Consider the following 72,089-nt stretch of genomic DNA (forward strand, 5'->3'; position numbering starts at 1 on the left):
GAGGAAGGGATTAAAAAAAACTGGAGCAGACAGAATCTAGTGGATATGTGCATGGCAACCAATCAATCAGCTTCAGTTTGTTCAGTTAAAGTGTTAGTTAGCTTAAATATTAAAGTGGTTGTAAAGGCAGGAGGTTTTTTTTTATCTTAATGCATTGCATTAAGATACAAAAACTTCTGTGTGCAGCAGCCCCCTTCAGGCCCCTAATACTTACCTGAGCCCCATCTCTATCCAGTGATGTGCAGGAATGCCTCGGTCATCCGGGACTCTTGCTCCTGATTGGCAGAGACACAGCAGTGTTGCCATTGATGCCTCTGCTGTCAATCAAAGTCAGCCAATCAGGAAAGAAAGGTGGCGGGGCCTGGCCGCAGCTCCGTGTCTGAATTGACACAGGGAGCTGCAGCTCGGCTCGGGTGCCCCAAAAGCAAGCTGCTTGCTGTGGGGGCACTCAGCAGGAGGGAGGAGCCAGGAGAGCCAAGGATGGTCCCCAGTAGAGGAGGGCTGTCTTGTGCAAAACCATTTCACAGAGCAGGTAAGTATAACATGTTTGTTATTTTTAAAGAAAAAAAAAGAGACTTTAGTATCACTTTAAGTTTTAATGATATGTCTCTTTAAACGTTAAAACAGCATTTTTTCAATGAATAATGTTAAATGTTTTTGATTTCAGCACCTAATACCTGGTTAATTCAGCCAGTTCCCCTTCTTTCTGGTTGTCAACTGACCGCGCTACGCTAAAATACGGAAGCCGATCTGTGTTACAATGGTCAGTTTGCATGCCTCTTTTTCCTGTTTGGAGGTGCACAGTGTGCCTGTATCTTTTGTAGTCTGTTTTGAGCCATGCCCCCTGCATATCTCTCCTCACTTGATTGACAGCGATTGACAGCGAACTCCAGCCTAGCTGTCAAGCTACACATCTCCTAGTCACGTCCACTGGCCAATCTATGATGCCCTGCAGAGAGAACAGCAACTGCGTGACTAGAATAAAACAAAGGAATAAAAGTAATCTAAACTGCAATTTTAATAGTTTCTAATAAGGAATTTGTAAATGATATACTTTGACAGGTCTGTGTATGTATAGTTAGGAGGACAGTGACTTCAAATTGAATTTAGCTTTGAAAATGAAAGATAGAGGCTGATTGGTTCCCCTCAATGAATGTTAGAGATCAATGGTAAAGAAAAACAGCTACAGAATAGTACTAATTACTGCACATTACCACATTAGCTTATAGGTTATCTGTTTATGTGAGTCAAACTTCAGTGTGAATTTGACTAATTTGGACTGAGCTGGAGCTCACCCAGCATACCCTGTGTGAGGTTACTATCCTCGAAAAAGAAATACTAAACTTCTTTATTTATGATATCTTCTAATTATAAAATTATATCTGTGTAAGGCCATGGGCATGACAGGACAGGGGGTATTTATCATTCACCATAAACTGCCCTGTTGGTTTGCTCACTGTGCACTCCGATAGTGAGAAGAGAACCGATAAGGAGCCCTCTAATTACTTCTTACCATCTTGCTATCCAATTGAATGTTTGATCAGTAGGATAAGTGATGTACTCTGTGAATCACAAAAGAAGAACATTTTTCTTCATTGGCTCAAATCCATACTTACTGGCCCAAAGCCTGCAATCATTTGGTATTAGCGATTCTTATAATATCGTTAATTTTACTTGCTGAACATTGTTCATTAGAAACTTATGACATCAGCTATGAATATAGGCTGCTCATTGAGCCACTGGCACTACATTTTGTTACTGTGTCATGCAGGAGCCACTAAAGAGAGTGATAAGCATGAAGTGATACCGTTTTAAACCTAGCATCTGGCTGTGTGCTACAATTGGTGTAATAAAACTCATACTGTTTGGTCAATTGTGTTTGTGTACTTTACCCTGCAGGCATTGAGCTGTCTGCAGAAAAAGATATGCTGAGTGACTGCAAAGTTTCACCTGAGGTTGTCCTGCATAAAGAAAGTAGAAAAAACATTTTTATTCTGAGTTTCGCTGCTCAGTGAGAGACACGGCAGAGGTAATAAAGAGGGTCTGAGAAGCTGAAGCTGTGTCTGCAGGATAAATCATGCACTATCACAGCTCATTATTAGGAACTTCAAGTTATCTTGCCACGGTAACAAATTCTTTCTCTATCCACATAGGAATTGTGAGCTAAAGAAGTCTAATGTTTTTAATGGCATTAACAAATCTCCCTATCCTTTCAAAAAAGCCTATTCATACATAGAAGGGCCTATTTACAGACCTTGGTGTGGTTGTACCACAAAGCAGCCTGGGGCTATATAATACAGCTGCTATTCTCTTTCATAATGTTGTTGATGTGTCCTCTGATGAAGTGACTAGACCTCTGTTAAAATCCATATGTTAAAGAAGAATCTTCTGTTAGTGTTGTGATGTATTCATCAATTGAAATTGATGAATAGAATGATTCCAAGTAAAAACATAGAGGAGGATTTATAATATTGCTCTATTTCAGTCTATGAGCAAACTCACTACTACCTATAATGTGAAAGCAAACCCATGTTTCGCCTATGCAGAGGGTTTGCTTTACCCCCCCCTCCCCCCCCCCCCTTCTCCTTAGCAAAACATACTCGCCCTGTATAAATTCACTTTTTACGTATATCCAGCCAAATTGGGATACCAACTACTTTAAATTTGTTACATGTTCCCATTAAAATAGCATAACTTAAAAATAAAAATATAAAATATATATAATATAAATTAACATATTAAAAAATGCAATATATTGCAGCTTACCTATCATTGGATGTGGTGGCTGCATTTATTTTCTTTTTTTTAGGCTTTTTTTTCCCAGCAGGGGTGGAGATTGAGGGGTCACAATGACCCACACCCAAGCTTCAGGGGCCTCTGTGGGGGAATCCCCAAAACGTATGGGTTTCAGTAACATTTTGACCGCTGAAGCAAGATTGGAAACTACAGTGATTGTGCAAGTGATTGTGAGAGACGAAATCACCAATAAAGCAAGGGTGGCGGTGGAGTCCTTATGGATGGAGCTTCAAAGGGAGGAAACTAATGGGAAAGTAATACTGGGCGTATGCTATAGGCTCCTAATCATAGGGGGGAGGGGGAGACGGACCTCCTATCACAGTTTGGAATGGTGGCAAGGATGGGAAGTGTCATTCTAATGGGGGATTTTAACTATCCAGATATAGACTGGGTGGAAGGTACCACGCATTCGTCTAAGGCTTGTCATTTCCTAAATGTCTTGCAGCACAATTTCATGGGTCAGATGGTAAATGCACCAACAATAAACAATGCGTTACTAGACCTACTAATTACTAACAATACAGACTTGATTGAGGATGTGGAAATAGGGGACAACTTAGGAAACAGCGACCACAGGTCAATTAGCTTCAGTATAAATCACAGAAATAAGAAGCACAAGGGTAATACAAAGACACTGAATTTCAAAAGAGCCAACTTCCCTAAACTACGCTCTTTGCTAGAAGATATTAAATGGGATAAAATCCTAGGAACAAATAACACAGAGGAAAAATGGGAGTGCTTTAAGAGCATACTAAATAAAGGTATCAGCCAGTGCATTCCAAGTGGAAATAAATTTAAAAGAGCTAAAAACAATCCTGGGTGGCTAAACTCCAATGTAAAAATGCAAATAAAAGCAAAAGAAAATACCTTAAAAAATACAAAGCTGAGGGGTCATTGTCATCATTCCAACTTTACAAAGAATGCAATAAGAAATGTAAGGGTGCAATCCGGGAGGCTACGATAGAACACGAAAGGCACATAGCGGGGGAGAATAAAATAAAATCTCAAGAAATGATTTAAGTATTTAAATAGTAGGAAAGGGAGGGCAGATCATATTGGCCCCAAAAAGGATGATGAAGGAAATTTGGTTACAAAAGGCAGAGAGATGGCAAAGGTTTTGAATATATTCTTCTCCTCAGTCTTCACAAGGGAAACAGGGGGATACAGTAACCAGGACTGTATTGTTAATTTTCATAGCATGTCACAGGAAGCACCCTCATGGCTAACAGAGGACAGAATTAGAAAAAGACTTGAAAAACTTAACATAAATAAGTCACCGGGACCAGATGGCTTGCACACGAGGGTCCTTAAGGAACTCAGGCAGGTGATAGCCAGACCATTGTTCCTAATTTTTGTGGACAGTTTACTGATTGGAATGGTAACAGCTGATTGGAGAAAAGCCAACGTGCCACCAATATTTAAAAAAAGGGCCAAGATATATCCTGGGGAACTACAGACCAGTTATCCTAACATCAATAGTCTGCAAGCTATTAGAGAGGATGATAAGGAACTATATACAAGATTTTAGTAATGAAAATGAAAACCATAATGGTGACCCTAGCATAGGGAACAAACTTGTCTGTGAAAGTGAATTTAAAAAGATTTGTGGCCCTTCACTGAATTTAGAAGAGAAGCGGTTTAACCTTAAACTGCGTAGAGGGTTCTTTACTGTCAGAGCCGTAAGCATGTGGAATTCTCTTCCACAAGCAGTGGTCTCAGTGGGGACCATCGATAATTTCAAAAAACTATTAGATGGGTTTCTTAACGACCACAAGATAGAGGGGTAAACAATGTACTATTAACATAAACGCACACACACAGGTTAAACTGGATGGACTTGTGTCTTTTTTCAACCTCACCTACTATGTAAATATGTAACTATGTACAATAGATGTTTTTATTATACAAACATGTAGTTAGACCTACATGCAGGGAGAGCAGCACAATACATGGTGTTGGTTTCAAGTGCATTACACTAACTCCTTAAGAACTTCTAATACAATTGATATGTTCTGAAGTAGGTGGCACCTAGCTATCTAAACTTTCTTTACAGTCACATCTGTGTCTCTGGTCTAACACATTGAGATGCAGATGGTCACTCACATAGGCTTTTTACTTGCAGTGGCCCTTTGGGGCAACAATGCTTAAAAAGACAGAGAGCAATCAGCAATCTTCCCAGCTGGAGGTGTAAATAGCATTTTAACACACGCAATACAGCTGTTACACAAAATGACTTCTAACAACATATACATCCAATATATCTGCTTAATCAGAAATAAATGTTTGATAATCAGAAATAAATGTTTGATAAATAAAATGTCTATTCCATTTTCCCTCTCGCCTCCCTGGTTCACACCGGCCACTCCACTGCAGCGCAGCGGCTGGTGTGCCTTGCGATCTAACTGAGCTCAGCACAGTGATGAAGTGCTGAGCTCGGCTCATAAAGTTTAATTGCTAGCTGTGCGTTGCAAGGCAGTGCTTTGCCTTACACTGCACTGTGCTGAAAATAAAGTGCTGCATGCAGAACTTTTTTCAGCTGATCGTGCCTGCACACCACTGCAACGGAGACTTGTCCACGTGGTGTCTCACCACATCTGGTGTGAACCAGCCTTTATACTGTGTCACTGGGTAAATGTGCTGGCCACTTCACCCCGCATAGCTAATTCAGTAAACTCACAGGCCCCAGGCCAGCAAGGCAGAGACCTACTCAGGCCCTTCCCGGTCCCTCTGAGTTTCTGGTTTCACCCACGCAGGATGACGGGGAAAGCCCTTTCCTTTAGTGGCACACTGTCTGCTAAGCCCCCCCTGCCCAGCACAGTACAGCCCCTTCCTCTCCACCCTGCTCGGGTGAAAGAGTTGGGATTGTATGTGAATCTGGAAGTCAGAGGGCCTGCCCACACAGGGCCCTCTGAGTTTTTTCTTTTACTTACAGGCCCTCTGCTTTCCTCTGGCAGCTCACAGTGTGGTACAGGCAAGCGTTTGGTGGAAGCGGCGGGTGGTAGTGGGGGGCCCAATGTAATCTTTTGCATCGGGGCCCACAAGCTTCAAGCTGGACATCTGCTGGCCAGTAACACACCTCCTGTATTGGAGTGCCCCAAGTCTGGATGAATGAGCACAGGAAGAACAGCAGACAGCAGTACTGTCACTCTGGGGTGAGGGGAGTGTTAAATGTTAAATGTTTTAACAGATTTAAAAACACTTCCAAATTGGAGCTTACAGTTTATAATCAGTTACAGACAACTTTTTTTTTTCTTTTAGGATAAAGGTTTTACATAAAAAAACCTGATCATTGAAAGCACCCCTGACAGTGATAGATGGTTTGCCTCAACACTCAACTGATACATTTGCAGGAGAGCTTGGTCTGTTGAAAAACAACGGACTTGTTGGCCAGATCACCAGGCGAAAATAAAAGAAAGAAAGCCTAAAAAAAGAAAATGAATGCAACTATCACATCTAAGAATTGGTAAGCTACAATGTAATAAATGTTTGCTTTTGGGTTTAATACTGCCTTAAGTGTTGTTTACTTGTTTGAAAAAAAAATCTTTACTTGCTCCCACTGCTTTGTAATGTTTAGGAGGGGCCTGTGGAGTAATGTTCAAATTGATAACCCTTTCTGTCCTGTGTCCGCAGTTCTTCATCATCAGCTGTGTTATAGATGGCTGCAGTTTCACCATGCAGCCCTTTTAGAAGAATGATGATTTTGGCTTCATTTGGATTACGTAAGACTCAGAAGAAGGTAAACCTATCTGGGCTTCCTGGTTTTAGTATAGTCACAGTGTTTCTTGGAATATGTTAGTAGTTCTCCAGTTTCCCTTATTGCCTCAGCTTTCTCTTTGAGTGAAGTGGAATGATGTTCAGTGAGATTGCATATTAATATTTAAATAAATAAATAAACCTAAAATGTGCTGTGTAATTATATTTTATACATTAAAACCATGTACAGTAGCATCTGTGATGTGTTAAGCGCAGGAAATCCTCTGCATGAGTACTAAAAGACCACTGAGGTTTTCCTATCACAGAAGAAATATTAATGTGCGCTTAGATAAGTGAACCTGTGAGGATAGAATGATGCTTTTGTTACCTTGGTGGCACTTTTACTCCAGGCCAATAATCACTAGTGAAACCAGTCTAATGCCCCGTACACACGGTCGGATTTTCCGACGGAAAATGTGTGATAGGACCATGTGTAGGCTCCATCACACATTTTCCATCGGATTTTCCGACACGCAAAGTTTGAGAGCAGGATATAAAATTTTGTCGGAAATTCCGTTCATGTGTACACAAATCCGATGGACAAAGTGCCACACATGCTCAGAATAAATAAAGAGATGAAAGCTATTGGCCACTGCCCCATTTATAGTCCCGATGTACGTGTTTTACGTGACCGCGTTTAGAACGATCGGATTTTCCGACAACTTTGTGTGACCGTGTGTATGCAAGACAAGTTTGAGCCAACATCCGTCGGAAAAAATCCTAGGATTTTGTTGTCGGAATGTCCGAACAAAGTCCGCCCGTGTGTACGGGGCATTAGAATGACAGCCCTGAAGTCTACACCATTGAAAACCAAGTCAGCAATAGCAGCTCCAAGATTTCTTTTGTCACATGTTCCCTTTAGGAAACATGGATGAGTTTTAATTAAAAAAAAACATAAAATAAAAAATAAAAAAGAGTATTTGACAATAAAATGTTCAAGAAATTACATAATTTAAGCAATGAATTAAGATAGGGGGAAGTTTTTGTTTTTCATAGAAGGAAAGTAAACACAACTATATGAATTTGGAATCCATTCCTACCATAAAAAGGTAGCACTACTGCAGGAATGCGAAGAGCAACACCTTTTCCTGTTAATTAACCCAACTAGACAGGCAATTTGTGGATGGATATTAAAAGTTTTTTGGCTGTCATGGTGATCCATTGACTATAAGCCACTGGCCTGGAATAAGTTTGAAGATCAGGAACTCTGACATTTGGCTACACAGACTGTTAAAAAGGTAAAAATGTCAACAATGTATCTTTGAAAATCTACATTTACAACCTATATTCTAGAACTGACATTGGGGTTTTACCAAATGCCCTTGAAGTATATCACATTGATAATCAAGAAAAAAACTAACTATACTATACAAATAATTTAAAAAAAGTTTTTGATTGTTTTTGATAGTTAAAATGTCACTAAAGGCATTTTTGTTTTTGTTTTGGAGTGGAGAGCAAGCAGAACACCTGTTATGGTTTTATTGCTGTCTGCGCTCCAGTAGATTCAACCTCACTGCTTGTCCTGTTTGCTATTATTATTGAAAGTGAAAGTAAAAGAAAATCCCAAATTTTTAGTTGACATCGGAACAGGAATAGAAGAGAAATCTTCCAGTGGGGACACTAGTTCAGGGACAGATACACCAGGATTCTCTCACTTCAGAGGGATTTCCTCTCACTTCCTGTTTGGCTATGGGACAGGGAGTGAAGGGAAATCTCCCTGCATTGGGACACAGATGGAAAAAAAATTGGCAGAGGTTATAACCATCCCTTTCTCTTTCCAAAATGAAAAAATAAGCTTTGCCTTTAGTGACTTTAAAGTGGTTGTAAACCCTTACATATATCTACTGAATTGACTAGCCTCAGGTGATACAAAGAGATGAAACAAATCCTCCTACATAAGTTGTACCTGTTTATCTACAGTCATCTCTCCTTTACAGGCTCCTAAAGCATCCATTTTACACAGCATTTCTGAGCTCCAGAAGGAGGGGGCAGAAAGGATACACATTGAATTAGATCCTCCCACATAAGCTCTACTTGTTTATCTTTGCCAGAGACATTTAAAGTAGACTGTTTAGATGGTATTTCTGAGCTTGCAGGAGGCAGGGGTTAGAGATCTTATATTACATACTGCACAGCATAGAGTGCATAGTTGAGTGTAATATGAGACCTGAGTGGAAGGAAAGGACACATCCCCTCTTCACAGTCTCATATGATCGGATATGCTTTGTTCATTTTTCATTTTAGAAGTTTATAACCACTTTAAAATGTGTCAGACACTCATACAAAAGACATTCTGATATGTTATATTTTTGGTACAAAGAATGCTGGAGTGTGTATGACTGTTTCATAGTTACATAGTCGATTTGGTTGAAAAAAGTCCATATAGTTCAACCAATAAAAGGGAAAAAAAATAAAAATACATTTTTTACAATTCTATACCCACAGTTGATCCAGAGGATGTCAAATAAAAACCCCAGCAAAGCATGATTCAATTTGCTCCAACAGGGGAAAAAAAATTCTTCCTGATCCCCCCCAAGAGGCTAACGGATATTCCCTGGATCAACTTTACCTATTTTTATATTTTCATATTCTCTTGCACTAAAAAAAAAAACTTCTAGATAAACAATTACAAATTCTATGCAAATTGAAAAATAAAAAAAATAAAAATGAATTTCAAACATAACTGCCTATGCATAAATACGAGGGGCGTTCAAGTCAAACCGGGACGTTTGAAACTGCATTTATCAACATACTCCCCTGTTACATTTATACACTTATCCCAGCTTTTAACTAATGCCTGGAAAGCTTTAGCTTAGAAAGATTTGTCAACACTCCTGAACCATTCTAGGACAGCCTGCTTCACTTCGTCATTAGTGCTGAAATGGAACTCTTTAAGGGGTTCAAACAGGTGGAAATCACTCAGAGCGAGGCCTGGGCTGAAAGGGGGTTGTGGCAATACCTCCCAGCCGCATTGCTGTAATGTGCATGTAGTGCGATGAGCAGTATATGTTGTGTATTGTCCTGGAGAAACAGAATGCCTTTAGTGATCAAACCAGGCTGTTTTTTCCACTTGCCATCACTTTACCTGCAGACGCAATTGTTCAAATTTTTTTTGGTCATGGTGAGTCCGCATGCTTCCACTGCTTTGATGCTCCTTTTGATTCCGGAGTGAAATGACGTGCCCAGGTTTTGTTACATGTAATGATGTGATACAGAAAATCCTGGTTTTCCCGGTCAAAATGCTCCTTCAACCTAGTGCAGACTGTTCTTTGTTGGTCAAAAGCAGAAAGCTGCCTTTGTACCCAGCATGCTCTAACTTTTCAAAAATGCAAATGTTTGCGAATGATTGTGTTCACCATTCTCAAGAGAAACATTTGTCTCTTGTGCCATTTCACGACATGGTATGTGTTGATTATCCAGGATCAGGCGTTCCACGTGCTGAATGTTCACAGGAATGGCTGCTGTGGGGTGGGAACCACCACAGTCAGGATCGTCACTAATGGACATACGGCCATCTTTTAAATGTTTACACCATTCAAATGTCTTACTGCAGCTGGGCATCTCATTATTGTACTGTGCTTGAAGTCTTCTGTAGATATCCACAGGTTTTGCGCTTTCATTCACAAGAAACCTCATCACTACGCACTGTTCCATGCACGCACTAACACGGTTGTCTGCCATCTTGATTAATGGTCTCTGGACTCGCCAATGACATGTGCGCTGCCTATCAGTAATAGGACACACTTGCCAATTATTACTGCATGTAGTACCGCCACACTAGCATCCCTTTTTGTACCTGTAAAATTAAAAGTCCTGATTTGACTTGAATGCCCCTCGTAAAAACCACTTGCCAACCGCTGCATGCCGATATACGTCAGCACAATGGCAGCAGTGGGCAAATGGGCGTACCTATATGTCCCATTGGCTAATGGCGTGCGCATGCCCGCCGCGTACAGCATGACCGTGCCCGCGGGACCCGCGGACTCAATGTCTGCCGGTCTCCCAGGGATTGTGTCACGGAGCCGCAGAACGGGGAGATGTAAACAAAGGTATTTCCCTGTTCTGCCTAGTGATATGACAGAGATCACTGCTGCTTGTCATCGAAAGCAGTGATCGCTGTCATGTGAGTGGAAGCCCATGCCCCCACAGTTAGAATGGCTCCCTAGGACACACTTAACCCCTTGATTGCCACCTAGTGTTTAACCCCTTCACTGCCAGTGTCATTTACACAGTAATTGGTGCATTTTTATAGCACTGATCGCTGTATAAATGACAATGGTCCCAAAATAGTGTCAAAAGTGTCCGATGTGTCTGCCATAATGTCACAGTCGCGATAAAAATTACTGATCGCCGCCATGAATAATTAAAAAAAAATAATAATAAAAATGGGATAACACTATCCCCTATTTTGTAGACGCTATAACTTTTGCGCAAACCAATAAATATATGCTTATTGAGATTTTTTTACCAAAAATATGAAGAAAGAATACATATCAGCCTAAACTGAGGAAAAAAAATGTTTTTTATATATTTTTGGGGGATATTTATTATAGCAAAAAGGTAAAAAATATTGCTTTTTTTTTCAAAATTGCCTCTATTTTTTTGGTTATAGCGCAAATAAGAAAAACTGCAGAGTTGATCAAATACCACCAAAAGAAAGGTCTATTTGTGGGAAAAAAAGGACGTCAATTTTGTTTGGGTGCAACGTCGCACAACCGCGCAATTGTCAGTAAAAACGACGCAGTGCCGAATTGCAAAAAGTGCTCCGGTCAGGAAGGGGCTAAAATCTTCCGGGGCTGAAGCGGTTAAAGCAGCTTTACACAGACACACACACACAGAGACATTGTTATATATATATATATATAGATATATATATATATATAGATATATATATATATATCTATATATATATATATACAGTATGTATATATGCCTCAATTTAATCAGCCCTTGCAATTAAAAAGAGTCAAGGGCAAATAAGTGCATTATAAGACAGTCGGGATCACATGACAAATAACTCAATGTAAACTCAAGCCTGAATTTACCTGTAATGTGGCAACCGTGGATGCAGAAATTTTCAAGCCACAATCGGGTAATGACCACTGTGGCAGAGTGAGAAGAAACATATATTTCCCATAATGCTCTACATGGACCCAATTCCTACTTTTTCCTCCTTCCGGCTTGCCACTTTCAAATAGACAGGAACAACGAGGCAAACATAGTGTTGCGCCACATTTCCACTATCTCATTTCTGAAAAGCGGGGCTCTTTATGTCAGCTTTACGTGTTGTAATAATGTGTTTTTGCAAAGACACCTTTAACTGCTTTGTTTTAGTCATAGAAGGTCTTCCAAGAGAAAATTGAAAATCCTGAATCATACCAGGCAACATATCCCCAAAATGGAAATTAACCTTGCAAAACACCTGGAAAAGCACCTTGTCCCCATGTTGATGAGGACAAGAGCCTTTTCCTCTTTTTTTACAACATTTACCTGGTGGATATGGGGGTCTGTGGGTATTTACCTGAATCTGGAAGCCGCCTTAACAATAGGCAGGCCTTGAGATATCGCCCTCCCCATGTCAATAGGTACAGTAAATAAACACAGGCACACCAAAAAAAGTCCCACAATGTAAATCTCATGACAACCATGTTGTCCAGCAATGCGATCCACATCAAACCCACTGACCACTGACACATTCAAACTTATTGCTGGTAAGTTACACCCTGACACATTCAAGCCCCCCCTGGCAAGTTATCCATGTTAGGGGCTTGTGACCTAATATGATTTAGAACGTGGGAGTGCACATGCTCTGGTGGCCCATTTCTTGGCCTGCCAGGCTTCATGCTTGGATAAGTGTCTGGTATAGATATTTGGGAGAACTCCTAGACCCAAAGGTATGAATTTTTAATTTTTTTTTTAAACATTTTTTTTTCATGTTCTCTAGTGTCATTTATTTGACAATCCTTTGTCTATAACCCTGCTATTACTTTTTTTTTATATTCAACTTCCAACGGAATCAGTGAAGTGTGGATGCAACACTTGAACCTTAGTCATGTTCTATGAACCTGCATCAAACCAAACCCAGGTACTTTTGGCTCATGCTCATTTTCTTTCACTTCACTTTCCTGTAGACTCAACATGAAGTGAGAGAATATCTTGCCATTGTAAGGGATATCCCTCTTAGACAGCTGTCACTGTAACAAGTGTTCCTATTGGAAAATTTCTTGTCTATTCCTGTTCTGGTTGCAGCTCAAAATTTGGAATTTATCTTCACTTTCGTGACATTGGTGATAAGAACAAATAGAGTGAATCTCCCTAATGGGGACACAAATAGCAATAAAAGCCTAAAAGTGGGTCTAACCCTTTACTATGCAATCTAAATCAAAATAAATTAAAAAAAAAAACTCTTTGCCTTTAGCTATAATTTAAGCATAAACTGTAGCATTGCTAAAGCTAAGTTTATTTTTTGCATTATTGGTCAAAACATAGAAAGCCCACATATTTACCGTTTGTATTTGCTTTCTGTTTTATACCTGCACTACATTGTTTGTGGTAGTCTAACAAACCATAAACATGAATAGCCGTGCCAAACATTAATGTAAACCAATAATCAACTTCAGATACACCAACACCACTGTGTGCTGTGCCCAAATACACAATAATTTAATGTATTAAAATAAAATGTCCATCAATTTAAAAAAAGTGATTGCTGTTTCATAATCACTCTCCTTTAAAGTGGTTGTAAACCCACTAACAAAAAAAAAACAAAAAAAAAACCTGCAAGACAAAGGCATAATAAGCTAGTATGCACAGCATACTAGCTCATTATGAATTACTTACCTTAGATCAAAGCCCCTGCAGCGGTCCTCGTACACCGCTTCGGCCAGCGTCATCGCTCCCGGAGTTACTTCTGGGTATCGCGGGCTCCGGTGATGTGATTGGCTGGAGTCGCGATGACATCACTCCCAGGCATGCGTGCGGGAGCCCCCGGTAATGGCACACTAACTGAAGCAACAGCACGTATGTGCCGTTGCTTCAGTGCGCATGTGCCGATGACGTCGGCACATGCAGATACAGGGGATATCTGCATATATCTGCATGTAGTAAGATGTAGTAAAAAGTTGTTGTAATGGGTTTACAACCACTTTAAGTTCAAAATAATGTAAAGCATGTAAAAAATGTTGAGGTATAGTGACGCGATGCTTTATGTCATTTCCTAAATCTGGCTAATATTCCCTCCCACCCCATCCCCTGCCCCTACCAAGATCAACTGTTGCTCTGCCCCTTTCTTTGCAACACTGTTTCGCAAACATTTTGCATACTGCTTCCTGAATACTAGAAAGTTATGATTTATTCAGAGAGCAAAAATCATTCAGCTTAAATGAACATGTTAAAGTAGAACTATAGGCAAAACTTTTTTTTTCATTTTGAATAGAGTATAGGTAGGTCATAACCCCAGTCAGTTTATTTTTTGCCATCTGTGTCCCATTGGGGAGATTTCCCTTCACTTCTTGTCCCATAACCAAACAGGAAGTGAGTGGAAATCAGCAAATTAAGGGAATCTGTTGGGGACCCCCAGGCCACCAGAACTAGTGTCTCCATTGGAAGATTTCCACTCTAACACTTTTCTGGGGACAACTCAAAATATGTGATTTTCTTTTACATTCACTTTCAATGATAATGGTCAACAGAACAAATAGAGGGGGTGACTCTCCCTAACAGGGCCACAGACATCAATGAAAACTGACAATTTTTTTTTTTTTTAAAAGCCTGTGGTGTGTGAACACACTCCAAAAACTCAACCCGGTGCAAAAAAAGTGCACACCAAAAAGCAAGACACAAAAAGGGCACAGGGTGTACATACATATGGTTCTCCTCCGTAGAGAAGGGACTTTTGCCCTGATCCCCTTGGGGTGTTAGGCTCCAGATGGGGACTAGGGTACTTTCACATGGTCCATCTGGCCGAAACCAGATGGACCCCATTCTCTGGGAGGTCTGCCGAAACACGACCACCCCAAGTACTAGGTGGGGCTCCCCCGAAGGGAGACCCTATGAGAGAGGGCAAACCAAGCCAGAAGGCCATGTCCACCCCCTACCCTACCAAGCCATTCAGAGCATGCCCGAGGACCTACACCCTACTAATCAAATGTGTAGTGTGCAAACCCAACAAACACAAAAAAAACATAAAGTGACATACACAACAAACAACATAAAGGTGGGGAAAAGGGAAGTTGAGAAAGTGCATAAGTGCCATTGTGTGAAACCGGCCTGGAATAAAAATACCTCTGGTCCTAGACAAAATTCCCAGCCCAGGAGGCAGGTGTGAAAAAAGTGTGATGGTGCAGTGACCTAGGTGCCATAACTCAAAGTAACCCTCAATCACAGTGAGATTATGGCACCCCTGGACTGCCACTCCAGGGGCACATGCACCACAGGCTTTCTTCAGGAGACCCAGTGCCTCTCCATCCTCACCAGGGGTACCTTTCTGGCTTTCTTGGGGGGAACCTAGTGCCAGCCTCCAAGTTCTAATCCCTCTCTAGCGATGAGCCGAACACCCCCTGGTTCAGTTTGCATACAGAACATGCGAACAGGCAAAAAAATTTGTTCGAACACGCGAACACCGTAAAAGTCTATGGGACACGAACATGCATAATCAAAAGTGCTCATTTTAAAGGCTTATATGCAAGTTATTGTCATAAAAAGTGTTTGGGGACCTGGGTCCTGCCCCAGGGGACATGTATCAATGCAAAAAGAAGTTTTAAAAACAGCCGTATTTTTCGGGAGCAGTGATTTTAATAATGCTTAACCACTTCCCTACCCGCCCATAGTCATATGACGTCCACAGATGGGATCTCCCATCCTGGGTGGACGTCATATGACGTCCTGGGATTCCCGGCCGTCTAGGGGGCGCGCGCCCGCCGCGTTCCTCGGGACCCGGTGCGTGTGCCCGGCGGCCGCGATGTCCGCCGGGCACCCGCGATTGCCCGTTAACCGGGCCGGCATGTGGATCTGTGTGTGTAAACACACAGATCCACAGCCTGTCAGCTCTGAGGAGAGCGATCTGTGTTCCCAGAACGGAGGAACACAGATCGGTCTCCTCCCCTAGTGCGTCCCCTCCCCCTTCAGTTAGAATCATTCCCTAGGAAACATATTAACCCCTCCCCGTCCCCTAGTGGTTAACCCCTTCACTGCCTGTCACATTTACACAGTAATCAATGCAATTTTATAGCATTGATCGCTGTATAAATGTGATTGGTCCCAAAAATGTGTCAAAAGTGTCCGATGTGTCCGCCATAATGTCGCAGTCACCAAAAAAAATCGCGATCGCCGCTAAAAAAAATAAAAAAATATATTTTTTTAAAAAATGCCATAAATCTATCCTGTATTTTGTAGACGCTATAACTTTTGCGCAAACCAATCAATATACGGTTATTGCGACTTTTTTTACCAAAAATATGTAGAAGAATACATATCGGCCAAAACTGAGGAAAAAATGTGCTTTTAAAAAAAAAAAATTGGGATATTTATTATAGCAAAAAGTAAAAAATATTGTGTTTTTTTCAAAATTGTCGCTCTTCTTTTGTTTATAGCGCAAAAAATAAAAACCGCAGAGGCGATCAAATACCACCAAAAAAAAGCTCTATTTGTGGTGAAAAAAAGGACGTCAATTTCTTTTGGGTACAACGTCGCACGACCGCGCAATTGACGTTTAAAGTGCGACAGTGCTGAAAACTAAAAATTGGCCTGGGAAGGAAGGGGGTGAAATTGCCCGGTATTGAACCGGTTAAAGTGAAACAATAAAAGTGTAATATTCCTTTAAATTTAGTACCTGGGGGGAGTCTATAGTATGCCTATAAAGGGGTGCATGTTTCCCGTGTTTAGAACAGTCTGACAGCAAAATGACATTTCTAAAGGAAAAAAAGTAATGTAAAACTACTATCGCTACTATCACTACTACCAGGGGGTTGTCTATAGTATGCCTGTAAAGGGGCGCATGTTTCCGGTGTTTATAACAGACTGTGAGCAAAATGACATTTCTAAAGGAAAAAAGTAATGTAAAACAACTATCGCTACTATCACTACTAACTACTGTAAAACTACTATCGCTAGCGCCGGCTATAATGAATTGTCGGTCAGACAATACACATAAGAGTTCATTGATACAAACGGCATGGGATTCCCCCACAGGGGAACCCCGAACCAAAATTAAAAAAAAAAAATGCGTGGGGGTCCTGTGGTATGGATATTAAGGGGAACCCCGTGCCAAGATATTTTTTTAAAATGGTGTGGGGTCTCCCCAAAAATCCATACCAGACCCTTATCTGAGCACACAACCTGGCAGGCCGCAGGAAAAGAGGGGGGGACGAGAGAGCGCCCCCCCCTTGAACCATACCAGGCCACATGCCCTCAACAATGGGAGGGTGCTTTGGGGTAGCCCCCAAAGCACCTTGTCCCCATGTTGATGGGGAGAAGGGCCTAATCTCCACAACCCTTGCCTGGTGGTTGTGGGGGTCTGCGGGCGGGGGGCTTATCGGAATCTGGAACCCCTTTTAACAAGGGGACCCCCAGATCCCGCCCCCCCTGTGTGAATTGGTAATGGGGTACAAATGTACCCCTACCATTTCACAAAAAAAGGGTCAAAAAGGTTAAAAAACACAAGAGACAGTTTATTTAAAAGTCCTTTATTCATTTCTTCTTCTTCCATCTTCTTTCTTCTGGTCTTCCTTTGGTGTTCTTCTTCTTCCTCCATCTTCTTCTTCTCCATCTTCTTCTTCTACATCTTCTTCTTCCTCCACTCTTCTAGTTCCGCATCTTCCTCTGGCTTTTTCTCCGTTCCATCCACACGATCCGCCTCAGTGGAAGTCTTCCGCCGTGTGACGCTTCGGTTCTTCTGACACTTCTTATATAATGGAGGGCGGGGCCACCCGGTGAGCCCACCCTCCTCTGACACATGGGGACTTCATGGAGACTTCCCTGTGGCTTTCCCCGTGTTGTCAGAGGGGGCGGGGTAACCCGTTTACATAACTGGGTGACCCCGCCCCCCTTCTGAAGAAGAACACCAAAGGAAGACCAGAAGAAAGAAGATGGAAGAAGAAGAAATGAATAAAGGACTTGTCAAAAACTGTCTCTTGTGTTTTTTAACTTTTTTGACACTTTTTTGTGAAATGGTAGGGGTACATTTGTACCCCATTACCAATTCACATGGGGGGTGGGATCTGGGGGTCCCCTTGTTAAAGGGGGCTTCCAGATTCTGATAAGCCCCCCGCCCGCAGACACCCACAACCACCGGGCGAGGGTTGTGGAGATGAGGCCCTTCTCCCCATCAACATGGGGACAAGGTGCTTTGGGGGGCTACCCCAAAGCACCCTCCCAATGTTGAGGGCATGTGGCCTGGTACGGTTCAGGAGGGGGGCGCTCTCTCGTCCCCCCTCTTTTCCTGTGGCCTGCCAGGTTGCATGCTCGGATAAGGGTCTGGTATGGATTTTTGGGTGGACCCCACGCCATTTTTTTATTTTGGTGCGGGGTTCCCCTTAAAATCCATACCAGACCCTTTGGGTCTGGTATAGATTTCGAGGGGGGGTCCCCACGCCATTTTTAAAAAAAATTTGGCACAGGGTTCCCCTTAATATCCATACCAGACCCGAAGGGCCTGGTATGGAATTTAGGGGGACCCCCATGCATTTTTTTTTAAATTTTGGTTCAGGGTTCCCCTGTGGGAGAATCCCATGCCGTTTTTACCAATGAACTTTTATGTGTAATGCCGGACTGACAATTCATTATAGCCGGCGCTAGCGATAGTAGTTTTACAGTAGTTAGTAGTGATAGTAGAGATAGTAGTTTGATAGTAGTATGAAAGTAGTATGAAATTTAAAGGACATTTAAAGGAATATTACACTTTTATTGTTTCACTTTAAGCATTATTAAAATCACTGCTCCCGAAAAAACGGCCGTTTTTAAAACTTCTTTTTGCATTGATACATGTCCCCTGGGGCAGGACCCAGTTCCCAAAACACTTTTTATGACAATACCATACATATAAGCCTTTAAAATTAGCACTTTTGATTTCTCCCATAGACTTTTAAAGGGTATTCCGCGGCTTTTCGAATTTGCAGCGAATACCCCAAATTGTTCGCTGTTCAGCAAACGGGCGGACAGCCAATGTTCGAGTCGAACTCATGTTTGACCCGAACATAAAGCACATCCCTATCCCTCTCCATTCTATATAAAGCTAAAAAAAAAAAGTTTTGCCCTTAGTTGTACTTTAATGAACTGACATGCTTTTGCTACCTGATTTTAAAAACATATTCATCTTTATATTGTTTGTCCCTAGTGATTCAAAACATTGTTTATCATGTTGTCTGGCCTTATTAGCTTAATACATTTATTTTTTCTTGTAAGTATGCAATATAAAATTTACAAAACATTAATTTTGCTCCCTACAATTTTATATAAGTTACTTTTCTTATAAAGCAATATATTAATTCCTAAACAATTGCATAACTATGCTATGTGGTAATAGCAGGTCAAGCATTTCCCTCTTTTTCCTGACATGACTTTGCACAAGATGTTTTCTAGTACTCGAACAACTGTGATTTTTACTGATGGGTGTAACTTCCCTCAAAGCATGTAAAAAAATGTGCAATGTCAATAGCAAATGTTCATAGACTTGAGGGATTTTAAATAGTTAGAAATCAATGCCTGCTCTACTTACCCATGAAATTACAATGCCAAAAAGGCAATTAATATATTTTTTCCCACATACGCTCATTTGTTGTCTGCTAAATCAGACTTCTAGTCAATATTCAGATTCCTATGTCCACTAAGAACAGGAGTGAATCAGTTGATTGTCACTAGGTGGCAGTATTACCACCATATCAGAACTGTGAACCATGGTGATATACTCAAGAGGATCATCACTTAAAATGTGGTAGGGTTTTCAATTTACTTAATTTATATTAATCTTTTATTAATCTTTATAGCAAAGTGGTATGGTAACATTAAAGTTGCATGAATTTAGTATTGTATGGAGAAATACAAATAGTATTTCTAGGCATCGAGCGTTATAAAGATATATATAAAGTTAGTATCAAATATGTCCACCAGGTTCTACAGCTATAATATATGAATTTATATGTAAAGCTTAACTGTACTTTTATTGTGATTATTTTTTGATAACCTTAATTTTATCTGCTTTTCCTTGGCACCACTATCCCAAAATCCTTACCTGTTGCTAATTCAATGGATGGCCCACTGGGAGCTGCACTGTCCCTTTGTAAAAAGTCTCCTGGCTCTGTTGCACATTTCCAACATAATCTCTATTTATTTCTATGGAAAGGCTTTATTACTCCCAAAAGGTAACCAATACTGAAAAAATATGAATGGATCCATTTCTCCTTCTGAACATGTCGATTTCTAGTCACCAACCTAGAATGAGTATAAAGCCCAAACCTTTGATCCACAAATTTGTTCTGAGTCAGCCATTGGATCAGCACAATAGGCATCAGGCAGTTAACATTTTCAGGAAGAGGCCAGCAATGGAGCCAGTCTCAACATGGTTTCTCTCAAAGAAGAATTCAAGTTAAAGCGGTAGTAAACTCAGCTGCCCAAATCATCAATAACCATAAGACCAAAATAGAAAACCTTTTTAAAACACACCCCAATAATAATTCTTAGCCTAGCTCCACCTATTTTCCTTTTCATGTCTCCTGGCCAAAGCCTGCACCATATTAGCTGTTGTTTTCCACTTCCAATGCGCAGTATACTACCACCCTTTCTCCTGTATAATGCCTGTAATCTTACTCATCTTACTCATGCGTAGTAAACATTACCCATGTGCTTTGTGTGTTGATGCTGAGTGCCGATGTTGACACCCCATGTGCATACCTCCCACTTTTTTGAGAATGGGAATGAGGGACACCTATCAGCAAAAGTATGCAGGCAAAGGACACACCCCCTGCCATGCCCCCTTAAAGGAGAATTGTACAAAAAAAAAAGCAAGATTGGTTAAAGCCACAAGTGCTTTTTTTACCACTACTATTCCTTTATATTGGCTTTTAGAATTTACAAATGCAGCAATTTAGAATTCAGTTGAAAGGTTAAGCACTGGAAAACACTTTTGTATAGATAAAAAGTGCTTTTTTTAAACCTCTATATAGATCAGACCAAAATGAGGGACAAATGAGGAGGAATGAGGGACAGAGGGACATTGCTCGAAATCAGGGACAGTCCCTTCAGATCAGGGACAGTTGGGAGCTATGCATGTGACGTTGTAAGTCACATGGGGTGTTTCAGGAATTTCTCAATAGGCCAGCACTCTCTCTAGATTGCAATGCAATGCCACTGAGTGCTGATGGTGGAGGCACAGCACTTGTGTGAGTGGACTGAGGGCACACTTAGGGTGCCATCAATGGGGGCCAAAATACGCATGCAGCAGGTAACGTCATTGCAGTAATATGTGAGTTGTTGCAAAATGCTTTAAATGGAGAAAAGTAGTGAAGGAAAGTTTACTATCACTTTAAGACACAAATAATCATTGAATTAATATAATATTAACTAGCAAAAGTCTACCCATATCAGAATGGCCAAGGTTGGGGATACTAGAAAGAATCTACAATGGGTGTAGGTGGGTATAGGTTGTCACTCTGGGAGCAGGTCTTTCTGCTTTCTGAAACTGGACAAAAGCAGATGGGGGGTATTAGTGTGGGGTTCAAAAATGGGGAGGGGATTATTATAGGGCTGTGGTGCTGATCAGGGTGTGGGGTGCAGATCACCAGATGATTATTGGTGCAGAGTGCACATCGGAGAGGATAATTGTATCAGTGTGCACTGTAGGTGCGCTGAAAGCGAGGGGACTGTTCTGATGCTGCTCTAGGGAATGTACAGAGTGGGAATACTTTGGTAATTATGCAGAAGTTGTAAGGAATGTAAAAAAGCGCTCCTATAATCCAGTCCCCCACTGACAGAACAGATGTCCAGCTCAATTGTTCTATAGTTAAGGATGGCAGTGCACTTGTGACTCTTAATTAACTTCAAAAGCCACTGTACTGAACATGAAAACCAGTTTTTACAGCAGCTGTGTATATTTGTACAAGTGTAGGTTTGTGTACAAACTATATATCAAGGTGTGGCTACAATGTTAACATGGAAGAGGCTGTCAGTGAAGGCTTTAGAAATTGTTACAGGCTTCAAATGTAATCAATTTATTAGGTGAAAACAATAGGTATGGTTTCTATTTGCAGTTATGCATTATTTCATGGGGCAGTACAAAGGATTAGTAATTATTGTAAATAAAGAGACAAACACTAACTTTAATTTTCATTGGATATAATCTCCACAGCATTTAATAAGGGGTAACCCAAAATTAAATAATCATCCATAAACATTCAGTATAAGATTTTGACCTTAAAGCGGAGTTCCACTCAAAAGCTTATCCATCTCCTCCCCCTTTCCTGTGCCACAGCACCTTTAAGGGGGGAGGGGGTACCTGTTTTTGACAGGTACCATTCCCCGCTTACGGAGACAGCGCTGTGGCGCCATGTCTCGGAAGTTCGGCCTCCCTCCTCCTTCCTTGGCATACACAGTAGGGAACCGGCTGTGAAGCCGAAAGGCTTCACTGCCGGGTTCCCTTACCAGGAATGTTGGCGGCTGCACTGGAGAGGCGATCCAAAGATTAGCTGGGGTGCCGACATCAAGGGCTCCCTAAACAGGTAAGTTTCCTAATATTAAAAGTCAGCAGCTGCAGTATTTGTAGCTGCTGACTTTTAATTTTTCATGGGGAAGGGGGGGGGGGGGTGTTGGGAACCTGCTCTTTAAACAACCATAACAACCATAATAATTTTTTTTTTTTAATAATATCACATAGTCCATCCAGAACTGAACTGGATGACAAGCCCCCAGTAACAAATGCCATGACAGAATGAAATTGAAAGAAGGGAGGGTGGGTGGGAGAAGCAGCTGAGCTCTGTTCTTTAGAAAGGCTCTCTTTAGGCGGTTGCCAGAGCAGGAAAAACCACTGCTTTTATACCCTGTGTGCGGCTTCAGCCAACCCAATTTAGCCAGTGGTGACAGTGTTGCTATGCAGCTCTCCATTCTGCCATCTGGCAAAAATATGAATGCAATCTATACACTAGGGGGGAGAACCTCTGGGGGAATCTAGGATGGAAAAGGACCTGGGGGTCCTAGTAGATGACAGGCTCAGCAATGGCATACAATGCCAAGCTGCTGCTGACAAAGCAAACAGAATATTGGCATGCATTAAAAAGGGGATCAACTCCAGAGATAAAGCGATAATTCACCCACTCTACAAGACTCTGGTCCGGCCGTACCTGGAGCATTCTGTCCAGTTCTGGGCACCAGTCCTCAGGAAGGATGTACTTGAAATGGAGCGAGTACAAAGAAGGGCAATAAAGCTAATAAAGGGTCTGGAGGATATTAGTTATGAAGAAAGTTTGCTAGCACTGAACTTATTCTCTCTTGAGAGAAGGGGAGAGGGGAGAGGGGATATGATTTCAATTTACAAATACCGTACAGGTGACCCCACAATAGGGATAAATGTTTTTTGCGGAAGGGAGTTTAACAAGACACGTGGCCACTCATTAAAATTAGAAGAAAATCAGTTTAACCTGAAACTACGTAGAGGGTTCTTTACTGTAAGAGCAGCAAGGATGTGGAATTCCCTTCCACAGGCAGTGGTCTCAGCAGGGGGGGGCATCGATAGTTTAAAAAAACTATTAGATAAGCATCTGAATGACCACAACATACAGGGATATACAATGTAATACTGACATATAATCACACACATAGGTTGGACTTGATGGACTTTTGTCTTTTTTCAACCTCACCTACTATGTAACTATGTAATCTTCAGGAGCAACCTATAACAGAAGAGGGGGAGGAGAGAGCCGGAGCCCTTTGTACTGTTCCATGGAGCCCAGCTTGAGCTCTAGGGGCTCAATCATTCTGGTAGATAATAAAACAAAAGTATGTTTAATAGCTTTTTAAGAAAAAAAAAAACAGATCTGTTTAAAATAATCAGCTAGATGTTTAATATGTAAAGTCTAGTATTCACTCACCATAAAGTATGTTTTTTTTAAATGTTTCCGCAATTTGTGTAGTGGTGACTGTGTTGTGAAATCAAGCATTATCAGGCTAAAAAAAAGCACTTGTCTTATTGTGTTTCTATATGAAAACAACAAGGTGTATCACCCTTTCAACATGCAGTTTCATCTAAGGATCATAAAGTTCTTGAATACAACCAAAGGAGACCACATATTATACCTATTGACCCTCAAACCCATTTGTTATTGATCAGAAATCACCAACAAATCTGCACTTTCTTCAATACAGTATGTCCCATACATGTTGGCCCAAACAGAACCAAGGCACCTCACTGGTGAGCACAACTCTTTGCTATTTTATTGACAGCTTATCCTTGCTGAGAGCAATCATTCTCTTCAATTATTTAGTGCCAGAAAGAAAAACCAACAAAGAAAATGCAAAGTTCAAGTCCTGGGTAGGTATAAGTGGGAAATAATGTGGCTCAGGTCTGACATTTTTGCTATCTTATGTCAGCATGCAGCTGGTGCAAATAAGACCCAATTACCCTGAGCATACATGACTTTGGAGTATCACTATGACATAGAAGAGATTTGTGTGAATCAACCATTGGGTGATAATCTGAGAAACAGTCCATACATTTCTCACTACTTGGCAGGTAGTTTTGCTTTAAGACATTCATGTGTCAACACTTTCCTCACAAGCTCACACAGGTACTGACTTCTTTTTTTATCTATTCAGCATTTCTGCATTTCATTTCAGCACTCAAACTTTAACCACTTTCTGACTGCCCTACAGCAGTTTTACTGCTACAGCGTGAAAGCTCTGTGCAGGATCAAGTATATATGCGTAATCCTGCACTCCCACCTGCAGGGGTCGTGCACACGCCGCCGCCGGGGAGCTGCTGCTGTGGTTAATAACAGCAGAAGCCAATCAGCGGGGTGTTCTGCCCCTCCAATCTAAGCATTGAAAGTGTGATCTACGTAACTTACAGTTAGTTGTGTTGAGATGTCAGTAACGGTGACAGTGACTCAGTGACTCGATCCAGACAACACCTTGTTGATCTTGTGAAGTTTAATCCATAAACTGTGAGGATCTTATAACAATGAACATCGGATAGGTCAAAAGATCATAATGTGATCCAGTCCAGATATGTGCTACAGAATAAGCTAAGATACAGGAAGGGGAAGAACCAGGGACAGAATAATACATATAACATTTAAGCGTATATCACAAAGCATATGAAACATGACAGCGGGTGGTGGGCATTCCACACAGAACGGGGATCTGCCAATGTAAACAAGACCTCTGTTCTAAAAGGGGTGAAGGGATGGATTCTGTGTTCCTGCAAAGCAGGTACTGGAATCCATCTCTTCCCCTAGTAAAAGCAGAACACAGTTTACACAAAATACTGTCTAGGCACACAGTAAACCCTTTGGTCTCTTTATATGTTTTACTCCTTCCCAGGCAGTGTCATTAGTACAGTGACAGTGAATATTTTTAGCACTGATCCCCGTATTAGTGTCACTGGTTCTTGCAAAGTGTCAAAAGTGTCAATTAGTGTCAACTTGTCCAATGCAGTATTGCAGTCCTGCTATAAGTCACTGATCCCCTCCATTACTAGTATTAAAAAAAAAAAAATTCTATAAATAATAACCATAGTTTGTAGACGCTATAACGTTCATGTAAACTGATCAATATACGCTTAAGGGGAATTTTTTACCAAAAACATGTAGCAAAATACAAATGTGATCTTTTTTTTGGATATGTTTTATAGCAGAAAGTAAAAAAAATACATATTTTTTTTCAAAATTGTCTTTTTTTATTTATAGCGCATACATTTTATTTAGGTACCAAGTTGCATGACTGCGCAATTGTCAGCTAAAATAACGCAGTGCCGTATCGCAAAAAATGACTTGGTCATAAAGGGGGGAGTAAATCTTCCAGAGGTCAAGTGATTAAAACTCGGATACTGGAACACTTTTATTATGAACATTTTTTTTTGAATAAACATAAGCAATGCTCCTACCTGAAAATCTATTTAAGTCGTTATAACAAAATAAAATACATTAATGCCACCCATCACAGTAATTTAAATATCCCTTTAAATGTCATTATAAACCCTCTGTTTTTTTTTTCTTTGTGCCTATTTCTTTATGTGATATCCTCTACCTGTTTTCTGAAGCATTCCATTCTACATCTTTTTATTTTTTTTATAAATACCTGGTTGATCCTGATGTTTCCAGAACCCCTGTATTGTCAGTGGCAATCCAGCAACAGTCATTCTTCTGGTTTCAATGCCCTGCCAGTTGTCCATTGGGATGCTGTTTACTTCCACAGTTTTCCTCTTCAAGCCACCCCACATAATTGTTTTTGTTTGTTATTTGCAGGCTTTAATTTGCATCTCATATAGACTAAAAGCTATTAAATGGATTAATTATTATTATTACTATACAGGATTTATTTAGCGCCAACAGTTTACGCAGCACTTTACAACATGAGGGCAGACAGTACACTTACAATACAAATCAATACAGGAGGGATCAGAGGGCCCTGCTTATTAGAGCTTACAATCTAGAAGACACTTTAAAGTGGTTGTAAACTCAAAGAAAGATTACTGCCAGCCCCTCTGTTCTACCAAGCCATACTACATTGTGTACAGGTCTGTATAAAAGGATGCATCTAAATACCCTATTTCAGTTTGTTTCTGGCCAGTCAGAGACCACTCTCCTCCCCGATCTAAGGGCTACAGCGGGAGGAGCCAAGATCCCCCTCAGACTTCAGTCGGGAGGTTACGTGACCGCTGTGCTGTTCGCTCAGCCCCTCCCACTGTAGCCCTTATATAGGGGGAGGAGAGCAGCCGGAGGTCACGTGACCGGACAGAAATTAACTGAAATAAGGTATTTAGAGGCATAATTTTATACAATCATGTACACAATGTAATATGGTTTGGTAGAACAGAGGGGCTGGCAGCAATCTTTCTTTAACTTTACTGCCAGTTACTAATAGCGCCGGGGGGGGGGGGGGGCAGAGGAGACGGCTCACAAACACAGGAGCTGACAGGCAGGGAGGGAGGCACATAACCTGATCACGGTATAATGTATCAGCAGCCATAATTACCGTGGTCAGCACACTAGGGGGACACATGAGCAGGCAGGATCAACCAGATATTTTACAGCATTAAAAAAGACAGATTAGACAGCACAAGCACTGTGCTGTTTAACCTGCTATAAGGGAACAGGATCTATTTGTTTTGGAGGGGGGGTTACAATCACTTTAAGCTTAGATTAAGCCAGGAAAATACATGAACTGGCAATCCTCCAATCACACATCTGGATGTAAAATTTGTAACGTAAACACATTATTAAAGGTACATTGAGGTGTCTGCTTGTACCTTCAATACCACCTTGGGACCCTCTTTAATGCTCCTTGATAGTGTTAGTGCATCCACCAATTCCCACATCTCCTTGATGACAAATTATTGTTGGGCAGTTTCGTTGGCTGAAACTTGTGAGAGGCTGGATAACCTTTGACATCACAAGGAAGTGTTGAAGAACGAAGATTGGGTTTTGATAATTAATTCTGTGGTCCTGTTTTCAAGTCTAATTCCAAGTATTGCTTTTTTTAAATCCCTTATCCCCATTTAAGAAAAAGTTCCAAAGCAGTGAAGTACTTAGCCTATCCATGCACCTGGACTCACAGGTAGTTGATGCATAAAACATTGCCCACATGATAGAATACCTATCCTATGTGGGGGATGTCACATGGTTGAACTGAAGCTCCACAAAAAATGACCTATTGAACAAAGTTAAAAAAAATGCAAGAGTGGAAGATATGCTCCAAGGGTAGATCTGGCCAACCTGTTATTGGGCTTTAAGCACTTCAGCCCCAGAAGGATTTGCCCCCTCAATGACCAGAGCATTTTTTGCACTGCATCCCTTTAACTGACAATTGCGTAGTCGTGCGATGATGTACCCAAACAAAATTGACGTCCTTTTTTTCCCACAAATAGAGTTTTCTTTTGGTGGTATTTGATCACCTCTATGTTTGTTTTTTTTTTTTTGCGCTATAAACAAAAAAAGATCAACAATTTTGAAGAAAAATTTATTTTTTTACTTTTTGCTATAATACATATCCAAATATATACATATATTTATATATATATATATATATATATATATATATATATATATATATATAAAACAAATTTATTCATCAGTTTAGGCTGATATATATTCTTCTACATATTTTTGGTAAAAAACAAAAGTTATCGCGTCTACAAACTGCGGGAAATAGATTTAGGGGCTTTTATTTTTTTTTATTGTTTTTACTGGTAATGGCAGCGATCTGCGATTTTTAACGTGCCTGCAACATTGCGGCGGAACAAATCTGACCTCAAATGACACTTTTTGGGGACCAGTGACATTGCATTGATCAGTGCTATAAAAATGCACTCATTACTGTATAAATAACACTGGCAGGGAAAGGGTTAACACTAGGGGGCGATCAAGGGGTTAAGTGTGTTCCCTCATTGTGTTCTAACTGTAGGGGGGATGGGCTTACTGAAACATGACAGAGATCACTGTTCCTGATCACTGGGGACAGTAGATCCCTGTCATGTCACTAGACAGAACGGGGAAATGCCTTGTTTACATAGGCAGTTCCCTGTTCTGCCTCTCCTTGCCGCAATCACGGGCCACCGGTAGACATCGAAAATATATATATATCTCTATTCAAGTATGTTTTCTTAATTACCTTCCATTGCTCTCTTTTTCATCCAAATCTCCAGATTCCTTCTTTTGCCACTGTCATTCAACTTCCATTGGAAGGGTGGCCATGTTCGTTCTCCATTGTCCCACTGTATGCAGGAACATAACCTCTCTCTCTTATTCGCTTCCTAGATGGACTAGGGACTTTGGACTATCGGATGTGTAGTGTGCATACAGCACTGACATGACCACAACTTACTGTATATGTACTGTACTTTGCTTACAAGCAAAGAGAATTGAACAGGGAAAAGGAAAGGTTCACACAGTAAGAAACAATTTCAAGAAAGATAGATTACAGTGCCATTAAGAAGTGGATGTGTATGAATTATTTTTGAAGAATGAGGATATTGTTCAGTGGGTACGTGCAGGCACATCTAGAACTATTTTTTCATTGTACAAAGCTTTTGTACAGATTATTACAAATGATGATGAAATCTTTTGCAATTTTAAGGACTGTTTCAGTATGACTCTTATTGGTGCAAACTCCTAAGTTTACATTCAAAGTAAATAAGCAAATAAGTTCATTTTTGACAGACAGTGATTCTAAAATCGCTGAGCACAACATGAATTATTAGCCCATATATTCATTTCTATTTTTTGGAAATACCAGCTATATAAGGTAACTATTTTTCCAAAATAAATGAAATCAGTCTTCAGGTACAAGCCTACAAGCAAACAGTTATTTGAGGATTTGCTGATATATGATCAATAAGGTAACATTTTTATAATTAGTTGGCATTTGAGTTTTAATAACAACATGTTTTTTTCAGATTTGGTTTTGATAACTACTGAACACGATAAATAAACATTTGAAGTATTCTGATGCTAATGTGACAAATATAATATGTTTGTTATAATGTTTTTGTTTATTATATGTAACGGACATCTGACATATTGAGTTTTGAAATATAACTCCAGACAAAACTGTTTTTCCTTGGTTTAGATTAATAGTGAAGGATTAGAATTTCTTTTAGGCTTTTATTGCTGTCTGTTTTCCTGACAGACCTTACTATTTTTCCTGGGCCACTAGTAGAGAAAGTGATGAGGAATCCAAAATGTTTCAGCTATCACTTATTTAAATGAAAACTGTCAGGAGGTGGGATTTCACCTTATTTTGGGAAGATTTGGTGTTGTGTCTCTTTTCACAGCACTTGCAGAAAATATCTCTGATAGCCACACAGACAGCAATAAAAAACCTTACAGACACCAATATAAATCTAACCCTTCCTACTCTATCTAAAACTAAAAAAAAACGTGGCTGTAGTTACACTTTCAATTTTTGTTCCCCTTTCAAAAGAAATATATTGTAATGTCTGGTTGATATGTGTAACGAAACGTCCAACACTCCGCTTGAGTGCTTTCGTCATATACCACTTCCTCCCAGTCTGAATATAGATATCAGATATTCCAACCGTTCACAAGCACAAAACAAGACAATACTTGTTTAGTTGCTGAACATGGACTGTTTATTAGAACCAAAATACAAGTCTTATATACAGTAGAAGAGGAGGTCCCCCCTCCTGCTCATATTACTCTAACAACACACCTGTAACCAGAAACAGAATTAACATGAGCTAATTAACTAATCCCTTAAAGCAGCCAATGTGACTCCGTGCCCTCCTGAGCATTGTTATGATTAATCAGGATTTCTCTACAGGTCAGACTTGTTGTCACCAAGCTTCACACAGTAGATTATACATTATCATAAGTATAAACACAGGACACCCTCTCACAATAGCAGGAGCTCCAGCAGGAGTCGGCCCATCTCCTACATTGTACAGAGACCAATGTGATCAGCTCTCTCAACTAACATGTTGAGTTCAGAATCAAACAAACCAAGAATAGTCTTTACATATATCCTGGGAGATATTATGGATAAATATTACTTTTAAGTAATCCAAGATATATTTTCTCAGTCACCCTGTGCCATGATGGCACAGGGTGACTTAGACATAAAAGGTGCATGGGGAGCTGAAACAAGGGTTTCCCAACCTTTCCAAGGGATTCTGGGTTCCCAGGGCCCTCCCGTCACATCATGTTTCAGCTATCACTTATTTAAATGAAAACTGTCAGAAGGTGGGATATCCCCTTATTTTGGGAAGATTTAGTGTTGTGTCTCTGGTCACAGCACTTGCAGAAAATATCTCTGATAGCGACACAGACAGCAATAAAAACCTTACAGACACCAATATAAATCTAACCCTTCCTACTCTATCTAAAACTAAAAAATGTGGCTGTAGTTACACTTTCATTTTTTTGTTTCCCTTTCATAAGAAATATATTGTAATGTCTGGTTGATATGTATAAAACAAAAGTAACACTAACAGTAACTTTAATACTCCTAAATGGAATAACTTCTAATTAAAGGGGTAACAGTAGGCCAAATTCATAAATGTAAAGTGTATTTGTATCTATCAGGGAGTATGCACATAATGACTGGGGTTTTTGGCAATACAAGAAAAACAGAGTCATATTTTACAGCTGAACGCCAGGTTTTTTTTGTTAATACCCTTGTGGTACCCGGTACTGCAAGTGTTAAATGCTCATTAAAGAGGAAGTAAACCCTGATGGGTTTTACTTTTTCTTTATTCCCCTGCAAAGTAAATGCATAATGGGCTAGTATGCATCACATACTAGCCAATTATGTGGCACTTACCTGCAAACGAAGCTCACGATGTCCCCACTGGTGGAAGCATCCATCTTCGCCCCTCTTCCTTCCGGGCACGCGGGAGCCGCCAGTCACAGCACACGCTGGGGACGAAAAGTCACGGAGGGCTGTTTCTTCACTGAGCATGCGCCGATGACATCATCGTCACACTACAAGGTAAATATCTCCTAAACGGCGCACGTTTGGGAGATATTTTCAGTACATATAGGTAAGCCTTATCATATTATATATGTAAAAATGTCTCAGGGGGGTTTACAACCACTTTAAGTGTAGGGGTAGAACAATCATCTTTAATACTTACCTTGTTCCTTGCACTGGGAGGTTTATATTATGGTATGTGGCTGGTTCCCCGAAGCCCACAGTCTATTTTCCCATCGCACACATTCCTGGAATGAGCTCCTAAAGTACTGGGTGCTGTAGCAACCACCAGCTGGATACTGGAACCTGTACAATATGTAGATATTCGCCAGCACACCAAGGATCATCAATTTCATCCAAACTGTTTTTATTAACCACCTCAATACAGGGCACTTACACCCCCTTCCTGCCCACACCATTTTTCAGCTTTCAGCGCTGTCACATTTTAAATGACAATTGCATGGTCATGCTACACTGTAACCATGTGAAATTGTTATCATTTTCTTCACACAAAGAGCTTTTTTTTGGTGGTATTTAATCAGTTCTGGGTTTTTTATGTTTTCCTAAAAAAAAAGACCAAAAATCTAAAAAAAAATTACATTTTTCTCAGTTTCTGTCAGTACATTTTGTAAATAAGTAATTTTTCTTCTTCACTGATGGGCACTGATGGGCACTGATGAGGTGGCACTTATGGGCACTGATTAGGTGGCACTGATGAGAAGGCACGAATATGCCGCACTTATGGGCACTGATAGGCGACACTGATGGGTGGCATTGGTGGGCACTGGACACAGATAGGCAGCACTGGTGGGCACAGATAAGCAGCACTTATGAGCACAGATAGGCGGCACTGATGGGCCTTAGAACAGCTCATTTCTGCCATGCTTGTGACCCACTCTATAAACTGCACTGACTTAAATGTGGATGTAAACCCTCACATAAACCCAGTGAAGTGAACAGCCTCAGATGATACACAGAGATAAAACAATTCTCCCTACATAAGTTTTATATGTATATCTGTTGTCTTCAGCTTCATATACTGTTTAGAAAGTGCACATTGTGTTAGAAATTTCTCTTCCTGTTCCAGCAGGGGGAGGGGAGTCTTGCCATACACTGTGAGCCACTTGATTGGAGGAAAGGTACACCCCCCTCCACATAGGCAGAGACTTGCAGAACTGTGCTGTGAATTGACCAGCTTTCTGCTAATCTATTTATAGCACCCGCCCTAACACAAAATTCAGGCTGGTTTTATCACATGTGTCAGAGAACTTGTCTGAAGTTATCATGCTGATAAAAGAAGAACAGAGCAGGAGAAAGCCACAGGACATAGGGCTTTGGAGAGAGATAACAAAACACCACAGATATATGTGCCCAGCTTAAATTTCATGAATCAGGTTTACATCCACTTTAAGTTTTTTCTTTACAATGATTGCCTTTGCCTATAGCAAGGCTAAGGACATAACTCATCATAACCTACCTGCTGAATAGTTTACTTTGTTTTGTTTTTTTATTGCTCATTCTGTAGTGGATTTATTAACCCCTTCAGATCCGCACTCTAGCCTACAATTTACTTTGCTGGGAGGCCTTCAATAGACGTCCTCCCCTTTGCATGCTCTCCATGCACCCCCTTCAGGGTGCACGCAGCGCATGCTGTGATCCCCTTACCACGTGATCAGCTGTCAGCCAAGTACAGTTGATCACGTGATGTAAACAGAAGATCGGTAATCATTTTTTTTTCCTCACGCTGAGAAAAAAAAGCCGGTCACCGACTTCTGTGCAAGGGACATCGATTCCAAAGAGGAAGAGGCAAAACCGCCTCATCTGTGCCCACCAGTACTGCCTGCCACTGCCACCTGCCAGTGCCCACAGTGCCCTGAATCAGTGCCCACCAGTGCATAAGTGCCAGCAATCAGTGCCACCTATCAATGCCCATGAGTTCCACCTATCAATGCCCACCAGTGGTGTCAATCAGTGCCTCATCAGTGTCACCTAGCAATGCTGTCTATCAGTGTAACCTACCAGTGCTGATCAGTGCCCATCATTACCACCCATCAGTGCCTATCACTGCCACCTATCAGTGCCCATCAGTGCCAGCTATCAGTGCCACCTATTAGTGCCCTTCACTGCCACCTATCAATGCCCTTCAGTGCTGCCCATCAGTGCCACCCATCAGTGCCACCTCTCAGTGCTCACCAATGCCACTTATCAGTGCCCACCAGTGGCACCTCATCAGAGCCCACCAGTGCCGCCTATTAGTGCCCATAAATGCCGCCTATTAGTGCCCATCAGTGTCCATCAATGCAGCCTATCGGTGCCCATCAGTGCAGCCTATCAGTGCCCATCAGTGCAGCCCCATGAGCGTACATCAATGAAGAGAAAAATTAGCTATTTGCAAAATTTATTAACAAAATATAAAAGGGTTTTGTAGTTTTTTTTTTTAACAAAAGATAAAAAACCCAGAGGCGATCAAATACCACCAAAAGAAAGCTCTATTTGTGGGAAAAAAATGATAAAAATGTAATTTGGGTACAGTGTTGTATGACCACACAATTGCCGTTCAAAGAGCAACAGCGCTAAAAGCTGAAAATTGGTCTGGGCAGGAGGGGGGTTTAGGTGCCCAGTAAGCAAGTGGTTAAATATTCTGACTTTAGACAGTTTCTGTGCTTCCTGGATAGCATCAGTAACTCACTGATTGCTTTCACTCATTGGCATGCATTGTTCTGTAAGGTGGATCTATCTTATGGAAATGAAAACAAAGACCTGACAGTTTAAAGCAGAGTTCCAGCTTGTTTTTTTTTTTTAAACTGGTATTAGTAATAAATGTATGTTTTATCATCCTTTTTCTTTTAAAAAAAACGTACTCAGTTGTCCCCATCGAGTGCAGTTCCAACTTCAGTGTGTGCATCTGAAGCCCACTTGTTCCGCCTTTTGGGATACAGCACTGCTGGCTACCCAGCATCCACCTCCCTGTCTCGCGCATGCGCATTGCATACAAAGAGTGGCTTTGAAAATACAGTGTTGCTAGAAGCAGAGGCTGCCCATTGACTCCTGGGATTGATGACACTCATATCCAATGAGCCAATGCGTGGACAGAAATGACGTACCTCGCAGCGGCGAGGGGAAGCAGAGCTTCAAAATAAAGTACATAGATTACAGGGGAAAAAAAAGTGTCCAATGAGAAATGGTACAGCGATCACAAGTGTGGGGGTGCAAAATTTTAAATGTGGGTGGAACTCCACATTAAGCTGTCAAAACAGACCCTTTATTCTGATATCAGTAATAACTCCAAAGACATGCTGGTAGGTTAATTGGCTTCTGTCCAAAATTGGCCCTAGTATATGAATGGGGACCTTGGATTGAGGGTAGGGATTGATGTGAGTGTGCGATGTTCAGGGTTAGGGACAAGGGTCAGGGTTGTAGACCCACACTCACTCAGGTTGAACTGGATGGACTGGTGTCTTTATTCAACCTTACTAACTATGTAACTATGTAACTATGTAACTATGTATAACAGCAGGTGCCTATCCTGAATTGCTGGTGTTTTTCTTAAAGTCAGTATTTGCACACTTATGCTCCACTTTACCCATGTGGGGTAGTGACATGTCCATCCTTGACTGTGAAGAACTGGAGGTATTTTAGGGTTTGATACAAGCTGTGCCCAGATACCTGAAGTTAGAATAAAAGGCATACCTTGACAATAGTTCATGTTGTCTCTTTCATACTAAGCACTTTGGTTTACAACTTTCACTTTTTCCCCAGGTTTGTCTTAGTAATAGTTGTGGTTTAAATGGATGTGGTTTTAATATTTTTTTTATCATCTGTTAATGATCTACATATTTTTTGTGTTGCTATTTTTGTACAGCAGCATTAAAAATGCGTAAATTTGCCTGATTAGAGAAAAGCTTTCACACAATAAATGTTTCTGGAGAAGAGTTAGAAAGCTGACTTCCTAGCTAACTGTCCAGACATGACTTTAAAATTTTAATGACTATACAAAAGCAAAATGTTCTTTTACTTCTTTGGCATTTACATAGACTAAAAGAAGGATAGTTTTTATTCTTATTATAACTTTCCATGATGCAATTCTTGACTATTAGTTCAGGAACACTAGAAATGAAAAATAACTTTTTGCAACAGTTCCTATTTTTCCAACAGAATTATATTGCAGTATTAATATAATAAAAATGTACTAAGTTTAGATTATTTAATAGCAAAAAATATTAGTGTATTATTAAGAGGTATAATAGTTCCGCAAAAAAAAGCCTGATGCATGTACTGCAGATTTCTCTCTTCCCCAATGTGATTTGCTCTTTACATCCTTAAAAATATCTTGCACTTCAAAACATACAGTCAGGTCCATAAATATTGGGACATTGACACAATTCTAATCTTTTTGGCTCTATACACCACCACAATGGATTTGAAATGAAACAAACAAGATGTGCTTTAACTGCAGACTTTCGGCTTTAATTTGAGGGTATTTACATCCAAATCAGGTGAATGGTGTAGGAATTACAACAGTTTGTATATGTGCCTCCCACTTTTTAAGGAAACAAAAGTAATGGGACAATTGGCTGCTCAGCTGTTCCATGGCCAGGTGTGTGTCATTCCCTCATTATCCCATTTACAAGGAGCAGATAAAAAGTCCAGAGTTCATTTCAAGTGTGCTATTTGCATTTGGAATCTGTTGCTGTCAACTCTCAATATGAGATCTAAAGAGCTGTCACTATCAGTGAAGCAAGCCATCATTAGGCTGAAAAAACAAATCAAACCCATCAGAGAGATAGCAAAACATTAGGTGTGGCCAAATCAACTGTTTGGAACATCCTTAAAAGGAAAGAATGCACCGGTGAGCTCAGCAACACCAAAAGACTCGGAAGACCATGGAAAACAACTGTGGTGGATGACCAAAGAATTCTTTCCCTGGTGAAGAAAACACCCTTCACAACAGTTGGCCAGATCAAGAACACTCTCCAGGAGGTAGGTGTATGTGTGTCAAAGTCAACAATCAAGAGAAGACTTCACCAGAGTGAATACAGAGGGTTCACCACAAGATGTAAACCATTGTTGAGCCTCAAAAACAGGAAGGCCAGTTTAGAGTTTGCCAAACAACATCTAAAAAAGCCTTCACAGTTCTGGAACAACATCCTATGGACAGATGAGACCAAGATCAACTTGTACCAGAGTGATGGGAAGAGAAGAGTATGGAGAAGGAAAGGAACTGCTCATGATCCAAAGCATACCACCTCATCAGTGAAGCATGGTGGTGGTAGTGTCATGGCGTGGGCATGTATGGCTGCCAATGGAACTGGTTCTCTTGTATTTATTGATGATGTGACTGCTGACAAAAGCAGCAGGATGAATTCTGAAGTGTTTCGGACAATATTATCTGCTCATATTCAGCAAAATGCTTCAGAACTCATTGGACGGTGCTTCACAGTGCAGATGGACAATGACCCGAAGCATACTGCAAACGCAGCCAAAGAGTTTTTTAAGGGAAAGAAGTGGAATGTTATGCAATGGCCAAGTCAATCACCTGACCTGAATCCAATTGAGCATGCATTTTATTTGCTGAAGACAAAACTGAGGGGAAAATGCCCCAAAAATAAGCAGGAACTGAAGACAGTTGCAGTAGAGGCCTGGCAGAGCATCACCAGGGATGAAACCCAGCGTCTGGTGATGTCTATGTGTTCCAGACTTCAGGCTGTAATTGACTGCAAAGGATTTGCAACCAAGTATTAAAAAGTGAAAGTTTGATGGATGATTGTAAATGTGTCCCATTACTTTTGGTCCCTTAAAAAGTGGGAGGCACATATGCAAACTGTTGTAATTCCTACACCATTCACCTGATTTGGATGTAAATACCCTCAAATTAAAGCTGAAAGTCTGCAGTTAACGCACATTTTGTTCGTTTCATTTCAAATCCATTGTGGTGGTGTATAGAGCCAAAAAGATTAGAATTGTGTCGATGTCCCAACATTTATGGACCTGACTGTATTTGGTTAGCCACATGAAAGGTATTACCTACATTTTTACTTTCCAACAGTAGTAGTAACCTTAAAAGAAAACCTGTAGAAAAAGCAGCAGTATAGTAATACAACTGCAGCAGTGGTAGATGTATATCTACCTATTAGTATCAGTAATAGTAGTGATATTTGTAATAGTAGAAGTTTACCTATAGTAGAATAACTAGCAGTATTATTTATATGCAGAAGCAATTGGCACCGAGATACCTAAAGTAACAGTATACCTAAAGTTGTAATGGTAATGTGGTAGTATATGCTTTGCTGTGGGGCAGTGCAGTGGCTAAGTGGTTAACACTTGCACCCGGCAGCACTAAGGTCATCAGTTCAAATCCCAACTATGGCACTACCTGCTTGAAAGCAGGGACTGATGTGAATGTACAGAGGTTGATTTACTAAAACTGGAGTGTGCAAAATCTGGTGCAGCTCTGCATAGAAACCAGTCAATGTCCAGGTCTTTTTTTTTGTCAAAGCTTAACAGAACCAGAACAAGATGAAGTTAGAACCTGCTTTGTAGGCGCTGCACTGTAATCAAATAATTAAAACATTGCTAGTAGCAGTAATTTTGGTAAAAGTAGTAGTAATACATATATAATATTAATGCTAGAATATCTATTGAAGAAGCAGTAAGAGTAGTAGAATATTTATAGTAGTGGTAGAAGTTTAACTGTATTAATCTAACTGCAGTAGTAGCAATAGTAGCAGCCATGGTAGAAGTAGTAGAAGCCTAGATGAAGTTCATACTGCATTTGTGAATGTCTTAGTTATCTCAGGCACACAGTTAACATAAAACAGATAAGTGAGCATCTATTCGTATTTTATGGAACTCATTCTCTACCGTTGTCTCTTTTATCCCACAGCTCAAGCTTGCCAGACGTTGTAAATGCTGATTCACAGGTATCGTAATGTTATTATTGGACGTCTCCTCTCCCAATGGGTTAGTTTTGCAACAATACGGAGCTTTATTTTCCTCCCTTCCTGGAACGGCTCAGCCAGTCAGCCAGCAAGGTGACTGCAAATGTCTTTATACTCTCAGCTGTCTTTTCTCCACTGATAGTGACAGATTGCTGTTATTGTCACCATGAATCACCAAACAGAAAACCTTGTTTCCATTCACTTAACTGTAACAAGCATGCAAATAAGCATTTAAAAAACAGCATTTTATATAGCTGTTTGGCTAGCTGTCAAGGTCTGTGTTACAAGTGTATGCCTGTGGCACTCAGTGCGCTAATAATTCCTTGGCTAACATCATTCAATTACTAAGAAGTAATGTCTGGTTGAAATCAAACAATTACATCTTTATATTGAAGACTGCACAAATGTGTGTGTGTTCTTAATATGTACATAATGAACATTTGCATTCTGCGTGCTTGTTGTAAAGGGTCTTTTGTGCCCATTTATTCTTTGACCTTCATGGCTATGAATGTCTTGTACAACTATGCTGCTAAATGCTCTCATTAAGACTCACCACTAACTGCTCAAAGGTAACTGAAGACATTTTGAACTTTGTGCAGAGACCAGTAGAAGTCTGCTCTTTGTGGCAAAGCTAAAAAAAGTATTTGCAAGACTGGGACACTGTTTTCATAATACATTTCTGGCGGTAAAATAAACATTTTGGCATCTCAGGCTGCTTCCTTCATTGATTCATGGTAGGTGGGCATGTTAATGTATGAAAGATTCCCTTTGTAGCTAACATGGGATGTCCTATTGCAAGATGGATCACGTAAACCCACTTAGTGACTAGAAACCAGTTTTGGAAAACATCAGCTAAAACAGGATATTGCTGAGATACGTTCCAAGTTTCTTCATGTTTTGGAAATGAGCAAGAATGGTGGTGCTACATTCTTCAGCTGTTGTATCCTTAAGAACAGTCTGGAAACATGCAAACCATATGTGTGCTTTTAACTAATAAAACAACATGCCGAGTGTGGTGGCACAGCTTGTATCACCCAGGATATAATTGCACATGTGTTCATACACTTTTTATAAAAAAGGACTGTCAACAATTTGGCATAATTATGAGTAGGTGTGACTGCATTACCACATGCAATTATTTCAAATTGTAGGAAAAAATGTTGTTTTTAGTATGTTGCTGTACTCCTATATGGACAGCAAAAGACAAGAGAGGATTTTGATGAAATATATATAGTCTTGTATTCAAAGGTGTATTGGCATTCACATTAAATGGCAATGATCCCATGGTCCACTCATTTGCATGAATATAGATTTTGGCATAAAATACAGCTTTTTTTTCACCCGAACAAGTCCTGTGTCTTTCTCTCTCTTTCAATCTCTCTCATATACAGTATACATATATATATATATATATATATATATATATATATATATATATATATATATATTGTGGTGGTGTGGTACTTCACCAGTGTTTAGACGCAGGATTCTCAACCAGACAGGTTGAGGGGCTTCAGTTTATTTTCTTATTTGGGAGGAAACTGGCTTTTCAGTTTCCTCATTGTTTACTTAAATCCGTTTTGGGATCTGGAGCCCGGGGATTTCGTAGCGATCCGGGTGGGATGAAATCCCCAGATCCACCAGCATACTGACTGGACAGGTGTGTGCTGGGCTATTTGTAGGCACCTGACCATGGTTCTGGGCTCCACCCTCCCGAGGAGTTTAGGCAAGCAAGAGAGAAGTGTGCATGTCTGCACAGTTCTGTCTGTCAGAGCAGACAGAGGGTCCAAGGCTGTGGGCTGTAAAAGGAAGCTGGAAAAGAGTGCTGAGGTACTGGGTGTACAGGAACTCTGTTATAGAGCCGAGAGGGCTGAAGCATAAGTCTGAGAAGCAGTGCTGCTAAAGTAGTGAGTGTACAGCTTGTATAACAGTGTAAATTTGCTGTCCCCTCAAAATAACTCAACACACAGCCATTAATGTCTAAACCGCTGGCAACAAAAGTGAGTACACTCCTAAGTGAAAATTGGGCCCAAAGTGTCAATATTTGGTCAGAATTAAGTGAATGTTCTGGAGTGGCCATCTCAGTCTCCAGACCTCAATATCATTGAGTCACTCTGGGAAGATCTTGCAAGACAGCCCAAGAATTTACAGCAACTTTAGGCTTTTTGCCAAGAGGAATGGGCAGCATTACCATCTGAGAAGATAGAGAGCCTCATCCACAAATAAGACAAAAGACGTCAAGCTGTCACTGATGTTAAAGGGGGCAATACACGGTATTAAGAACTGGGGTATGTAAACTTTTGATCAGGGTCATTTGGCTATTTTCTGTTGTCATTATGATTTTAAAAGAGTAAACACAGTTCATTGATAATAAATGACTTTAGCCAAACACTAACCATGAGTGAAAGAAACGTTTTTGTGTTGTTATTTATATTCTCTGAAAAATGGCCAAGAAATCATAAATTCTGTCAGGGTATGTAAACTTATGAGCACAACTATATATATATATATATATTTTTTTTTTTAAAGCTGAACTCAGGCATTTTTTGTCCACAGGCACTGGGGCTGTGCCTGCACTTTCTGGGTTAACTGACATCATTGCTTGATAAGGAGGACATCGGGCACCTGCAATGCATCTTTGTTTGCCCCTGCCCTTCAGCACTGGGGTCACATTAGTTGATTGAGGGAGAAGAGAAATATTGGAATGCTACTTAGTACCCGTGTGCAAATGTGTATTTGCTTTGGAAGAATAAATCCTGTCTAACGTTGGGTGTCCTGTGTGTGAATGTTGCTGCTTTACGTAAAACTATTAATTTAGTTTTATACGTTTTTTAATAGGATGCCTTGAGATTCTGCATAATTTTAAAGAGTCCCTTGGCTGAAAAAAGGTTGAGAAACACTGGTCTAGGAGATTGGACACCCGAGATATACTCACTTAATCCTCCAATCCTACCAGTGCAAGACTAGTCCCTGTGGCGCCTGGTCCCCTACGGCCTAGGGGTCTTGTGCAGTGGACTGTTCCTGATATTATAGACTGGCTCTGGACGTGAAGATGTCAGTAACAGTCCACCTCAGGATGTGGGGGAGCACTGTTTTCCAGGGGATCGAAGGATAAGGTGAGTATAGACTCTATGTTCACCCCTAGACAAAAAAACAGTTAACCCATGCAATGACTATACAGTCCCACTGCATGGGGGAAAAAAAAATTTGGCCAGAAAGTTGGGCCTTAATATATACGATGTATTAGAACAAGCTGCAACATTATATAACTATTTATAAAGTGCTCACAAAACAGTAAGATATTCAGTAGCTGCCTAAGTACACTTAGGCCTTACACAGTGAGCTGCATAAACAGACAAAATATACCGTATTTATTGGCATATAACACACACTTTTTTCCCCTTAAAATCAGGGGAAAGTCGTGGGTGCGTGTTATACGCCGATCCCCGCTAATTGTGAGCTATCGGCGGCACATTCACATAGCGAGTAGTTTTAAATATGGCGCCGCGGAGTTCGGAGGGACTCGGCGGAGCTGAACGAGCGCCGCCGAAATCACAGAGCCGAGATACACATAGTCGAGTGTATTCGGCTCTTTCCGGCGCCGCTCACAGTCACGCCCAGTCCCGTCATTGGACCTGTGTTATGTCCATCATAGGACGGGACTGGGCGGGACTGTGAGCGGCGCTGGAAAGAGCCGAATACACTCGACTATGTGTATCTCGGCGGCGTTCGTTCAGTTCCGTCGGCACCGAGTCCCTCCGAACTCCGCGGCGCCATATTTAAAACTACATGCATGTGTATGTCGGCGGCGGCGGCAGGCGGTAGGTATGGACACTGGGGACAAGGCTGCACTGGGGACAAGGCTGCACTGGGGACAAGGCTGCACTGAGGCAAGGCTGCACTGAGGCAAGGCTGCACTGGGGCAAGGCTGCACTGACAAGACTGCACTGACAAGGCTGCACTGGGGCAAGGCTGCACTGACAAGACTGCACTGGGGCAAAGCTGCACTGACAAGGCTGCACTGGGGCAAAGCTGCACTGACAAGGCTGCAGTGACACTGAAAAGGCTGCAATGACACTAACAAGGCTGCAGATGAACACTGATGAGGCTGCATTGATGGGCATTTTAATGTAAGTTTCTTTTCCTTAAACTTCCCTCCTAAAAGTTTTTTTCCTTAAAATTCTCTCCTAAACTTGGGGTGCGTGTTATACGCCGATAAATACGGTATTTGTTTTTTTAATATGACCACAACAATAAAGATGATTCTGCTATAACCATTGGATTGTTTAAGCAAAGTCAACTGGTGCACGCACAAACTCTTCATGTATTCCAGGGAAGGTAGTAATGTCTGCTATGGCAAATAAAAAATATTCATGAGTTGATTGGCCTCCATACAATTGCTGCAACAAAATAGGCTGGATAGAAGACCCTTTGTTTTGGCATCCACATTAATCCTATTTAGATAAGGAGCTCCACTTGATTTGAGTGGAATATAGCAAGATTATTCCATCTACAGTATTTACATGTCTGTTGCAGCAGAAAAAGGCAGTCCTGCTTTTAATTCAGCACATGGCTTGTCAGTGTTTCACTTATGCCGCCTACACACGACACAACTCTGAAGGTTTCTCCGACGGAACTCCGACGGAATTCCATTCAAGCGGTCTTGCCTAAGCGCGATCAACCCAAAGTCCGACCAAAGTCCGACCATCCAGAACACGGTGACGTACAGCACGTACGACGGGACTAGAAAAAGGAAGTTCAATAGCCAGTAGCCAATAGCTTCCGTCTCATACTTGCTTCAGAGCAAGTGTCGTTTTTGGTCCGTTGTGATATGACTGATTTCTGATTGGGACTCTAAAACAAAGTTAATACTGCAGCTGCAGGAACCGATTCACAGGACTCAATCACTGTGTTTAAAATGTCCGTTCCGTGAAAATGTATTATTACTTGTTATTTTACACATAGATAAGAAAGGGGTGGTGTCAGATGTTATTAAAAACTAACAAATAGAAATATGTTACTAAAAGCTAACAAATAGAAATATATTATTAAAAACTAGCAAATAGAACAATTACAAAAGTAAAACCTTGAGAAGGGAGGGGGGGTAGGGAGCGTTTAGTAGGAGAAGTGTCTGTGTATTAGGTGAAGGTTACAGAACACATTTCAACAGTGAGAACAAAATGGAGTCTCTTGTGCTTAAATGAACAGTACAGTGAATGTCCATGTCGGTCGGAACAGCATACAGACGAGCGGTTTTCCCTATAGGAATTGGTTCCATCGGAAATATTTAGAACATGTTCTATTTCTAGGTCCGTCAGAATTTTCGAAAAAAAAAAAGTCCTATGAGGCACACACATGATCGGAATAGACGATGAAAAGCTTCCGTCGGACTCTTTCTTTCGGACATTCCGCTCGTGTGTACGCGGCTTTACAGTCTTCAGAGACAGCCATCCCTGTCCACTGTGTTTGCTCAAAAAGGACAGGCATGGCTGTAGGAGGAAAATAGTAAACAATGCTAATCATTAAATAAAAATTAAAACATAAAAAAATAGTAGTGAAGGGTGCCAAAATAACTTGATCTGAACCAGCATTTGGTTCTCAGCCAAAACCTCCTGATTACTGTTCTTTCTGTCTTGTACTTGTAGACCATTGGCCTTTCACTCCTTTTAATAAGAGCTAATCTGTGTCACAAATCAGCAGTAAAACAGATCTGCTACTTGTGGTTACCCATTCCATTTTAGCTGTGCCCAAGCTAACACCTATTGCCTAAGCATTAGCTTTATTTCCTGGGCCCAGTCCATGCTATTTCCTGTGTTCCTGTTACTTTATTTACTGACTTCAGTTTGCATCATACTATGCAGTGGTGGCCGGTGCGGGGACGGCCTGTGGCCCCCACCCAGCCAGCCAACCACCCGCACCCCTGGCGCTTGATCGATTGATCGCCGCTCCCCCCCACCCTGCAGGCCCCTCACCAGCCCCGCACTTACCCCATCCAGATCGCGGCTTTTCCCCCTGCATCTCCTCCCAAGTCCCGGTGGTCGCTTCTCCTCCCAGCCAATCAGGACTTAGGACTCACGGCCAATCGCGTCTCAGGACCCGTTTCCTGATGGCCGGGAGGAGAAACAGGAAGACATTAGCGAATATTAATTTGCTAATGTCACACAACTGGGTGGGCTCGGGGCGACAAGTTTTTTCCCCCAAGCCCACCCTTTTTGAAGCCAATTAGAGCCTCAGGCTCTAATCATGTACTTAAAAAAAAACCCATAGTAATCAATGCGTCCGGTGCCCTGCATGTAGATAAGGGGCTGGGCACATGGATTAGGGAGGCGGCGCCTCTGCACCCCGTATGAGTGGCCTCCACTGGTACTATGCTTGTATACCACCTGTCCTGACCTTTTGCTCGTCCTTGTTTTTGATATTGCTTGTTCTGGTTCTGTTGCTGTTCAGTTGCCATCCACATAGGTGTGTCTAATGCCGCGTACACACGGTCGGACTTTTCGTCTACAAAAGTCCAACGGACGCCGACGGACTAAAGCTGGCTGGTAATCCGATCGTGTGTGGGCTTCTCCGGACTTTCAGCAGACTTTTTCAGCCTCAAATCCGACGGACTTTAGATTTGAAACATGCTTCAAATCTTTACGTCGTAACTACGACGGACCCCGAAATCCGCTCGTCTGTGTGCTAGTCCGACGGACAAAAACCCATGCTAGGGCAGCTATTGGCTACTGGCTATGAACTTCCTTATTTTAGTCCGGTGTACGTCATCACGTACGAATCCGTCGGACTTTTGTGTGGTCGTGTGTAGGCAAGTCCGTTCGTTAGAAAGTCTGCTGCAAGTCTGCCGAAAGTCCGCCGGAAGTCTGTCGGACAGGCTGTCGGACTTTTGTAGACGAAAAGTCCGACCGTGTGTACGCGGCATAAGGGCTACAAACGTCTACAATCTCCAGTAAAGCTCATTACTCCTTGTAGGGTTTTCTGGGTAAAATTTGGTGCGTGTGCTTATACTCTGCGCCTTTGCCATTTTAAAGTGTAACTAAAGGCAAAACTTTTTTTTAGTTTTGGATGGGGGGGGGGGGGGGGGTTAGAACACCTGTCAGTTTTTATTGCTGTCTGTGCCCCCAGTTAGGGAGATTCATACTTTCTATTTGTCCTACTTACAAATCCTAACGTTTGGGTTGACACCAAACAGGTAATAAAGGAGAAATCTTCCAATGGGATACTAGTTCTGGTGACCCTGATGACACTCTAGGATTCCCTCACTTTGGGGATTGCCTATCACTTCCTGTTTTGGCAATGGGACAGAAAGTGAAGAAAAATCTCCCCAACGGACACAGATGAATAAAAACAATGACAGAGCTGATTACCCTTCCTTACTCTATCCATAATGACAAAAACTTTTTGCCTTTAGTTATAGGAGGGCTCAGACACTTGTCAACAAACAGATACCACAGCAGTCCGTTTCTCTTTCTGATCAGCTGCCATCTGCACATGTGTGCCTGAAGGTCCCAACTTGCTACAATCACCATTAAAGCAGAGTTCCACCCAAAAATGGAACTTCCGCTTTTCGGAATCATCCCCCGTTACATTTGGCACCTTTCAGGGGGGAGCAGATACCTGTCTAATACAGGTATTTTGCTCCCACTTCCGGGCATAGATACCCGAGCCACCCGCGGGTATCTACACCACTTCCGGCGCCTTCTCCGTCCCCCCCCCCGCTGTCTTCTGAGAGATACACAGGTCCCACACAGGGACCAGTAGTATCGCGCAGCGCGAGTCGCGCATGCACAGTAGGGAACCGGGAAGTGAAGCCGCAAGGCTTGACTTCCTGATTCCCTTACCGAAGAATGGTGGCAGCAGCACCCGAGGACCGAGGGAGAGATCAACTTTGGGTGCCGACATCGCGGACGCCCTGGACAGGTAAGTGGCCTTATTTTAAAAATCAGCAGCTGCAGTATTTGTAGCTGTTGACTTTTAAAAAAAAAAATTTGGCGGAGTCCATCACTCCTTGCAGGGTGTTCTGGTAAAGTTCTGGTATGTGTTTTTAGACCGTGCAAATCGGCCATTTTTAGTGCTCACACACTATACAATGAGTAGATACCAAAGCAGGTCAATCTGGTTCTCTGCACATCAGAAATTGCCTGTTTAACTCATTACCCTTTTTACTCTGACCTACATGGTTCTATTCCTTGTAATCAATTCTATCATTTTACTGTTGGATTTTTTATGGACTATGAACAGTTTCATTGTATTAATTGGACTCTTCCATGTTACTGCTTTTTAGCAGATTTCACCTCAACTGCCCTTTCAGTCTTTTAGCCTGGATGGGGTGCGATTTCAGTACCGCATCTAAATTGTAACCCATCCATGCGAACTGATTGTGAAGTGTATGTTACGTTAACAACACCCGGCAATCGCTTTGCAAAATGCAGCACGATTTGCAGAATTGGATCGCATGGGTGTGAACACCCTTGCGATCCGATTCTGATACGGACAAAAGAAGGGTCCTGCACCAGTTTGATGTGAATGTGGTGCGATTTGAAATTCCTGCGTGAATTACATTCAGTGTTCCACAACCGCAACAGTCCTTTTGACTGGTTGCCATTAAATCATCCACATTTTGATTTTTATTGACCCACTGTACAATATTCTTTTAGACTGGAATACTTAACAAATAATTTGATTTGATGGCTTCAGTAAGACAAATCTCTTCATTGATGTGATTTACAACTGTGTTGTCAGTGTTAATTATTATTTCCTGTTCCCCTTTATTGGTTTGGTTTAATGAGACTTTCAGCTCCTTTGAAACATCCGTGTCTACTTTTTCCAATATTTCTGTTCCAAAAAGCTTGTTTACATAAAAAAAACATGTGCAGAGAATGCCACAAGAGCTCCTGGCAGCTATCACCTCTGCAAAGTCAGTGTCTGAGCTGGTGGCTTGACCTTGTAAGGAAACAATTGGTTATTGTGTACATATGGACAAGGTAATATTTATTCTTGGGGTTTCCTTTTTTTTAAAGATAGCAACCAGGTTGCTTTGCCGCCCCTGACCGCCGCTTCTGCAGCAGCACACAGTGGTCTATAGAAAAATTGGTGCATATCGCGCTGACATATATCTAATAGCAGCCAGCACAACACCAAGACAAGTGTAAATCAAAGAATAGGTGAAAAGTTAAATTTTGTGCAGTGCTCAAAAAATGAAAAATTCATGTATATACAAACTAATGTACTCCGTGCAATGAACGCAATAACTAATAGTAATGAAAAAGAGATGTGAAATTCACACCCAAACTAAAGTCCATGTGCCATCATATAAAGGTTGTTTTGAAACATAAACACAACAGTCTTTGGATAGACGGTGAAAACAATTTGTGTGACTACAAGTGGGATTCCACGTGATATCAATGTTGAGTTGAAGAGACAGACAATAGAACAACCACCGGTTAGTGAGGAGGCTTACCGGAGTGAGAAGACCCAAATGGGCATATGCTCAGTGAGTCAACAAGGCTTATGGTGCAACCACCAAAATGTGGGACCTCCACATCTGGGCTCCAGATCAAGTTGTAAGACAATCCAATTGGTCAAGATATGTCACGAGAAGCAGTCCTCAGAAGCAGCCAACTTGTCAGACCAAATCCTCTCAAGTGTTCTCCTTGCGAACGTTATCTCCATGTGATGGCACATGGACTTTAGTTTGGGTGTGAATTTCACATCTCTTTTGTATTACTAGTTTTTGCGGTCATTGCACAGTGTACATTAGTTTGTATATACATTAATCTTTCATTTTTTGAGTACTGCACAAAATTTTACTTTTCACACAGTGGTCTATAGACTGGCACTGAAGATGGCAGCAAAAAGATTTAAGAAAAGGGCAAATGCGCAGTGTTAGAAAAACAAGTGACTGCCCTACATGTTTGAGCAGGAGGAGAAGGAGAAAAAGGGCACATGAGCGATAGTAAAAAATGCTGGCTTCTCAGAATTCTTGAAGAGAAGGAGGGAAAGGGAATAAAGGAAACAAAAAAAAAGGTTTTGTAAACCTTGCAAAAGTACTGCAGCATAAAAGAAGAGACAGAGGTGAAGAAAAAGGGTGCATTAACATTAAAAAAAATGTCTACTATATGCCTATTAAGGGGAAGAGAAAGAAAAGGAAGCATTAGCTGGCCCCCAAAAATGGCTGTTATGTGTCCTTGAAGAAGAGAGTAGAAAAAAGGTGCAAAAGGTGCAAAATCGCAATAAGCGTATATTGATTGGTTTGTACAAAAGTTGTAGCGTCTACAAAATAGGGGATAGATTTATGGCATTTTTATCATTATTTTTTTATTAGTAATAGTGGCAGTCTGCGATTTTTATCATGACTGCGACATTGCGGCGGACAGATCGGACACTTTTGACACTATTTTGGGACCATTGACATTTATACAGCTATCGGTGCTATAAAAATGCACTGATTACTATGTAAATGTCACTGGCAGGGAAGGGGTTAAACACTAGGGGGTGATCAAGGGGTTAAGTGTGTTCCCTGGGCGTGTTCTAACTGTAGGGGGGATGGGCTCACTAGAACATGACAGAGATCACTGCTCCCAATCACTGGGAGCAGTAGATCCCTGTCATGTTGCGAGGCAGAACAGGGAAATGCCTTGTTTACATAGGCATCTCCCCATTCTGCCTCTCCGTGTCACGTTCGCAGGCTACCAGTGGACATTGAGTCCACGGGACCCGCGGGCACACTCCCGCGGAGCACGGCGGGCATGCACGCACCGCTAGCCGCTGATGACGCAACGACGTATGGGTATGTTGTTTTGCGCACCCGTGCTACTTTGCCAACGTATATATATGCATGAGCCGGTCGGTAAGTGGTTAAAGTGTAACTCCACTTTTGTTGAGAAAAAAACATTCCCCTCTGGGTGATCGATGTACATTCCAAGGATTATAACAACCTTTATTGCAGATTCCTACCTTTTGTTATTCTGAAGAAATCCATGTGCGTTTGTCTGTGCCTCTGTACTGAGTGGGTCTAATGGGAGTGGTTTCAATAATTAACTGTCAGGTGTGCAGCTGCAGGGCACTAATGAGGAAATCTGCTGGGCCTGCATCCCTTTAGACATGCTCCTATTGAAATTATTTCTCCAAAAATGACATTTTTGTTGCAGGGGATGCCTGAAATCTGACTTGTATCTTAGGCAGACTTCTGGGAAAATTGGTGAGCCAATCACACAAGCAGGAAATGATGTTTCTGGGGAGTGGTCAGTACACATTCTGTGTACAGAACAACTCCATGTAGCCATATTGCAATGCATTCTTAGAAAATTACAGTGGCTACAGATTGAAAAGGAAAGGTAATTTTTAATGAAATTCAATTAAAATATGATTAGCGTCACAATTATATGTGCTATATTATTTTTTCTTTATTTGCTATTTTTTTTCCCCATGAAAGTGGAGTTACCCTTGAAACTTTTAGATCTGTTGTGGCTCCCACTTCCAAGGTTCAATTTAGGTGTTACAGCTCTGTTCAGACATTACTTGTTTCCAGCCTAGATTTATTTTTCTCTGCATTTCCTTGTGATTCTTCTTATAGTTCAGTCCTGGTTTTCCAACAGTGTGAATCAGCACATGCTAATCACACTGGGAGTGGCCTGAAGGGTCGCGTACACACGATCGGACATTCGGACAACAGAAATGTGGATTTATTTCCGACGGATGTTGGCTCAAACTTGTCTTGCATACACACGGTCACACAAATGTTGTCGGAAATTCTGAACGTCAGGAACGCGGTGACGTACAACACATACGACGAGCCGAGAAAAATGAAGTTCAGTAGCCAGTGTGGCTCTTCTGCTTGATTCCAAGCATGCGTGGAATTTTGTGCGTCGGAATTGTGTACACACGATCGGAATTTTCGACAACGGATTTTGTTGTCGGAAAATTTGAGATCCAGCACTCAAATTTTTGTTGTCGGAAATTCCGACAGCAAATGTCCGATGGAGCCTACACACGGTCGGAATTTCTGACAACAAGCTCACATCGAACATTTGTTGTCGGAAATTCTGACCGTGTGTATGCGGCATAAGAGTAATTTATTTCTGTGGTAAAAAAAATGATAAATAGATAAAAATATTTATTATAGCATATACAATTTTGTTACTCATGCCATATTGTAATTTCACGGTATGACAAATTACCTTTCCAGTTCAATCTGCAGTGCTGTAAATTTCTGTAAAATTCATAAAATTAAGTGTAATATGGCAAACTGGAGGTGTTCTATGCACTGTTGATGCCCAGAACGCCTCCAGAAATGTAATTTCCTGTTTGTGTAATTGATTTTCTCAGAGGTCTCCGCTAAGATACAAGGCAGAGTTTAGGCATGCACTGCACACAAAAAAAATAAAAATATTGGTGAGATACTCCCTAAGTGTTAATTACTTCTAAAGGGATGCAAACACTGCAACTTTTCTCACCAGAACATTTGAAGTGTGTCAGCTGATTATAATGAACCAATCACTCCTATTCAGATCAGTGTGCAAAAGACACCATCTATTCCTTCAGAGTAGAAACAGGTAGGAATCTGCAACAAAGTTTGTTGAAATGCCTGCAATACACATTGATCACCCAGAGGGGATTGCTTTTTTTTTTCTCAACAAAAGTGGAGTTATTGTTTTAAGCACTAGTCTTTGAAAAGGCTGGTGCTGTGTCTTCTTACTAGCAACCAGATAGCTATAGTACTAATAAAGACTGCTGTTGCCTAATTACTGCTGACCCTGATTACCTGATCACTTTAATGTCTTCTGCCTTGTCTACTTGTTATTTGTTGCTGACCCCGATTGCCTGACTACCCTCTGCTTCCCGCTTGCCGTGATCCCCGACTACCTGATTACTCTCTCATCTACTGCCAACTCGTTGCTTGCCACCTGCTGAGACCCCTTCTTGTACCTGATTACTCTCTGCTAGTCATGAGCTCTTTTACAGATGTTTTTCTACTGCTTCTATGTATAATAGCTTCCTCTATTAATGGTTGTTAAGGATGCAGCATGTCCTTAGCAACCAGTGACCACATTTACTTACTGGCCAGGAATCCAAAAGGACAGCATTGATGTCACTGATCAAATATAGCCATATGACAATATATGGACAATGACATAACTGGGTATACCCCACCCCTTCATTTCAGGGACCAGAGCTGTCATTCATGAGGAGTTTTGCAATGGGATCAGGCTGGCCCATCAATTGGTGGGTGTTTTCTTTCAGTGAGCCAGCGAGCATCATTAATTATGATTGATAAGATCTGCCTCATTGGATGATGGAATTGATGAAGCATTACATCGTGGTACTTTTTAGGTTATTTATTTTTCAGTAAGGACATGTCAAAAGTGTGTGTCTATATTTACACTTTACACTTTTTTGTGAATGAGTAGTTGTACTATATATTGCTTACTTACTTTATTTCTATTGTTTGCAGCTTTCCCTTCTTCCTCCTCCCAGGTCAAAAGTAACCAGTTCTCAGCAAGTTAATCATTTTCCTCTCCCTCCTCTGCTAAGCCCCACAAACTGCCTATGAGTAGTCAGTGGAATTTCATGATGATCACATGATCACTGACTTGCTGCAGGAAGATGATCTTGGTCGTAAATATTCCCCCTTTCAGATATTGATAATAAGGAAGAAAGTACCGTGGCCATTGAAGGAGAGGAGGGTTTAGTCACATAGCAGTTAGGGGACATCAGGCAGAGAGCAACAAACTGCAGTGATATTCAAACAGCTGGAACTTACTGCAAAGTAAACTCCAGCTATGAGGAGGGAGTGGGTGATAAGGTGGCAGACTTTCCATGGGTGTTACTGATTGGAAAGGAGGAAAGATTTGAAGGAGAGGCAGAACACAAGCAACAGAAGGATTTTGTTCATGATCAGGGGCAGTTTGCAGAGGACTGGAGGGAGAGGCCATCCTAATCCCTCTGGCGACACTACCCTACAGGTACAGGCCTCTGCTATGAGAAGGTGTGCCCCTTCAGCTTGTCCTGAAAATTTTAATGTTTGTGTAAATAAAAAGTATCATGGGTAGTGCTCAATTTTGTTTTTTTTGCAAGTGCACTAATACCGCTACAACCACCTTAAGCATGTGCAAAGATTAAACAGCTACAAAAATGTATCTGTCTTAACTAGTGTAGCCTAGTAAACAAATTAAAAGGAGTCCTAGTAGTAATAATAATAATTACATGTTTAAATAGACAGTATAGAACGTTATACATTTTCTTTCAGCTTACTTTTGCATTCAATCTACTAAACGCTGGTTAAAAATGTATTATTACATAGGTTCAGTAGTGCTCCTGTCTTACTAAATTACTACTGCTAGACTTACATAAATGTAGTTTAAAAAAGAATATAACATAATCCATTTTAATAAATATTTTATCTACTAAATGAAAGTACAGTGAGCAGTAAATGCTGAGGGCTCACTTAGCAAGAATTTACTGTTCCATTACAATTATTCCAGGCCAGAACCCACCTTACAATCCAGTCAGAGGCTGGCCAGTGAGTTAGGGTGAACCTGTGTGTCCTGTGTGTTTTTAAACAGTAAAAATATGAAAAAAAAATCAGCTGTCTTGTTCTATCAGCACTATGGGCAGTGCACAAATTACTACTTCCTGCAATTCATTTAAAATGAATGGTACACATAAATATAGTCTATTTTTTCATACATTTTTAGGTGAACAAATTAACTGGGAATAATGATTAATGTTAAAATGAATTCCTTTAGCTTTTGCACCTGTATACCCATTGCGGACCACAGTCATTTTTGTTTAAAGATAACTTTGTCACAGCTTAAGATCATAAAAGTAATACATACATTTTTTGGAGACAAACAATCGTTACAAATAAAACTTATCAAAAAAGCAAAGGTGCACATTGTGTTCTATATTTTGGTATATGGTATAATGCATGACAAAGTTATTTACAAATTAAATAAAGTCACTTTTACAATTTTACGCATTCTTTAAAAGTTAAAAAAAAAAATATTAAAAATAGAAAAAAAGTTTATGCACAAAGGTAAAAAATTAGCAAAAAGATAATAGATAAGTAGAAAAGGGAGAGATACATTATATTAGGGCTTATTAGTGTTAACTAATGGTTAATAGGAGGTTAAATAAAAAATGTTTTACTTTTAAGATTGCTTTAACTGTTGTCAGATGCAGATAAATGAATGAACAGAGCAAATACAGAGTATTTACAAAGTATTGTTACACTTTATACGGAACTGTTCAGAAGCTTTATTTTACACAGTAGCTGTTGTGGCCCCTTCTGTGATTTAGAGTCATGTTTATAGCCGGGATTTACAAACAGTCATGGCATTGAAAAAGAAACAACACATAAGAGATAATCCTACAACATGTGTTGATGTTTTATAGGGAGTATCCCCTACATTAATGGTCCAGACGTGGTTAAGCAACCTCATGAGAAAAATTATTTGAATAGTGCTGCTTTATTTTTTAGATACAGAATCAAGTCATCCTGTATACTATACTTTTATTTAAATCTCCAATTCCCTGAATTACTGTAGGTTAGGCTGGATTCAAGGCTGAATTAGTGAGCATGTAGGCAGACGAACTCTAATGACAAAGCAGCATCCCTCTGCTAGCATCACCTGTAACGATATCACAAAGCTGTTCGTCACATCACCTATTGACAAAAGTCTACTGTGCTTGATGGTAAATCAAGCCCTGGACTAAAGTGGAAGAAAAGCCTAACACTAACTATTCTTAAAATTGTTCCCTCCCCCTCCTCCTACCTATTCTGCATACCCTGTAAAAAAGATCTGTATAGTTACCTATGTTTTTATCCACTCTGATCTGCTCATGTGAACCTACAGCTCCAGCCCCCTGTGTCACTAAGCAGCTGTTGCAGGTAAGGGGAGGAGCCGACAATGGCTGGGCCATAGGAACCTATGGGTGATGTCATGGCTCCTGGAATTCTAAGCTATTGTGGAGCATTCCCTTAAGGGAGATGGACCTGCAGGGTCAGGTGACTGGACTGGACTAAAAAAAAGGTAAGTACACTGGTCTTTTTTTACACAGGGTATGCAGGATAGGTAGGAGGAGGGGGCAGGTAACATTTTAAAAATTGGTAGGTTTTACTACCATTTTAAAAGTAGCCATATTACAGATTTGTGCACTGCTCAATGGCTGAACCCCCACCCTGCTGCTCCAAACCCCTATCCCATGTGGTGGGTGCGGTCCTTGCTGTAATCAGGAAATTTAAACAGAAAGAAGGACTTAATGGCCGCACTCCTGTGCAATAACTTTATTTCCGATTGCATATACAACACATGGAAAACTACAAGAACCAACTGACGCATTTCACACCAATGTCAGGTGCTTAGTCATAGCTATGTCTTAGTTATGACTAAGCACCAGGCATTGGTATGAAACACGTCAGCTGGTTCTTGTAGTTCTCTATGTGTTGTATATGCAATCAAAAATAAAGTTACTGCACAGCAGTGCAGCCATATCACAAAGGTAATTTGATCCTCTATTTTAATTATTTATAAAGTATGCATAAAGTATGCATTTATCATGGTACTATTTTTTCAGAAAGATATACTAAAAATTATTTCATAAAAGGTCAATCCACCCAGGTGTGATATTTAGTTATTTATATATCATGGAGTCATTAACATTTTACATCTTAACATCATTGATATCTTCTTGTCATAGTTCATAATTCTGTTTATATCCACCTAAAGATTTTGGAAGTTTACACTCAGAGTAGTAGTAGGTAGAGAAAATTCCACACTTTTCTTATGTTTCTGAAGACCGAATTTGTTCGAAACAGCCAATGCATTTCAGGCGTTCTTTGGGAGCTTTAAAAGTTCCCCTTCATTAGGGCTTAACTACATTTTACAATATCTGGACAAAGGATTAATAACTTGTAATTGGGATATGTCAGAGTTATGAAACCTGTTCAGGTCGCTAGTTAAGAGGACGATGCTAGTTAGGATGATGACAGTAAGATGTAAAACCACATACAGACAAGACAGTCATGTCCTTTCATAGTTTCATAGGAATACCACACTGTGGCATGCCATGCTGATGAAATCTGCCATTGTGATGTTACTACACAAATAATTGTGGTATTGTGTGCACAGTCTATTTTGTAATGTTCAGCATTCTAAACAAAACTTTTAAAGGAAAGAGGTAAAATGGATGGGGCAAAATACCATCAAATTCTTGAGGAAAATCTGCTGCCCTCTGCCAGAAAGTTGTCACTGGGAAGAAGGTTTACCTTCCAAAATGAAAATGACCCAAAGCACACAGCAAGAATGACCACACAGTGGTTGAAGGAGAAAAAGGTGAATGTCCTTGCATGGTCTAGTCAGAGCCCAGACTTGAACCCCATTGAAAATCTGTGGAAGATTGCAGTCCACAAACGGTCACCATCAAATTTAACTGAACTTGAGCAGTTCTGCAAACAAGAGTGGGCACATATTAATAAATGGATAGTGTGTTCCTCCAGTTGACATATCCAATTATTTATCTGGTGAGACCAATTGAGAGAGAGCGGTGAGGGATTCACATATTGGTGAAGTTTGCTTTTTTTTGTGATAATCACATAAGGAAAGACTGTTCACTCATTTGGCATACGTTTTGTTTTTATTTAGTTTTTTTTCAATATTGATATTCATTATTGTATATTTTTTGATCTTTTCTGCACCTTATCTCAGCAACTTCAGCAACTTCATAGTATGTTGCATATAGTTTGTATTATGCACTAGCACTTTATAGACCTTGCATATTGAATTGCTTTAACGTATATATATATATATATATATATATATATATATATATATACACACACACACACATGTAAATGTTGCATAATTGGTTTAAACACATACATACACATGTTATAATTTGTAGTATTCACCATTTTAGATTGTAAAGTTTTTTGTGTGTGGATTAGTGCTATTTGTATCACTTTACACAGTTCACTAATTGTTTTTTTCACAATTATTGGAGTAGCAGCTGTTCATTTGAGCACACATCTGTGGCGCTGTTACTACTTATTACATATTAATAAAGTCTAGATGTGCAAAGTTAGTAAAGCCATATCTCAACAGACTAAAGGCTGTAAATAAAGCAAAATGCGGTCTAACAAAATACTGACATAATGATGGTGATCCATTTTCCAACTCATTGATTCTGATTTTTAATTTTTTTTATTTTTTCTGACATGTTGGTGTTATATCTTTCAATTGGATGTTATAAGTTGCACTAGTAAATACAGATGGATAAAACAAAATCTGTTTCTGTCTTCATTTCAGGCTCCAAACCAACAAAATGTGATTCTTTTAAAGGGGGTTATTTTTTACAATACCCACTGTAGGTGTAAACCAAGGTAAAACATAGCCATATTGGTATAAAAACAGTATCTCAAACAAATAAAGGGGTAGCTTACTATTTAAATGCTGTTCTCTTTCTCATGCATACAAGTTAATAGCATATTTTTCCATTTACAAAAACATGCCACAGCCAATAACTATTGAAAAGCTGTGTCGACTGGCACTTTCAAATGCCTGGCAGGCTATTGAGACAGTTTTTATTTAGTCCACTATAAATGGAACTGTTCGAGGGTATGCGATTCCCAACTGTTTCACATCAGAAAATGAAAACAAGGAGATCCCAGCCAAGACCACAATGGTGACTGCCAGCCCATTCATATGCCAAACATGAAAGCAACAAGGCTCAGTCTTTGATCTTTGTATTTTTGGACATAACTCAGGAATAAAAAGAGATTGTTTTAGGACAACCTGCATCATAAGTAGAAATCAATCAATATGCCTGCAAGAGTTAGGAGTTAGTTAATAGGTACCAAAAATAACGCTATGCCAATGCTTGAAGCCTAGAATCAAGCCTGAGGGGATAATGAGATGTGCCTGCTTTTATTTTTGTATTGGTAGATTACAGGAGGCAATGAATGATGCACTACATATTGGTGAAAAAAGTGGCCATTCAGAAAAGCAACAAGAATAATAACTGTTCAGTATTAGCAAAGCAATTACATACAGTTGTTATAAAATTATAAATCTTCATCATGTCTTAGTACATATGGCTATAGTTTCTGGACTATTGGCACTATCTGGAATATAGGGACTAAGCATCAATAACAGAAAAGTGTACCTGAGATCTTCCATAGGATTTGGCATGAAGCGTAGCACAGTAGGAGTGTGTCTCTGCGAAAGTGAAGAGGATAGTTGGAGTCAGGTAGGTGCTAAACAGTTAGCCTTCTCCAAAGACAATTTGAGGTCAGGCCAAGTAGTAGGTACAATGCTATTTAGAAACAAGGTCAGTAAAGGTATCAGAGCAGCAATCCAAAACCAGTCCAAGGTCAAAAGACAGGCGGTAATTCAAAAGAATAGTCCATATTCCAGACAGGGAATCAGTAACAGAAGAATCCAATACTTGGCAAGTAGGTGGGAGCTGCAAGGCAAGGAAGGGAGCCAATGAATAATACACTAACACAAGCCCAGAGCCCAATGCCATGTTGATGGTGACAAAGGCCTCTTCCCGACAACCCTGGGAGGTGTATGTGGGGATCTGCGGGTAGGGGGCTTATTGGAATCTGGAAGCCCCCTTTAACAAGGGGGCCCCCAGCTCATGCCCCCCTCCCCCTATGTGAATGAGTATGGGGTACATAGTACCCCTACCCATTCACCAAGAAAGTTTAAAAAAGTAATAAAAACACAGAGACAATTTTTGACCATTCCTTTTGTCAGGATCAGTGGCTAAGGAGACCAGACACATAGCTACACAAGGGAACTGAGACCAAACAAAGGCTATATCATTAAAGTGATATTTATTTACAGTGAAACACACTAATACACATACACAGCAATCAGTAAGAACATAAACCATTACAGCAAACAAAATAGCAAATTAACGTAACTACTGTATATATTCTAAAGAACTAAAACTAAAGACTAAATATAACTATATACAAGGTACAGGGAATGCAGGGAAACAAGGAAGGAAATCACGACTGGGTACAAGAGCAGGGAGCAAAACAGGAACAAGGCAGAGGGGAGAAGACTGGATCAGGCTAAGCATGAACAACAGGCAACAAGGAAGAGACCAGAATTGTGGCACGCTGGGGGAAGCCTTAAGTAGCCCCCCCCGGCAGCTGAACACTAATTTGCCCGCTGGCTTCTGGGAGACATCTGCTGGTGGACACGGGAGCTGCAGCAAACAGCCCAGAACAGGATAGTGCCACCAGCAGGTGAACTTAATCCTAACAGATCCCCCCTTTAAGGAGTGGCCTCTGGATGCTCCATAGGGTCCCACCACCAGGGTCTGCAAGCCAACTGAGCACTCCGCTGTCCATGTCTGAAGGCCTAGTGAGAACCCCACCGCTGGGGTCCCAAAACTGGCTGGGTTCTCTGCTGGTCAGATCCCCAAGAAGGCGCAATACCAAAGGCTTATTCTTAAAAGCAGCTTGTGTCCCAATGCTGGGACACCAAAGGACACCCGACCGCCCAATGCCAGAGTCCCTGGTCCGTGCAGGTGCCCTGATGCCCTGATGCCAGGGCATTCCTTCATGACTGGACCCTCTCCCTCTGTTGCTAGAGGCCCCTCTGCACTTTACCTGTCCCTTGGGTCTACCCAGAGCATAGGTTACCCCACTCGGGTCCCTAAATGCACTAGGGATCGCAGAGATGACCCCTAGGTCAAGACAAAGTTCAAATGGCACACTGTCCTTTCCCATAGGACCTCTACTACCGGGGCTGTAACAGCAGATGTGGCTCTCAAGTTCAAAGTGGAGATCTGAACCTTGGCACAACAGGATCCGCTGGCTGCAAAAAGAACTCAGGATGAGCAAAAGTAGGGATCCTAACCCATCCAGACAACCCCTTTAGGCCACATAACACTGGAATTTTATGAACCTTAGACACTTCAGTAGGTGGGAGTTTAACCTGGTCAACAGAATCCAGCTTAACAGCAAATAGGGATTTGGCACAGCCTAGCTGGGTGGCAGCCCCAGAATCAGCATAGTCCAGAGGGTCGGCAGCCCTGGAATCAGCATAGTCCAGAGGGGTGGCAGCCCCGGAATCAGTAGGCTGGGCAGTGGGCACATCAGACTGGATAGCAGCCCGGGAACCAGCATAATCCATCGGGGCAGTGGCAGCCTGGAAACCAGCATAGTCCAGCGGGGCAGCGGCACCCTGGGAACCAGCCGTGGCAAGCTTGGCAACAGACATCAGCATGGTGGCAGGGTACTGATCTACAGGAGGTAAGGAATGCTCAGTAGCAGCTGTGGTTGCTAAGGCTAACAGAAGAAACGATTCTTGATCTTTAGCAGCAGCTCTAACTTTATGTGACTCATCTAGCCCTGGGGATATGATCTCTGACCAAGCTTGTAGTAGTGGTTGTCTCTCCCTTGCTCATATTGCTCAATTAAACAGTGCACAGAAGCAATACAATCCAACACCACCTGTTGTGAATAGGCTGAAGCTGAATACTGCTGGAAAAAAAGAACCTGCGCAATGTTTCAGCAACCATCCCAAAAATCCAGCCTGGTACATAGTAAATGGAGGAGTGAAAACATCATGGCCCTGAGAGGTAAACTGAAATAGTAGCTCAGAACAAACCTGAATCAAAGGTTGTACTTCACTAAGTGAAAATCTACCCTCAACAGCTAAGGCATGTACAGTCAGAATGCTTCTGTCATGAAGATCCTGCCAATAATCAGCGATCCAGACGCAGGGGGACACGGCCGCGGGTTCCACTGCGCTTGCGCGCACGTTCACGGGTGCTGTCACGCACGGGCACGCGCGCGCGCACTCCCGCTAGTGCCAGGCGGGCTATTTAAACCGGCCTGTCACACTCCATCCCCGCTGTCTGCTCTACAGCGTTCTGTGAGTGTTACCTGATCTGATCTGTGTTTCCTGTTATCTGACCCGGCTTCCTGTTTGACGATCCTGCTATCTGCCTGCACCAGACCCTCTTGGCTTGCCTGATCACCCCTCTGCATTACCCCTGGTACCTCTGCTGTCCGAACGTTACTGACCACCGGCTTGTTGACCCTACGCTGTGTTCTTCAGCTTCCAGTCTGCTATTACCTGCTGTTGTTCCTGGTTCCAGTCCAGCTTCCAGTTTGCTATTACCTGCTGTTGTTCCTGGTTCCAGTCCAGCGTTCCAGGCTACCTTCTGCTGTGTTCCAGCCCAGCGTTCCAGGCTATCTTCTGCTGTGTTCCAGTCCAGCGTTCCAGTCTATTACCTGCTGTTGTTCCTGGTTCCAGTCCAGCTTCCAGTTTGCTATTACCTGCTGTTGTTCCTGGTTCCAGTCCAGCGTTCCAGGCTACCTTCTGCTGTGTTCCAGCCCAGCGTTCCAGGCTATCTTCTGCTGTGTTCCAGTCTATGTGGTTCCAATCCAGTGTTCCAGGCTATCTTCTGCTGTTGTTCCAGTCCAGCTTCCAGTCTGCTATTACCTGCTGTTGTTCCTGGTTCCAGTCCTGCATTCCAGTCTCTGTCCTCAGTCTACTCCTCAGACTACTGACTCCAGAGGGTGCCACCACTACTGGACTTTCAGCAACTGTTGATCCTGCCAGGCACCCATACCACTCTTCACTCCTGGCCCTCTGTCTCCATTCCAGGGGAACGGGAGTGGGAGCTGTAAGGGAGGTCTTTTCCTGCACTTCAGGCTCACAACCTACCAGGTACGTGACAGTAGCAGACAGCCATGTCTGAGCCTGAGCAGGGAACGTCTCCCATGGAGGAACTCTGTGCACACCTGGCAGGATTGACTGAAGCAGTCAAGAATCTGCAGCAAGGATACACCAGGCTGGAGGAACGAGTGTTAACTTTGTCTAATCCCATTGGGGCTCAGGGAGTCCCTTCCGCTTCTGCTCCTTCAGTCGGGCCTTCCTCAACAGTGGTGATGCTCCCTCCAGAACCCAAGGTCCCGACGCCTGAACGTTTCTCCGGAAATCGCCTCAAATTCAGGGCTTTCCGTAACTCCTGTGAACTGTTCTTTGCTCTTCAGCCACGTACCTTTTCCCTTGAGGCTACTAAGGTGGGCTACGTAATCTCTCTGCTTTCTGGTGACCCCCAAACCTGGGCCCACCGCCTCTTGGAGCAAAAGGACGTATCCTTGACTAATCTTTCCGCCTTCTTTGACGCACTAGGTCAGCTGTATGATGACCCCCAGCTGTCCGTGACTGCAGAAGCGGCTTTGCGCACCCTTCAGCAGGGTCGCAGGGCTGCAGAAGACTATGTGGCGGAATTCAGAAAGTGGAGTGTAGACACGAATTGGAATGATGCGGCTCTCCGCTATCAGTTTCGAATGGGACTTTCTGACTCTCTGAAAGATGAATTGGCCAGGGTGGGTACCCCACAGACTTTGAACGCATTGATCGATCTAACCATCCAGATCGATCGACGTCTAAGAGAACGAAGGACTGAGAGAGCGATGGGAACCTCTCGCCCAACTTGGGTTACCCCTAAAGTTCCCCATCATACATCACCAGCACCACCAATGTCTACATTTAACCCACCTGAGCCAATGCAATTAGGGGTTCTGCGGCCTTCTCTTACTCAGAAGGAACGACAACGTCGTCGAGTGAATAATCTGTGCCTGTATTGTGGGGAACCTGGGCACTATGTCAGGAACTGTCCCCTTAAACTTCGTAAGTGCCTATCTCTGTCCTCTGACTATGTTGCACCTCTGGTTAAGAACACTACTCATCTTGCTCTCTCTCTCCTGTTACAGCTTCCAGGAGAGACCCTGCAAATAGCCGCCATTATTGACTCTGGAGCTTGCAGTTGTTTCATGGACTCTCTTTTTGCTACCCAACACCGGATACCTCTGTTGCCTAAAACCCATGGACTTTCCATTCATCTAGCTGATGGAACAGCCATTAAGTCAGGGGCTGTTACCCAAGAGACTGTTCCAATACCCGTTTCCATCTCCAATTCTCATCAAGAACTGTTACGCCTAGATATCATCGCTTCACCTATGTTCCCCATAATCCTCGGCATGCCATGGTTACAGGCCCACAATCCTGACATTAATTGGATCACAGGTGAGGTTACCTTTTCCTCCTCATATTGCCAACAGTCTTGTAGACTTCAGGACACTCAGAAGAATCCTACCTTGCTCTGTTTAAACACAGATCCTAGTCTGCACCTTTCCATCCCTTCTGTATATCATGATTTCTTAGATGTATTCAGCAAGCAGGGGGCAGAAGTCTTACCCCCTCACCGGGCCTATGACTGTCCTATCGAATTACTCCCCGGTGCCGAGATACCTTTTGGAAGAATATTTCCTTTAACGGAAGTGGAACAAGGGGCTTTAAAAGAATATATCGATGAGAATCTAAAGAAAGGCTTCATTCGTCCATCCACGTCTCCAGCAGGTGCAGGTATCTTCTTCGTACAAAAGAAAGACAAGACCCTCAGACCATGTGTAGATTACCGTGAGCTGAACAAAATCACTGTAAAGAACCGTTACCCTCTTCCTCTGGTACCAGAGCTGTTCCAAAGACTTGGGACAGCTACCATATTCACTAAGCTTGACCTCCGCGGAGCCTACAATTTGGTTCGTATTAGGGACGGAGACGAATGGAAGACCGCCTTTCGTACCCGTTATGGACATTATGAATACCTTGTGATGCCGTTTGGGCTGTGTAATGCTCCTGCTACATTCCAGTACTTCATCAATGATGTCTTACGAGACTTTCTAGATCTGTTTGTTATCGTCTATCTAGACGACATACTAATTTTTTCTTGTTCCCTTGAATCCCATCGCAGGCACGTCAGAAGTGTATTGGCCCGGCTTCGACAACACGGTCTATATGCAAAAGCTGAGAAATGTGAATTTGAACAGGAAAGTATTCCATTTTTGGGGTTAATCATTTCCAGCAAGGGCATTAAGATGGACCCCCAAAAGGTCACTGCAGTACTAGACTGGCCAGTCCCAACAGATAAGAAGGGGATCCAGCGATTCGTTGGATTCGCTAATTTTTACCGCAAATTTATTAAGGGGTTTTCAGCCATCATCACACCCATCACACAGCTAACTAAACAGGGTACACGTTTCCACTGGTCTGCTGAGGCTCAAAAGGCTTTCGAGACTCTCAAGGGCCTTTTTACTTCTGCTTCCGTGCTAAAACATCCAGATTCCTCTCTGCCATTTGTACTAGAGGTGGACGCATCCGAAATTGCGGTAGGGGCAGTGTTGTCCCAAAGACAGGGAACTAAGGCCCTGTTATATCCTGTGGCCTTCTTCTCTCGTAAATTGTCCACGGCAGAGAGAAATTATGATGTAGGTGACAGAGAATTATTGGCTATCAAATCCGCGTTGGAGGAGTGGCGCTATCTGCTAGAGGGTGCCGCTCATCCAGTCTTAATTTTTACAGATCATAAGAACCTGGAGTATTTGAGGTCTGCAAAAAAGTTGAAGCCACGCCAAGCCAGGTGGGCCCTCTTTTTCTCCAGGTTCTCTTTTCATGTCACTTATCGCCCTGGTTCCAAGAATACCAAGCCTGATGCCCTATCCAGGATGTTTCAAAAGCCCCAAGAGGTTTCCCCTCCGGACACCATTCTGTCCCCGGGGAATTTTCTTTTGCTTCAGGGAGATCTGCTTTCCCGGATTAAGCAGGCTTCCGCAGAATTGGGGTCTTCCATTAGGCCAGAACTCCAAGTTAAGGATGGGTTATTATGGCACGAGAATAGGATTTTTATACCTGAAGAACTACGAGTTTCAGTACTAGAACTCTGTCATGACCATGCTTTTGCTGGGCATTTTGGAGTGGCTAAAACTACTGATCTGGTACAGCGTACCTTTTGGTGGCCTCAGTTACGTGATGATTGTAGGAGATTTGTTGAATCCTGTACCACCTGTATCAGAAACAAGGGGCACAGGACCAAGGCATGGGGTTTGCTAAAGCCATTACCTGTCCCAGATAGGCCTTGGAAGATGCTTTCTATAGATTTTATTGTGGAATTACCTCCGGCTGGGGGTTTCACCTCAATTTTTGTCATAGTAGACCGGTTGTCGAAGATGGCCCACTTTGTCCCAATGAAGGGCACTCCCTCAGCTACAGAAACGGCACAGGCATTCATTAGAGAAGTCATCAGGCTCCATGGGGTACCAGCTAATATCGTTTCTGATCGGGGGGTACAGTTTACCTCCCGATTCTGGAGGTCTCTATGCAAAACATTGAAGATTGAACTCTCATTTTCATCTGCTTACCATCCCCAGACTAATGGGCAAACAGAGAGAACAAACCAGACTCTTGAACAATATTTACGCTGTTTTTCTTCATTTGCCCAGGATGATTGGATTTCTGTTCTTCCATTGGCTGAGTTTGCCTACAACAACTCTATTCATTCCGCTATCAAACAAACCCCATTTTTTGCAAATTATGGTTACCACCCTTCTTTTCTGCCTAATTCTCTTCCAGAGAGCACAGTACCCGCAGTTCAGGAGAGGTTGGACTTCCTCACTTCCAACAATCAAGTTTTGCAGGAGACCATGACCAGGACCCAGGAGTATAATAAAGCAACTTTTGATAAGAAGAGACGAGGTGAGCTGTTACTTACACCCGGGGACCAGGTATGGTTATCTACAGTTAATCTCAGGATGGCTTGCCCATCAAAGAAATTGGGTCCCAAGTTTCTTGGCCCATTTCCTGTTAAACGAAGGATTAATGAGGTGGCATACGAACTTGAACTTCCGGATTCATTAAAAGTGCACCCAGTATTTCATGTGTCTCTACTCAAACCCTCTGTTTCTAACCCATTTCCAGGCCGAAGTACGGATCCTCCTGATCCAATTTTGGTGGATGGGGAGGAAGAATTCGAGGTGGAGGCTATCATGGACCATAGGAGAAGAGGCAACCAAAATCAATTTTTGATTAAATGGAGGGGGTTCGGCCCAGAAGAAAATTCTTGGGAACCCGAGGACAATATTCATGCTGAAAATCTTTTACAATCTTTTAAAAGAGCCCATCCAGAGAAATTCCTTCAAAGGGGCATCCGGAGGCTGCCCCTTGGGGGGGGGCAATGTCATGAAGATCCTGCCAATAATCAGCGATCCAGACGCAGGGGGACACGGCCGCGGGTTCCACTGCGCATGCGCGCGCGTTCACGGGTTCTGTCACGCACTGGCACGCGCGCGCGCACTCCCGCTAGTGCCAGGCGGGCTATTTAAACCGGCCTGTCACACTCCATCCCCGCTGTCTGCTCTACAGCGTTCTGTGAGTGTTACCTGATCTGATCTGTGTTTCCTGTTATCTGACCCGGCTTCCTGTTTGACGATCCTGCTATCTGCCTGCACCAGACCCTCTTGGCTTGCCTGACCACCCCTCTGCATTACCCCTGGTACCTCTGCTGTCCGAACGTTACTGACCACCGGCTTGTTGACCCTCCGCTGTGTTCTTCAGCTTCCAGTCTGCTATTACCTGCTGTTGTTCCTGGTTCCAGTCCAGCTTCCAGTTTGCTATTACCTGCTGTTGTTCCTGGTTCCAGTCCAGTGTCCCAGGCTACCTTCTGCTGTGTTCCAGCCCAGCGTTCCAGGCTATCTTCTGCTGTGTTCCAGTCCAGCGTTCCAGTCTATTACCTGCTGTTGTTCCTGGTTCCAGTCCAGCTTCCAGTTTGCTATTACCTGCTGTTGTTCCTGGTTCCAGTCCAGCGTTCCAGGCTACCTTCTGCTGTGTTCCAGCCCAGCGTTCCAGGCTATCTTCTGCTGTGTTCCAGTCCAGCGTTCCAGTCTATTACCTGCTGTTGTTCCTGGTTCCAGCCCAGTGTTCCAGGCTATCTTCTGCTGTTGTTCCAGTCCAGCTTCCAGTCTGCTATTACCTGCTGTTGTTCCTGGTTCCAGTCCTGCATTCCAGTCTCTGTCCTCAGTCTACTCCTCAGACTACTGACTCCAGAGGGTGCCACCACTACTGGACTTTCAGCAACTGTTGATCCTGCCAAGCACCCATACCACTCTTCACTCCTGGCCCTCTGTCTCCATTCCAGGGGAACGGGAGTGGGAGCTGTAAGGGAGGTCTTTTCCTGCACTTCAGGCTCACAACCTACCAGGTACGTGACAGCTTCCAAGCAGCTCCTCCTCAGTGAGCTCCTGCCAAAGTGAATGACACAAATCCTTATCCTCTACTGCAAGTTGCACAAGGCAAATAACCTTCTCTCTAAGCATCTTGACAAAGGAAAAGAAAAAATCCAAAGCAACTAGCTCCCAGTTCCCAAGTGTAGCCGATCTGGTCATTGGTGGGTGTCACGATTATGTCAGGATCAGCGGCTAAGGAGACCAGACACGTAGCTACACAAGGGAACTGAGACCAAACAAAGGATATATCATTAAAGTGATATTTATTTACAGTGAAACACACTAATACACATACACAGCTACACAACTAAAGACTAAATACAACTATATACAAGGTACAGGGAATGCAGGGGAAGGGAATCACAATTAGGTACAAGAGCAGGGAGCAAGACAGGAACAAGAGGGGAGCAGACTAGATCAGGCTAAGCATGAATAACAGGCAGCATAGAAGGGACCAGAATCATGACACGTCGGGGAAGGTAAGTAGCCCCCCGGCAGCTGAACACTAACTTGCCTGATTACCTCAGTCTGCTGGCTTCTGGGAGACACCTGCTGGTGGACACTGGAGCTTCAGCAAACAGCCCAGAACAGGATAGTGCCACCAGCAGGTGAACTTAATCTTAACACCTTTATTTAAAAAATAAAAAACAATGTCCCCCGAGTGTTGTCTATATTTTTAGTGGCTTGATCTTTGTTGATTGCTCGCTGACTTTTGCCTACATTTTTTATGCACTCAAGCACATCAAAAGCACCAATATGATACAAGACATTGGGGTTTATTTACTAAAACTGGAAAATTGTGCACTCTCCAGTTTTAGTAAATTAACCCCATTGCCATGTTTAGGCCTGATGGCTTTAAATCTGCAACAATGATGCTGTGAAATGTCCACTGCTGTAGAACCTGTAAATATCTTCCTTAAGCAAGATGCACATATGTTTGCCATTAAGCAAATTGAACCAAAATAGTTTGAAAACACTGTGAAACAAAGAGCTGGAAATGCTAGAGCTATACATAGAAAATAAACACAACAAAATTCCAATGCATATGTGCTATGTGCATAGTGCTCAGCTTAGAGTGCTTCACTTTTAAATGTATTGGCATAGCTGTTACTGTTGGGCAGCTGTGTACTTTAAAGTTGAAGTTTATTCTGCTTATATTTGCTTCTCCATGGTTCCTCCCTCTCCCTCATAAACATGCTAATGATAATAGGTTAAAAAAAACAACTGTTTTCATTTTCATTACGTACCTTTTTTCAGATCCAGGGGATGTCCTCACTGGGTCTCCTCGCTTCTCTATGCAATGCAGTCAGATATTGGACGATGGTGGGGCTGGGAGGATGCTGTACATAGCTTCCTGAAAAGATCACACCATCCTGACTCAATATTCATCTTAACTCTGATGCAAGCAGTGGCCAGGCTCTTGGGAGGAGTTATGGAAATATCAAAATGATTTATGTCAGTCTTGAGGAATGGGCATTTCTAAACAGGCTTCATTTGCATTCAGACTGCCCTAGGTAATGCCCATGTGTGATGTCAAGCATCCATGATTAAAAGAACTGAAATCCAATCAAGGAAAGGGGTTAGAGGAAAGAGCTAGATAATTCTTCAGCCAGGAAATAAGTTGAACTCTTTATGTGGCTTCTAAGGCTCACTGTAGAAAGCTCACAGTGTGCAGTGACAACAGAGTAAGCATTTTTAGTACATGAGAGGAATCTGTACAACTATGCAAGATGGAAGGTAGAGCTGGAGCTTAACTTTTACTACTACTTCTAGCAAAACAGATACGAAGAGTGCATGATCTTTTTTTTTCTCCAACTACATTTATACAGTATATATCTGTCAGGAAATGCTCTGCAGAAGAATTCCTGCTACATGTGCACAATTGCGAGCGAGTCTTGGCGCCAGAACTATTTAAACAGGGCTTGTAAACAGAGCCAATGCTGCCTGATCTGCAGCTTTCCCGTGACCCCTGCTACCTGTAACCTGCTCAGATTCCTGTGCTTGACTCGGCTAGCCTTTGACTCTTCCTGCCTTCTGCCTGCACTCGACCCCGGCTTGTCCTTGACTTTGATCCTGCCTGCTCCTCTTGTTACCGGCTGTTGCTGACCTGGCCTCTGACTTGTCTTGGCCTCTGCACCTGTCCTGGCTTCTCAAACCTGTGTGTGCCTGTGCCTATCTGTGCTCCACATCTCTCATGGCTGATCGACTGAGCGCTGCTGCTAGAATCCAGGCGTGTGATATCCTGATATCCGCTGATCAAGCTCCACTACCTGCTGTTCTGACTGGTCCTCATCCCTGTGGAATTCCAGAGCAGCTCCTCTGACAACAAACCTGCCAGGCACTCATACCATTCTGTGCTTCCAGGTCCCCTGTCTGCTCTATCAGGGTCCATGAGTCAGATACGTAAGGGAGGCCTTCCTCTGCATTACCAGGCTCATCCACAAGGTATGTGATAGTATCAGACTGCCATGTCTGAGCCTGAGCAAGGAACCTCCCCTATGGAAGAAATTTGTTGACACCTGGCAGGTCTGACTCAAGCTGTTAAATATTTGCAAGAAGGGTACACCCGGCTGTAAGAACGGGTCCAAGCCCTGTCATCCCCTGCCAGTCCTCAAGGAACAACTGCTGCCAGTACATCCTCCTCACCTGCCTTAGTCATTCTACCACCGGAACCAAGGGTACCCAAACCCCGAAGGGTTCACTGGAGAACGCAGTAAGTACAGAGCGCTCTGCAATGCTTGTGAACTCTTCTTTGCCTTACAGCCCCGTGCCTTCTCCCTGGAAGCAACCAAGGTGGGGTTTGTCATGTCCCTTCTCCTGGGCACACCGTCTCCTGGAACAAAAGACCGCATCTCTAACAAACCTTACCAACATCTTTGATGCCATGTCACAACTGTACGAGGACCCTCAGCAAACCGCCACCGCTGAAACAGCACTATATTCTCTCCAAAAAGGCCGCCGAGCTGCTGAAGACTATGTAGCCGAATTCAGGCGTTGAAGTTCTGACACAAATTGGAATGACGCTGCTCTGCGTTATCAATTCCATATGGGCCTGTCAGATTCCCTAAAGGATGAGTTATCACTGGTAGGACCGGTAGGAGTACCTCAAACGCTGGGCGCTCTTATCAGTACAGATCGATCGATGTCTGAGAGAGAGTAGATCCAAGAAATCTTCTGAGCGATATCATCCAACCTGGATGTTACCCAAGGTTCCCAGTTTCCCCAGTCAGGCTCCTCCAACTCTGGCAATCTCTGTTCCTGATACATCTGAGCCTATGCAGCTGGGCTTGCTTTGACCATCTCTCACTACCGAAGAGCCATTCATACCATTCTGCACTCTCAGGTCCCCTGTCTGCTCTATCAGGGGCCGTGAGTCAGATACGTAAGGGAAGCCTTCTTCAGCATTACCAGGCTCATCCACAAGGTATGTGACAATTAGGGATGAGCCGAACACCCCCCAGTTCGGTTCGCACCCGAACTTGCGAACAGACAAAAAATTTGTGCGAACATGCGAACACCATTGAAGTCTATGGGACACGAACATGAAGACTCAAAAGTGCTCATTTTAAAGGCTTATATGTAAGTCATAAAAAGTGTTTGGGGACCCGGATACTGCCCCAGGGGACATGTATCAATGCAAAAAAAAGTTTTTAAAATGCCCATTTTTTCAGGAGCATTGATTTTAAGAATGCTTAAAGTAAAACAATAAAAATGAAATATTCCTTTAAATATCATGCCTGGGGGGTCCCCTTAGTCTGCCTGTAAAGTAGTGCATTTTACCCATGTTTAGAAAAGTACCACAGCAAAATCTCAGTTGAAGGCATCAAAATGGATCCCCAGAAAGTTACTGCCATCCTGGACTGGCCAGTGCCTACAGATAAGAAAGGAATCCAACATTTCATCTGATTTACCAACTTTTACAGAAAGTTCATTAGAGGGTTTTCTGCCATCATTGCTCCCATTACAGAATTAAACAGGCAAGGCATACGATTCCACTGGTCCTCTGAAGCTCAGGCTGCCTTTGAAACCCTGAAAAAGTTGTTCACATCTGCCTCCATCTTGAAACATCCTGATCTGGCCCTGCGTCTGAAAAAGTGGTTGGAGCAGTGCTGTCACAACGGCAAGGGTCCAAAGCTCTACTATACCCTGTTGCATTTTTCTCTCGCAAATTGTCATCAGCCGAGAGGAATTATGATGTGGAGGATCAGGAGCTCCTGGCCATCAAAGTGGCACTGGAAGAGTGGCGGTATCTATTGGAAGGAGCTGCACACCCAATTTTGGTCTATACAGATCATAAAAATTTGGAGTACCTGAGGACAGCAAAGAGGTTAAAACCACGCCAGGCCAGATGGGCATTATTTTTCTCCAAATTTTCATCTCATGTAACCTATAGACCTGGGTCGAAGAACACCAAGCCCGATGCATTATCCCGTATGTTCAATGACTCTGAAGAAACCACATCCCCAGACACCATCCTGCCTTCAGGAAACTTCTTGTATTACAGGAAGACTTACTGTCTCGGATCAAACAAGCCTCCTCAGAAACTGTCTCCTCCTACTGTGAACACCCGATGTTTGAGAACGCAAAGCTAATCCCTAGTGACAATACCTCAGTTTATGTTATTCACGACTTATAATGTGAATTAAATCTACCAGTAGGCCTATGAACTGCAGGGAGGAGATCAGATCACCTAGGACAAATGTATCAAATACAAGACCCGCGGGCCAAATCTTTCCCGCCAGACAATTTATTATCCCCTCGCAGTCGGCAGCAAAGAGGAGGACAGAACTCTTCTGCCAGATCCTACAGTTGACTCCAGCCCTCCTCTGGTCCTCTTCCAGACCCTGAACTTTCTGCTTACCAGCTCCACCCCCAGCTTCTTCCCAGTGTTTCTTGAGATCTGATGTAAGGGGAATGGGGTGATCTGGACATCTAGTCTTACCAATACAACTGGCCCTCTGAAGGCAGCCATAATGCTAATGTGGCCATGAAATCGAGTTTGACACCCTTGACCTAAAAGAATGCAAAACAAATATATACTTTTCCTGGTTTCTCCCTCCCCTTTTCATCAACATGCTAATGAAATGTTTAAATAAACCTTTCTATTTTCAATATATACTTTATTTTAGACCAATAGGATGTCATCATTGAGTCTCTGTGCTTATCTATACATTGCAAGTAGATTAATGGGCCGAATGTCGGGAGACAACGGGCAGTTAAAAAAAAGGCCGACATTCGGCCCATGTGTATGTCGGTCTGTTCGTCCAGCTTCTGATGGACATTCATGCTGGAAAACCAGGAGTCGACCAACTTCCTATCAGCGCTCTCAGACAATGACAGAGAGCGCTGATTGGAGTGTTCGGGGGGGCTGTCTCCCTGTCAGAACTCAACAGTTCAGTGGGGGAGATCGCTGAACTAACCACGCATGATTAGTACAGTGGCTCCGACCGGAGCTGTCATTTTTTTTCATGCAACCCATAGAAAGCTGTTAATGTGTACCAGGCTTAAGGCTGTTGGGAGTGGGCAGTACATTGCTTTCTGAAAACATCACAGTACCTTGTCTCAGTATTCCTCTCAGCAGCCCTCAGTCCTGTTGCATCCTAGCAACATATGAGCGTCCTGAGCAGGAAGCTGTCACATTTAGTGGTGGTAATAATATCACCACTAAATGAATGACTTTCTGCACAGCCAGAGAATTGCTTCAGAGTATGGGCAAACAAAGCCCTTTATTTCACCCATTTGGTAAACAGTCAGATTTCATGGCATACATAGCGTTGCCGCAAACTCAAGCTTCATCCCTACTGTTGACCATAGACAGTGAGATAAAATATGCAGGAAATCCAAACTTTTCCAATTGTCACCAAAAAAAGTGGTGGGGATAA

This window comes from Aquarana catesbeiana, linkage group LG04, assembly GCF_042186555.1.
Source record: "Aquarana catesbeiana isolate 2022-GZ linkage group LG04, ASM4218655v1, whole genome shotgun sequence".
NCBI lineage: Eukaryota > Metazoa > Chordata > Amphibia > Anura > Ranidae > Aquarana > Aquarana catesbeiana.